The 52,679-nt window shown below is 45.2% G+C and overlaps 1 protein-coding gene across 1 annotated transcript; it reads left to right on the plus strand.

Moving 5' to 3' along the window:
- The first annotated feature begins 10,802 nt into the window (after window positions 1-10,802).
- ccdc71 (coiled-coil domain containing 71) lies at window positions 10,803-29,749 on the plus strand. The gene is made up of 2 exons (XM_068314963.1): window positions 10,803-10,872; window positions 27,937-29,749. The coding sequence occupies exon 2, from the start codon at window positions 27,947-27,949 to the stop codon at window positions 28,961-28,963; it is 1,017 nt and encodes a 338-aa protein (XP_068171064.1). The 5' UTR covers window positions 10,803-10,872; window positions 27,937-27,946; the 3' UTR covers window positions 28,964-29,749.
- The last annotated feature ends 22,930 nt before the right edge of the window (window positions 29,750-52,679 follow it).

Genomic DNA, 52,679 nt, shown 5'->3' on the forward strand with positions numbered 1-52,679 from the left:
TCTGTAAGTCTGGTGAGCCAAAGATGAATTTCCACCCCGGTGGACGATAAAGATTTATTATTATTATTATTATTATTATTATTATTATTATTATTATTATTATTATTATTATTATTATTATTATTAGCCATTTGCTTTTCGCATAATGATAATACAGTACTGTGTGATTATGTAAAATTTCATGTCTACCATTTAGGAGAAGGTAGGAGAAGGTAGGAGAAGGTAGGGCACAAAGTAAATATAATATTTGCAAGATTGCTTTCATTAGTTAATATTCATTGTTACCTGTCATTTATCATTTTTTGTACCATACTGATTGTGAAGGCCAGCACCACCACAGGAACTGAACTGAACACATTTACACTGGTGGCACCTAAACTAAAAACAATAATGGACAATCCCACCCACATCTCTCTCCAAAATGCAGAACTGAGCAAGACAGATACACACATTAAAGGGACAGTAAAGTTAATTTTAAGTGAAATGTATGGTATTCATCATTATGAAAAATAAAATAAAAAATAAATTTTATATGTGTAGCATCATCCCTTTGCTCAGAAAACATTAAAATCTGGGACATTATAACTAGTTAACAATATTAGAAGTGATGGACAGGTCATTTGATTTGAATTGAAATAATGTTGTTGTCATTGGAAACTGAAGACAATTTCCCAGTGAACCCACCTGGGGGGTAATTATCCCCTATAATTACCACCCGATGTACAAGGAGGATGAGAGTTTGGACATCTAGCGACTCATCCCAGGTGTCTTCACCTGAATCACATTCTGAAAGAGATATCAACTCGTTATAATGTCCTGTTTGGGTTTACTGTGTGTACGGAAAAGTTAATTGTGCTACCAATGCTAATGCTTTTGCGTCAATGGGATTTTCTATATTATGTTAGCATAGAGCTAGCCGCCATTCGTTACTGGTGGACTGTGTGGAGTTAATAACAACTCTAGTTTATATTAATATGTCTTGTATTTTCTAATGTATCAGGATCAGGGCCTGACATGATGTTTGTGTGTTTTATTTCAGTGTCACAGATCTTCTCAGTAAAATCACCCGTTTATCACTTTTGATATAGTTTACTTTTCACGCGTGCCGTAATCACGTGATAATCTGGTCATTAAAACATTTATACTGCATGTGTGTGTGTGTGTGTGTGTGTGTGTGTGTATGTGTGTACATATATATATGTATATATAGTCTATAATCAGAGCTCTGAGAACGTCCGTTTTTATTTAAAAAATCCACAAGGAAGTGACCAATGAGTTTTTATGGTCCAAAAGGTTTTTAGATTAAAGAAACAAATGACAAAAGTAAAAAGGATGATTGTGGAGAATGGTTAGTTGGTTTATGAATTTTGTCTCCTTTTTTTAGCCTGTGTTTTTAAGTTTGATAATTGTTAAAAGATTGGATGTTTTCTTTCTTCAGGAAACATACAGTACTGTATGTTTTTGTGCTGTCAACCATGACGGAGGTAGAACCTTAGAACCTGTGCTTCGGAACTAGGGGACTGTCATGATCCTGTTTGTTAAGTGTTTTTTCCCCCCATGTTTCATGTCTTGTCTTCCTGTTTTACTTTTTTGTGATCACTCACCCCTGTCTCTGTTCCAGGTTCCTGTCTGCCCTGCCCCCTCCCCTTCTGCGTGCACCTGATCCCTGATTGTGTTTCCCGCACATGTTTCCAATCACCCCCCATCAGTCCTGCATACATTCCCCCTTTGTGTCTTGTCTTTTCGCCAGTTCGTGGTAGGGAGTCATGTTCTTTACAGTGAATACAGTCTACTGCCCTCAGGAAGGAGATACAAGGTACTACCTTTCAAGAAGGTTAGACTAAAAAAGTCCTTCGTTCATCAATCCACTTTAATGCTCAACCAGGAGCAAAACCGGAGATAGGCCAAGTGGGGGACAAGTGCTCTCAACTGCTGTATGTTTCTATGTTGTCAATATGTGTCATGTAAATGTGTGTGATATGTGTGTGATATATGTTCTCTGTTGCATAAAACGGCTGCTGGGTTGCAAAACAAATTTCAGCACGGCTGAAAAATAAAACTCATGTTATTTTATGTTCATGTTATGTTTTGTAGTTCATAGCTCACATTCCAGCCTTGTTTCATTGCTCTTGTTCTCGTTATCGTGTTTGAACCTTGCTTGTATTTTGACCTTGCCTTTTTGCCTACCGCCTTGGATACCTCTACCTGGATTGACTGCTTTACCTGTGTACCGAACTTTGCCTGGAAAAAGCTTTGTTCTCTCATTTTACCGCTCAGTGTAGTACACTTGAGTCCTGCCTCCCTGCGCTACGTTCATGACAGAACCAACTGGCCAGAATGGACTCAGCCGACTCTGATCCAGTTCGTAACACCCTTCGACTACAGGGAGAAAAGCTGGCTCAACAGCAGGAGCGGCTTACGTCCCTGTGCACCGCTCTGCACATCGTTAGGTGACGTTAGGTTCTGATGACATCGTTAGGCTCACAGGTTGGTCAATTACTCAGTCACCTGCCTCGAGAGGCACCTGCTGTGGCGGCGTCTAACCCGGCCACTCTTCCGGGTTTTGCCTTTGACTCTCAGTCACCGACCAGCGCCGCTTCTTCCTGCCTCCAGCTCTCCCGTCCAGAGCGATTCTCCAGGGAATCAGGTGACGTGAGATCATTTCTGACCCAATGTGAACTACATTTTGAACTGCAGGCTTCGGCTTTGCCTACAGACCGAGCCAAGGTTGCGTTTATCATTTCCCATCTCACTGGACGGGCAGAGACGTGGGCCACCGCCAAGTGGAACCACAGGTTGGCAACCCGCTCTTCTCTCGCCAGCTTCACGAGAGCCCTTGAACAGGTGTTCCAACACACCTCACCAGGCAGGGAAGCCGCCTGCTCGCTGCTTAAACTGAGGCAAGGCAACCGCAAGGTTTCAGACTATGCTATAGACTTTCGCATCCTCGCCTCAGAGAGTGAGTGGAATCCGGCGGCTATGACGGATGCTTTTTTTCAAGGACTTTCTGAAGCTCTGAAGGACCAGTTAATTTTTATCGATCTGCCCGAGAATTTAGATTCTCTCATAGCTTTGGCCATCAAGATTGACAAGAGACTCGCCGAACGGAACAAGGAATGGGGACGACTTCGAGCTCGCTCATCGCCACACCGCAGATGGAGGAGCGACTCCAAGGATCGGCCGAGTCACATTCGTCCACCGGCACCCAGCTTGGTTCCCATCAACCACCCCACGGAGGAACCCATGCAGCTGGGTCGGAACCACCTGCCCATTGAGGAGCGTCTCCACCGACAAAAGGACGGCAGTTGCTACTACTGTGGACAGCTGGGACACTTAGTGAAGGTTTGTCACGTCAAGGGAGCCGGGGCACAGACTAGAGAATAATTTAAGGTGAGCAGAAGTTGTGTTATTGGCAATCCTGCCCAAATCCAGCCTCTGGTTGAAATCATTTCCCACTCTAATTCAGTTCGGTTATCTGTGTTCATTGACTCTGGGGCCGACGCTAATTTTATGAACTCTTCCCTCGTCAGAAGACTGAGGTTAAGAAAGTTTGCTCTCCAATGCCCTCTTGAGGGTAAGGTCATAGATGGTACTCCCCTGGGCAGGATAACTCATTGTGCTCAGTCTGTTGAACTTATTTTCCCGGACACTCACACGGAGAGTGAATGTTTTCACGTTTTTAATGCTATGGCTCATCAGGTAATTTTAGGGCACCCATGGCTGAAGACGCACAACCCGAATTTTGATTGGGATAGTGGGAGGATTACCTCCTGGGGACCGAAATGTGTGGATTCCTGTCTTCCCAAGTCTTACAGTTTTTTTCTCTGTCACTGATTCCTCAAACCCTGACATTGTTAGCATGCCGCCATGTTACCATGACCTCGCTGACATTTTTAGTAAGACTAAGGCTATGTCTCTGCCACCGCACCGCCCGTATGACTGTGCTATTGACTTTTTGTCTGGTAGCACCCCACCCAAAGGTAGATTGTATTCTTTCTCTGCTCCTGAACGCAGAGCCACGGAGGATTATGTTAAGAACTCTCTCAGGGATCATCCGTCCCTGCATAGACTATTGCGGCTTCAATAACATTACGATTAAGAACAGGTACCCTCTTCCCACTTTATTGCTCTTCCCAAACTTCCCTCGGCCAAAGAAAAAGCTGAGGTCATGATGTTGAACGTTTTCCGGATTCATGGTTTTCCCAAGGACATCGTCTCGGATCATGGCCCTCAGTTTATATCACAGTTTTGGAAGGAGTTCTGCAGCCTGCTGGGCGCCACAGTCGGTCTCTCCTCTGGATTCCATCCGCAGACCAATGGGCAGGCTGAGCAGCTCAACCAGGAACTGGAGACCGGCCTACGCATTACGGCATCTCAGAACCCCGACACCTGGTCACAGAAGCTGGTTTGGGTTGAGTTTGACCACAATACTCTTCCGTCTGCTTCCACTGGTTTGTCCCCCTTCCATATTTTTCCTGGTCATCAACCATCTCTGTTTCCCTCTGTGAACTTGGAGTCTTCGGTGCCCTCTGCATTGACCATTGTGAGGTGCTGTAGGAGAACCTGGGAGCGGGCCCGCCAGAATCTCCAACGGCAGTCCGCTATCTACAAAGCAGCCGCAGACCGAAAGAGAACATCTGCTCCGGTTGGGTGGAAAAGAAATCAAAGGAAGATAAGAACAGCATCAGAGAGAGAGACAGAGAGAGAGAGACAGAGAGAGAGAGACAGAGAGAGAGAGACAGAGAGAGAGTGAGACAGGCCAGATAGAGACAGTATCAATATGGTTAAGGTTGGTAAAGTCAAGGCACAATTATAGCTGCGTGGATGACTGTATGGAGGAAGGAGGAAGAAAGGAAGCAGGACCCCAGCCGATGGATAGTTGAGGGGTGGTACTGGTGGGCTTGGAGGAGAAGGTCCACAGCACATGGAGAGATGGGGGTGATACTGGTGGGCTCGGAGGTGCAGGAGTCCACGGCGGCTGGGCGGATGAGGGGTGGAACAGTAAGATGACACCAAGGAAGAGAGGCAGCAGGACCCCAGTCGATGGTTAGGTGAGGGGTGATACTGGTGGATGGGAGGTGCAGGTCCACAGCAGATGGTCCACAGCGGATGGGTGGATGAGGGGTGGAACAGTATGGTAGCGTGGAGGAAAAAGGAAGCCGGACCCCAGCTGATGATTAGTTTAGGGGTGGTACTGGTGAGATGGGAAGAGCAGGTCCATAGGATGGGTGGATGACGGGTGAACCTGAGAAAAACCTGTGAGGACATAGAGCACAGACTCCAGGGAAGAAGAACTTACCACTTCGGGTAGAGTCCAAGAACTCGCTCCCAGGTTCGTCGGTCCGTTCCCCATCGCCAAAGTAGTTAATCCGGTCACAGTCTAGCTGAAGCTCCCAAGGTCAATGCGAGTCCACCCCACATTTCATGTAAGCCATGTCAAGCCTGTCAGGACCAGTCCTCTCGTCCCTCCGGCCAGACCCCCTCCACCCACCCGGTTCATTGATGGTGATCCGGTGTTCACCGTACGTCGACTCCTGTCTGCTCGCTGTAGGGGCGGGGGGGTTCAGTACTTGGTCAACTGGGAGGGCTATGGGCCTGAGGAAGGCTCCTGGATCCCATCCCGGTTTGTCATGGACCCCTCCCTCATCCGGGATTTTCATGCCGCCCACCCTGACGCTCCTGGGCCTTCAGGGGCCGGCCCTTGAGCCGGAGGGTACTGTCATGATCCTGTTTGTTAAATGTTTTATTCCCTATGTTTCATGTCTTTTCTTCCTGTTTTATCTTGTGATCACTCACCCCTGTCTCTGTTCCAGGTTCCTGTCTGCCCTGCCCCCTCCCCTTCTGCGTGCACCTGATCCCTGATTGTGTTTCCCGCACCTGTCTCCTATCACCCCCCATCAGTCCTGCATATATTGCCCCTTTGTGTCTTGTCTCGTCGCCAGTTTGTTGTAGTTCATAGCTCACGTTCCCACCTTATTTCATTGCTCTTGTTCTCTTTATCATGTTTGAACCTTGCTTGTATTTTGACCTCGCCTTTTTGCCTACCGCCTTGGATACCACTGCCTTGATTGGCTGCCTTACCTGTGTACCGAACCTCGCCTGGAATAAACTTTGTTCTCTGATTTTACCACTCAGTGTCGATCACTTTAGTCCTGCCTCCCTGCGCTACGTTCATGACAGGGGACCCCCTGCAGCGAATGTTCAACCTCAGTCTGCGGCTGGGGAGGGTCCCGTCACTGTGGAAGACCTCCTGCATCGTCCCTCTACCGAAGAAAGGACGCCCTACTGAGCTCAACGACCATCGACCGGTCGCTCTTACCTCCCATGTAATGAAGACCCTAGAGCAACTGGTCCTGGAGCTCCTGTGTCCAAAGGTGCAGGGTGCAATGGACCCTCTCCAGTTTGCCTATCAGGCCCAGGTTGGGGTTGACGACGCTGTCTTGTACCTCCTCCACAGTGTGCTCTCCTACCTGGATGGCTGTGCCGTCAGGGTGCTCTGCTTTGACTTTTCGAGCGCCTTCAACACCTGAACTCCTTCTCATGTTCTATCAGTGCGTAGTCTCCAGTGTGCTGTCATACGCCATTGTGTGTTGGGGTAGGGGGGCCAGGAAAAGAGACATGGACCGTCTGAACAGACTCATCCGCAGAGCGGGCTCAGTGGTCGGGCTGAGCCTGGACTCTGGAGACAGTTCTGGAGAGCAGGACCATGTCTAAAGTCAGGGCCATCATGAACAACACCAGCACCCCCCCCCCCCCACACACACATAATTTTATACTGTTTATATTTTACTTTTATACTGTTTATATTTTAATTTAATTTAATACTGTATATTTTAATTTTATACTGTTTATATTTTAGCTATAGTTTAGTATATGTCCTGTTAGTGCTGCATGTGTCTGTCTGTTAGTGTAGTGTCTGTCCTGTGGTATGTCCTGTGATGTCAGTGTTTCTTTTTCTCCTGGTGTTTATCCAGTATTTATTCATTATGTAATGTCTGAGCAGTGGATATATACAATTTCCTCCGGGATTAATAAAGTATCTATCTATCTATCTATCTATCTATCTATCTATCTATCTATCTATCTATCTATCTATCTATCTATCTATCTATCTATCTATCTATCTATCTATCTATCTATCTATCTATCTATCTATCTGTCTATCTATCCGTGGCTGAAGTGTTCTACGTTCCGTGAGTCTCGAACTTCTGTGAGACACAAAAGTGCTTCAACAGTCTATCAGGGTGTTTTAAAGGTAATACAGATAGAAGGTGGTTTGATATCAGTATGGGGGGGTTAAGAAACGTTTAAGTTACCCTAAAAAATAAGATAAATAGTTTGTCACTCTATGACGGAATTCGTTATTCGCGTGTGGTTCCTGGAACGCATTAACCACGAGGAACAAGGGATCACTGTATTTGAATGAGGAACCTGGGGACGGCACATATGAGGTTGCTCTCTGGATCTCCGGGGCCTGTCTGGCTCTGGCGCCAGCTTGGGCAGCTTTTATGTCTGGGCCCTGGGGGTGCTGAGTTCCTGTGGTCTCCAGGGATCTCGGGGGTGGCTGTGCCTGTCTCCTCTGGGGCGCTCTGGCTGGTTTTCAGGGTGCGGGGTGGGGTGGCCCTCCTGTTGATCCCATCTCCCTTCTCGGCTTTCCTCCTATTCCCTCATCTCCTTTCTGCCCACCCCTTCTCATCCCTCTCCCTTCCTGGGCGGAAGGGGGGGGGGGGGGGCTCCGCTTCTTGAAGGTCAGCTGGGGGGCTGGGTGTTCCCTTTTGGAGTGGGGTATGGGGGGTGGGGGATGTGGGTTGCGCTGGCTGACCGATTTGTAGGGGTCGAGGTCAGTTATGCGGCCCTGCCCTGGATTGGGGTAGGGGCTGCGATGGCTGAGGACGTGCAGCCTAGATCTCGCTGCCGCTGATGCCCCGGGTGTGGGCTTGGCAGCTCTCCGCGTGTCGGTCTGGTTTCCCGTGGGTCTGGGGGGCTGGAGGCGGGGCCTGTATTAGCTGTGGTTGGATGTGTGCAGCTCTCGGTGCCCCCGGCGGCTCTTCAGATGCTGGCTTCTGGATGCCCCCGGCTGTCCGGGATTGGGGGTACTCAGCTGGCGTGGCCCTGTTGGGTTCTGGTAGCCTCTCTGGGCATTGGTTTCATCACACATGCATGTTGGTTCAGGTTCTACCAGCTCCTCTCGAGTCCAGTTATTGAGAACCGTTGGGTCCGTCAGAACGTGATGAGTCTCTCCAGACATCACACCTACCTCAGGTCCTCTGTCTCCCTCCTACACTGTTTCCCTCTGGTGGTCTACTCTATACTGTCAGGACCTCCACTCCTCTCGGGTGTTATACCACTGGGTATTAAGGTGTTGGTTGTGAAAGATGATGAAACAGCTCAAATTTCTTCCCCTCCAGCAGCACCGTCTGTCTGTCCACTACCTGGTTTGTGTCATCTCTCCCTGTCTTGTTATGGCACACACGTCAAAGTCACGGCCCGCGGTCCAGATCTGGCCCGTGACGGATTATTTATGGCCTGTGGGATGATTTTAAATTGCTATTAGAACCGGCCCGCAGGCCCCATCGGCCTGCTGGTGTTATGCACTCACCAAAACTACATTCCCCACAATGCACTGCAGCGCAGCAAGCGGGATTCATTGTTTATCAGCAGGGCGGCGTCATGGTGCAGTGAGCAGCGCTGTCGCCGCACAGCAAGGCAGTTCCGGGTTTGCGTCCCGCTCTGTGTGGAGTTTGCATGTTCTCCCCGTGTCTGGGGGGGTTCTCTCCAGGTTCTGCGGCTTCCTCCCACCACCAAAAACATGCTTCAGGTTAATGGCCGTTCCATATTGACCATAGGAATGAGTGTGTGCGTGGCTGTCTGTGTCTCTGTGTCGCTCTGCGGGGCACTGGCGTCACGCCTGGAGTGTCCCCCGCCTGACGCCCTAAGCCAGCTGGGATAGGCTTCAGCTTCCCGTTACAGCAGATGAAGCAATCATGACAATGGATAGATGTTCATCAGCGGTCACAGTGGAGGCTGAATTTAGCCACTCCCCTCCTCAAAACTGGCTCAAAGGCGGGTGGACACTTTCAGTTTATAATGCATACAATTTCATTTATACATTTATCTTGATATTAAGGAACATATTTTCTTTTTGAAGGACATTTACTTATTTGCTGTTTGCCTGTTGAAAAGGTTTCCCCTTGAAGTTACTGACAGAGCCAAAACAGAATAATGCTTTATTTATTTATTCATTAAATAACATACACTGTGTTAGCTCTTGGTTCAACACGCTATGTTCATTTCAAAATGTTTTAATAAACACTGAACCAGTCCAGCCCTCGGCTAGGAGCAAATTTGTTTTTTTGGCCCACAATGTATTTGACTTTGACACCCCTGCCTTATGGTTTACCCCTAAACTCACATAATTGCAGGACTTCCCTCTCTGGCTCATAATATGTCATTCTAATAAAGATTGAAAACGTCCCAGAGAGGTCACATGCAATAAAATATTTAAAAAAAAAAAAAAGATTTTGCTGCAAGATTTAAACATGCATTGATCTCATAAAAAATTGACCCTCCTTTTGTAAATTAAACTGACAATACATGCAGACAAAAAAACAAGAAATCTACCACACCACTGTTTAACAAGATAGGAAAGGGAGTCATGACCACTGCTCAAGGACTACAGCCAAGCTGGTCTCCAATGGTCAGCTGATTTGACATTGAAAAGCCGTATACATTCCTTATACAGGCATACCTTGGCTTACGTTAGTAAATGGTTCGACAGTCAATACGAATGTGGGAAAAGATAATACAGACAGAGGGTGGTTTAATATCAGTATGGGGAGGGTTCAGAAACGTTTAAATTCCCGTAAATAGTAATATAAATGGATTCCGATCTCGATTGTGGATTCCTTAATCGCTTGTGATTCCTCGAACGCATCAACCGCACTGTACATATGTGTGTGTATGTGTGTGTGTGTGTGTATATATGTATAATTATTATTATATATTATATTATATATATTTATACATATACATATATATACATAAACACACATACATATACAGTATACAGTATATTATTACAGTATATTATTATAATATATATATATATATACAGTATACATATATATACTGTATATATATTGTATATATGTATATGTATACTGTATATATATATATATATATATATATATATATATATATATATATATATATATATATATATATTTCAGTTCGAGTTTGCCTCACAAATGGTTTTCTGTGTCGTTCCTGCTGTTCGGACTCACTGCTCAAAAACATGAAAATTGTTGGAACAGTTCTGATTGTAGAACGATGTTAACTGGAGTCCATGTAGAGGTACTTCTTCCCCTAACAGAGCAGATGCATTACGCCACATTGTTCACGTGATTCCTTCTGGCAGATGGCCGTGATTGGTTGGGTGCTTGATTGACAGGTGGTGGGTGGAGTTGGTGACAGCGTGACTGCATGAGACGTTTCAAGTGAGTTTATTCACATATGTAAGTGGGGAGATTATACATATATAGGTATGTGTGTATGTGTGTGTGTGTGTGTGTGTGTGTGTGTGTGTGTGTGTGTGTGTGTGTGTGTGTGTGTACACATACTGTATATACATACAAACACACACAATATATAATTATTTGGGTTTTGGTTGGAAAATGATCGTTTTCAGGTCATTTTCCAGCTGGTTGTGCCCCCCGCCCCCCGCCCCCCCACCCCGCCGGGTAAAGCCCGCCCCCTTCCGTCTCCCCGGTGACTCCGCCCCTCCTGCCCGTCACTCAGCCCCGTTGTTGCGGCCATTTTACGGCTGGTTGTCGGGCCAGCGGACCGGAGATGCCGAACCAGCAGCTCTAGAAGGTAAGTCCAGTGTTTAGCTGATCTTTCTGGGGTCCGGGAGCGTCCCGGCGGTGAGGCTCGGCGGGGCGGGTCTGTGGCTCATACGGGGGCAGACCGGCTGGGGGTGGGGGAGGCTGGCCGGGGACTGGCGGCTCAGACGGGCTCAGCGTTCGGCGTCGAGGCTGAAGGCTGCCCGCTCTCAAGTCTGGAAAGATGGCGACGCTTTTCACCAAACGTCCCAAAGTTGTAGTGAGGCTCACGGCCCGATACACGGTGGTACCCGCAGTGTTAGGGCTGGGGGGTAGCGGTGTCTCTATGTAAAGTATCCGCGTTATGGGGGGGCTGGGTGAGGGAGGGGGCGCTAATGAGCTAATGAACGACGTAGGCTTAACCCCAGCTAGCCTGTCTAATTATATGTTCATGTCTTAATTAACAGTGTTTTTCTTCTCATTAGCCACGTAAACAGACGTGTTTGCATGTCGTGGGAGTCTTTATTGGCTGTGGATATTTCTTTGTTTTGATAAAAAATAGTCTGGTTACGTCCCGCGAAGCGGTGATGTATTGTGATCGTCAGTGTTCGTCCACCAAAAATCTTCACACCGTTGCAGACAGAACGATGAAACAAAAAGCATGTTACTCAGGCAGCAAAGGGGATGAAAATGAGATCTTGACCTTGAGAAAACTAGGTCAAGGTCAAACTTTTGTAAATTTTTTTTGCATATATCTCAAGAACCGACGATAGAAAGACGACACAAAAGGCGTTACATTCAGGGAGACAAGGTGAGGAAAATTAGATCACAACCTTGACCTTGAAAAACTAGGTCAAGGTCAAATGTTCACTTTTATACCTTTTTAGGTACACATCCCTGAAACCTGATGAGATATAATCACAAAACAAAAAGCAACATCTTCAGGAAGTCAGAGGCACAAGCTGTGATGATGACCTTCACCTTTGAAAAACTTTGAAAATGGAGCAATCCCCTGGGATAGACTCCAGCAACCCTGCGACCCACGACTGCAGAGGAAGTGGGGGCTGAAGGTGCATGTATGTTTGAGTTTTTGGATAACTTATTGAACAATGAAATTATTTAAGTTAATGAGTTAGGGGTTAATTTTATTGTCATATTGTGCCACTGAGTTTTAAGGCTGTTTAACTGCTGCAGTCGTAGAGAACTTGTTGTTAAATCCCGCGACGTGTCGTGGGATATTGCAGTCTCTGACTGCCTTGTTTGCTTTGGAGAAGATGTGGACTATCAGAGGTGAATAGATGGTAAAACAGGGCAAAGTAAAATGGTGTCTTGTACAAAGCTCTGCTAGAGAAATCTCTAATGGTGTTGGCATTATAGATTTTTCATCGACAAATAAATTATTTTACGTTGAAGTATGAAGCCATTCAGTGAAGTATATTTATGCCCTTGCTGTTGAGTATAAGAAAGGCATTGAATTTTCAGTTCACCGATTGTGACAAGGGTGACACGGTGGTGTTATGGGTAGGACTTTCGCTTCCCAGCAAGAAGCTTCCGGGTTTGAGTCCTTGCTCCAGCAACCCCTGTGACCCATGAAGTTGAAAAAGTGACTTGGAAAATGAATGAATGAACAAATGGTGACAAGGTGCATCTGGATGTCTGCTTGCCTGGTTGACTGAGGAGGTGGCACTGCAGTATTTCATACCACAACACTGCAGTGCCATATGGGCATTTGAACGTTTGTAGATGGGAACAACCGCGGGTGCCATGTTCGACTACTGTACTTTCACTTTCTGCCGAAACCCACGCTGAGCAATGAAACATTAAACATTACAATTTCACATGTCATGTCAAAATAACTGAGCAAATGAGTGAACATTTCCTCTGATGCCGGTCTACACATGGCTTTCCTGTCGACGTGTGGATGTCCTTCTTTTATCCACATCCCTGATGTACTTCTGAGCAGGGCTATCCAAAGTTTTATGAATCAGTCCACTGGACGTTTCACCTCTTATCCTATAGACTTCTTCAGTTATAGTGGTGGCTGGTCTTGTCTCGGTTTCTTAACCCCATGAGGTGGGGTCAGTGCTATTCATATTCAAATGACTTTAGTCATACCTGTCTGCCTTCTCAAAAAATGGTTGGTGGTTATGTGAAGTGGCATCAAAAACGGGTGGTTGAAATGCGAGTTTCACCTAGCTTTTGTATACTAATGACGGTTATTAGCATGTCTCACTTCAACTGGGTCAATCTGCTGAGTACTTCTTTTGTGGAGTTTTGAAAGTAAGTCGGCGAAAGATAATGTCGCAGACCACCATTCATTCAGACCACAACCTGTTCACTGATTGCAAACCTTTACGCTACCTGCGAAGTTGCTGTCTGTTGCTCAGGTAAGACCATACAATAATCCCTTGTTACTCACGGTTAATGCGTTCCAGGACCACCGGCAGAAAAACGAAATTCCGTGATATAGCGACAAACTATTTCATTATTTAGGGTAATTTAAACGTTTATGAACCCTCCTCACACTGATATTGAACCACCTTCTATCTGTATTACCTTTTCCCACATTCTGATAGACTAGAAAAATTTTTCCTATAATACACAGACTGGTCTTGCACTAGGAGCTAGTGTGACTAAGCCACTGTGGCTCAGTGTAAAAGAATAGAGCAAGCCACAAAAAGCCACATTCGGTGTCCAAGACAGCGGCGCAGTGCGCGGATGACCGACGCTCGTTGCAGGGGGCGTGGGGGGGGACACCCTGGGGAGTTAAGTTCAGCATTCGCTTTAATGATATCTGACGCCATCTAGCGTTTTGAATGGTTATAATGTCTAGACCCCGAATGTAAGATGACCCCCACTTTTTCATTCTTATTTCAGTGCAAAAAACACCGTCTCATATTCGGGCCAATACGGTATTTCACAGGCCTCAGGAAAGTAATCATCCTGAGATGATATAGACACTGGAAATGGACTTTCAGCAGGTCAATGGTCATTGGCCTCTCGTACTGTAGTGAGCCCAGTTGAAGTTCTTTGGGGGGCCTGGTACAATTTAAGTGGTTAGCAGCCTCAGATGGGTAATCTTGTTCTTCAGATAAAAGTCATCAGTCTTCTGTGATTTGTAGTGGATACATTAGCAGAGTTGTTGCAGACCTTTACGCTACGTGCCACGTGGTAGTCTGTTGCTCAGGTAAGACCATACATCTGTGAGTCAGGAACCGTCCCAGACCACTTCGCCTCCACATCAGAAATTTAGTCTGCAGCATCACATATGATCTGGACAGATGTTGGTTGAATCATGATCCAGTCTTTAAAGGCTGAGTCCTGTCCTGATGAATTGACTCTTTTATGTTGAACAATTTGCTTGTGTAGTTGTTGTTTAGTTTCCCCTATGTAAACATCTGAGCAGTCCTCGCTGCATTTAACAGCATACAACTCCGAGCAAAAAGTATGGAATCATCAGTCTTGGGCAAACACTCACTCAGACATTTTATTATGTAGCGCAAACTCGGATAAAAAGCATGAAAAAATAATGAAGTTTTTCAGAAGTGCAACTCCTTGGCATTCAGAAACACTAAAAGAAATGAATAAAAAACATTGTGGTGGTCAGTAAATGTTACTTTTATAGAGCAAGCACAGGGAAAAAAATATGGAATCACCCAAATCTGAGAAAGAAATATGGAATCATGAAAAACAGACAAAGAAATAACAATCAAAACACATCATTAGTATTTAGTTCCCCACCTCTGGCTTTTATGACAGCTTGCAGTTTCTGAGGCATGGACTTGGTGAGTGACAGACAGTATTCTTCATCAATCTGGTGCCAACTCTTTGATTACAGTTGCCAGATCATCCTTACAGGTCGGAGCCTTGCTCTGGACCATTTTTTCAATTTCCACCACAGGTTTTCAGTTGGGTTGAGATCTGGGCTATTTGCAGGCCAAAACATTGACTGGATGCGTCTTTCTCCAAGGAATGCTTTCACAGTTTTTGCTCTGTGCTATGATGCGTTGTCATCTTGGAAAATTATTTCATCATCCCCAAACATTTTTTCAATTGAAGGGATAAGGAAGCTGTCCAAAATGTCAATGTAAACCAGTGCATTTATTGAAGGTTTAACCACAGCCATCTCCCCAGTGCCTTTGCCTGACATGCAACCCCATTCATCAAGGACTGTGGGAATTTTGATGTTTTCTATAGGCAGTCCTCTTTGTAAATCTCACTGGAACGGTACCAAACAAAAGTTCAAGCATCGTCACCTTGTCCAATGCAGACTCATGACTCATCACTGAAGATAACCTTCATTCAGTCATCCACAGTCCATAATTGCCTCTCCTTAGCCCATTGCAGTCTTGTTCTTTTCTGTTTAAGCGTCAGTGATGGTTTCCTCTCAGCTTTCCTTTAAGAAATAGCTTTCCTGTAAGAAAATCTCATTTCTTTTAGGTGATTTTGCACAGTTCTGTCATATACATTGATTCCAGCTTACTCCCATTTCTTCTTCGTTTGTCTTGTTGTACATTTTCTGTTTTCAAGACATATGGCCTTTAGTTGTTTGTCTTGACGGTTAGATGTCTTCGTTGGTCTGCCAGTATTCTTGTCTTTTAACAACCTTCCCATGCTGTTTGTACTTGGTCCAGATATTTCTTACAGCTGACTGTGAACAGCCCACGTCTTTGGCAACCATACGTCTAGAGTTACCTTTTTCAAGAAGTTTGATAGTCCCGTTTTGGTCTCGAGACATCTCTCTTGTTGGAGCCATGATTCTTGCCAGTCCACTTGGTCCAGCAGCCCTCCAAGGTGTGTTAACGGCACTGTTTTTAACTGCTGACTAACAAGCAGAGGCAGGTGCCCAATGAAGGAAAGGAAATTGACTGGGTCTTATTTTCTCCTCAAAATAGAGTGATTCCAAATTTCTTTCCTCAGAATTGAGTGATTCCATATTTATTTCCCTGCACTTGCTCTATAAAAGTAACATTTACTAACCATTGCAATGTGTTTCTTAATTTCTTTTAGTGTTTTTGAATGCCAGAATTTTGCACTTTTAAATGACCTTACGATTGTTTCATGTTTGTGATCTGAGTTTTTTCTACATAATAAAATGTCTGAGTGAGTGTTCGCCCAAGACTGGTGATTCCATACTTTTTGCTAGGGGTTGTACACCGGGTGTCTCTTCTGACTGTGTGGTGTGGGGTCTTTTGGGTGCACCAGTCTTTGTCTAAGGGTATATGTGGATATAGTGCATGAAAGAAGTGGAACACAGGGCCTTGACCTCATTCAAAAGAGCAACTCCCAAGCCACTGGCTCCAGTACGTGGATGCGAGTTGGTTCTGTCGCAGAGTGCATCAGATCTGTAGAGTAGGAGAAATTTGGGTTGTTTAGACAAGATGAAAACAGTCTTTCCACTCGGCGGCTTCCTGCTGCTCACCTAAAATCTTATTGTCAACAACATGAATAATCTGCCCCACAAAAGGCATGTCCTTTTTTTTAATCTTTCTGATTTAGGCTGGTTGGTTCTGGGCCGTCTGATGCAGTTCCGAATTCTACTTTCGACATAACATTTGCAAATGGTTGCTGGTCATAAACAGAAGCACGAAATGTCTCTGTAGAGAATTGTGGCTAGCTCTGGAGGCGACTTGAAGCTCCATTGTGCCCTTTACAACTCTGGCACTTTTTTAATCCAACTTTCCAACTATAAAATAAGATAATCCTTAATTTGTCCCATTGTGGGGAAATTTTTGGGATTGCAGCAGTATTCAGAGAGAGTAGAATAGGATAGACTGGCATAGGATAGAGTAGTAGAGCGATTCAAACATACATACAAGTATAGATATAGTTATAGGAATATAGAATTTACAATGAACAAGCTACACTGGTCATACGGATTGTGAGAGTGATTGTCTCTCTGTGGTCTAGTGGGAGCAGTGCTGGTTATGTAGTCTGACAACCACAGGAAGGAAACAACTGTGATGGTGCTCCTTGTGAACCAGGTGGGAGCTGTTCTCCATCCTGGATGACAGATTGGCCATCATGCTCCTGTCTCCTGCCACCTCCACTGAATCCAGGGGGCATCCTACGTGAGAGCTGGCTCTTAATCAGTTTATCATGGGCGGCAGTGGCTCAGCGGAAGAGCAGGTCGTCCAATGTTCCCAAGATCGGCGTTTCAATTCCCGCCCAGCCACCTGGAGTGAGAGCTGACAATGGGAGGTATCAGCTCACCTCCTCAGAACTGCCAAGGCACCCTTGAGCAAGGCGCCGTCCTCCTTACAAGTTGTTTATTTGGGCACACCAAGCAAGAGCTGCCCACCACTCTACCCCCTATTACATGCTTATGGGCCCCGTGTGTGTGTGTGTGTGTGTGTGTGTGTGTGTGTGTGTGTGTGTGTGTGTGTGTGTGTGTGTGTGTGTGTGTGTGTGTTACAGGGGCCTGTACAGAACATATGCATGTTTGACTTACTAACACTAAAGTGAGTTATTATTTCCCCTAGGGGGATCATTCCAGTGTATTAAATTTAAAAAAAAAATCTAGTCTCCTTTCAGGCGTTGTGATGCTGCTCCCCATAAGACCACTCCTTAAAAGATGGCTAAAGCCCCATGATGTCATTAAAGGTCTTCACAAGTGCCCTCTGCACTCCTAAAGACCTCGGCTTCCTGAGCAGATCGATTCAGCTCTTAACCTTTTTTGTAGAGTGCATTGAAGTTGTGAGTCCAGTCCTCTTACTTTTCTAGTTGGAGACCCACTTGTAAGATGTCACCAGCTCAGCTCGATGTTGTTGAGGTCCTTGGGGTGCGGAGTCTTGGGCACAGGTACCATGCAGGTTGTTTTCCACAGCTGTGGCACCTTCCTCAGCTTCAGACTCATGTTGAAGATGTGTTCAACAATCCCACTCAGCTGGTCTGCGCAGGATTTTTGTAGCCGGGAGCTGATACTATGTGGACCTACAGCCGTCCTCGCCTTGATCCTCTGGAGCTAGTGTCTCACCTGGGATTCAGTGAAGAACAGTTAGGACCAGGAGGACTGTGTGCTGGGGGGTGGGTTGATGAGGTGAGCAATGGGGGGTGGCTGTGTGCATATTGTTGTTGAAAGGGAGGAGAAGGGGTGAAGAGGTGTTAGAGGGGGGCAGAGGGAGGGGGCTGCAGCATGGTTGGGGGAGGGGGCCGATAGCTGATCAAATCTATTGAAGGAGTTGTTCAGGCCATCTGCCCACTTTTGGTGGCCAGCAGCCTGGTGTTCGGTGTCTTTGTGGCCAGAAAAAGTTTTCAAGCCTCTCCACACCCCACTGACGTTGTTCTGCTGCAGCTGGTCCTCCATCTTCCTCCTGTAGATGGTCTTCCCCTCTCTGATTATCCTCCTCAGCTCCAGCCTTCAGCTCGTCCTTGTTCGCTGACTTAAAGACCCTTTTCTTCTCCTTAAGAAGATGTCAGGAGTAATCCATGGTTTACTGTTGGGATAACACCGTACAGTCCTGGTAGGTACAGTGTTATCCACACAGAATTTGATGTAGTCAGTGACAGTGTTTGTGAGATCGTTGTTCTCCCTGTGAGATTCACAAAATTCATCCCACGTAGTTCTCTCGAAACAGTCCTTCAAAGCCTCGTCAACCTCGTCAGACCATCTCACTGTGCAGGACACAGCTAGTGGTCTGTGTTCGAGTGGTCTGTAGACAGGCAGGAGATGAACCAGGTTGTGGTCTGATCCTCCCATGGGAGGGAGGGTTGGTGGAATATAGGCCTCCCTAGTGTTGGCTAAACACAAATCCAGTATTGTCTGTAGTGCATCGTGTCACATACTGAGTGGAGGTGAGCAGAGTGGAGAATGGAGAGGTCTGATTGAAATCCCCGGTGATAAGAATAAGTTCCGGTGGGTCTCTGTCTGCAGCCTGCTTGTTAAAGAGTGGAGGATGTCGCAGGCTACATCGGCGTAAGCAGAGGGGGGAATATACGCAGTTATCGCGATAACATGCGAGAATTCCCACTGCAGGTAGTATGGCCGCATACTGACCGCTAACAGTTCCATGTCCCTACAAAAGTGTTGTTCCCTAGCAGTGATGTGCCCAGGGTTACACCACTTGTTGTTCACAAACACTGCCAGACCTCCTCTATCTGCTCTCCCTCGTCCCTCCCTTTGCCCACATCAGTTGAATTCTGTCTGGTATGGCAGCCTTGTCTGGAGTCATCGTGATTAAGATAGATAGATCGATAGACAGATACTTTATTAATCCCGGAGGAAATTGTATATATCCACTGCTCAGGCATTACATAACGAATAATACTGGATAAACACCAGGAGAAAAAGAAACACTGACATCACAGGACATACCACAAGACATACACTACACTAACAGACACATGCAGCAATAACAGGACTTATATACTAAACTATAACTAAAATATAAACAGTATAAAATTAAAATATAAACAGTATAAAATTTAAAAAATATAACAGTATTAAATTAAAATATAAACAGTATAAAAGTAAAATATAAACGGTATAAAATTGAATTAAAATATAAAACAGTACAAAATTAAATTAAATCCATTCAACCCCGTGCTGACCTCGCCACCTCACCCCCGCTCCTCCTGAGCGAGTCATTGTACCCCCTGGAGGCACAGGGCACGAAGGAGGACCTCAGCCTCTCTGTGGAGGCGCTGTGTGACAGAAGTCTGCCGCTGAAGGTGCTCCTCTGCTGGGAGAAGGTGGTGTGTAGGGGGTGGCTGGTGTTGTTAATGATAGCCTTAACTTTAGACATGGTCCTGCTCTCCAGAAGCATATCCACAGAGTCCAGGCTCAGCCCGACCACTGAGCCCGCTCTGCGGATGAGTCTGTTCAGACGGTCCATATCTCTTTTCATGGCCCCCCCACCCCAACACACAATGGCGTATGACTACGGACTGATAGAACATGAGAAGGAGCTTAGGACAGATGTTGAAGGAGGCCAGCCTCCTCAGGAAGTACATCCTGCTCTGCCCCTTGTAAACACAGTTCGAGTTGTGTAACCAGTCAAGTCTGCTGTCTAGCTGCAGTCCCAGGTACTTATAGTTTTCTACCACCTCCACCTCACTGCCCTCCATGATCACTGACTGTGGAGAGGGAGGTGCCCGCCGTAACTCCAGCACCATCTCCTTTGTCTTGGAGACATTGAGCTGGAGCTGGTTCTGTTGGCACCACTCCACGAAGTCAGCCACCAATGCCCTGTACCCCCCCTCATCACCCTCCCGGATACATGCCACTATCACGGTGTCATCGGAGTACTTCTGTATGTGGCATGTATCCGAGTTGTACTTGAAGTCTGATGTGTAGAGGGTGAAGAGAATGGGGGAGAGAACGGTCCCCTGTGGCGCCCCCGTGCTGCTGGTCACCATAGAAGACAAACAGTCCCCCATACGGACGTACTGGGGTCTGTCCGTTAGGTAGTCCGTAATCCAGCTCACGAGGTAGGGGTCCACAGCCATGGAGGTCAGTTTATCCTGCAGGAGCCGGGACTGGATGGTGTTGAAGGCACTTGAAAAGTCAAAGAAGAGCATTCTGACGGCACAGCCCCCGGCGTCCAGGTAGGAGAGTATGCGGTGGAGGAGGTACAAGACAGCGTCGTCAACCCCAACCTTGGCCTGATAGGCGAACTGGAGAGGGTCCATCGCACCCTGCACCTGTGGACACATGAGCTCCAGGACCAGTCGCTCTAGGGTCTTCATTACATGGGAGGTAAGAGCGACCGGTCGGTGGTCGTTGAGCTCAGTAAGGCGTCCTTTCTTGGGTACAGTGACAATGCAGGAGGTCTTCCACAGTGACGGGACCCACCCCAGCCGCAGACTGAGGTTGAACAATTGTTGCAGGGGGTCCCCTAGTTCCGAAGCACAGGCTCGGAGGAGTCTTGGGGAGACCTTATCTGGTCCAGCTGCCTTATAGGGACGGAGCCTCCTCAGCGTTGTCGTCACCAGGTCTGCAGTGATGACGATCTCCGTAGTGGTGAGAGCAGGAGGTTGTGGCGAGGTTGGAAGTCCAGTAGTTGTGGTGGGGCCGTTGAGCTTCGCAGTTCTTGGAGTGGGCTCGGGAGAAGTGGCAGGGGTGGAAGGAGAGTAAGCACAGGAGGGAGCATCCACTGATGCTCCCTCCCCAGGGAGCATCAGTGGAGCGGTTTGCAGGACCGGAAGAGGCCTGGGATGAGGAGCCGGGAGTGGTGGGGGAGCTGAACCGATTGAAGAAGCTGTTTAGTTCATTCGCTCGTTCAATATTCCCCTCCACAGTGCTGCGCCCTTTCCCATGTCCGGTGATGATTCTCATCCCATGCCAGATCTCCCGCACCTGGTTGCGCCTCAGCTGCCTCCCCAGCTTCCTCCTGTACGCCTCCTTGGCTTCCCTCAAGCAGAGTCTCACTTCCTGCTGGGCCTTCCTCATCTCCTCCTCGTTCTTGCTCCTGAACGCCCGCTTCTTCCTGTTCAGGACAGCCTTGACTTCCTTGGTTACCCATGGTTTGTTGTTGGGGTAACACCTGATTGTCCTGACAGGGGCCACGGTGTCCACACAGAAGTTCATGTAGTCTGTAAAACACTGAGCTGCCCCCTCAATGTCCTCCCCATGTGAGCCCACAATAACATCCCAGTCGGTGGTCTGGAAGCAGTCCCTCAGCATCTCCTCTGCTTCCGGGGACCACTTCCTGACCTGTCGTGTTGTTGCTGGCAGCCGTTTCACCAGCGGGATGTAGGTGGGCTGTAGGTGCACTAGGTTATGATCTGATTTACCTAGTGGAGGGAGGGGGGTGCCGGTGTATGCCTCCTTAGCATTAGTGTAGAACAGATCGATGGTTCTGTTCTTCCGTGTGGGACAGTCTACACACTGGACCATTGTGGGGAGAGATGAGTCCAAGGTGACGTGATTAAAGTCACCAGTGATAATGACGAGCGCCTCCGGGTGCCGGGTCCGAAGAGCAGAGGTGGTCCCACAGATGGTTTCTCGTGCCGTCTCAGGGTCCGCCCGTGGAGGGATGTAGACGGCGAGGACGATGACGTGTGAGAATTCACGCGCCAGGTAGTAGGGTCTGATGCTAACAGCTGTTAGCTCCTGATCGCGGTTACACAGTGTTGATTTCACCGTCACATGTTCCGGATGGCACCATCTATCGTTGGTATAGATGATTAATCCACCTCCTTTCCTCTTACCGGCGGTGTTCGTGTCCCGGTCCCCTCGTACGGAGGAGAAGCCGGTTAGTCTGACGTTAGCGTCTGGCACGTCGCCAGTTAGCCACGTCGCCAGTTAGCCACGTCTCTGAGAACACCAACAAGCTGGTCTCCCGCTAGCACTGTTCAGTCCTGCACAGCACCGTCAGTTCGTCCAACTTGTTGGGTAGCGAGTTCACGTTCCCCATGATGACGGAGGGGACGGAGGGCTTGACTCTCCTCCGGTTAGTGGCTCTAGCCGTTAGTCTAGTCCTTTCAACGCGACCCGCTCAGCATCCGCGATATCTCCGTCTGAGCTCAGCGGGGATGAGATCGCGTGTTGCTGGGTCTCCTTTGACCCTCATGGACATCAAGTCCTCCCTGGAGTACACTAGCATATTAATATACATTATCTAAATTTACGTTAAAAAAATACACATGCAGAAACAGAAAAAAACGCAAAATTATGCATAACAAACTCGCTCTGAGCAAAGGAAACTGCAGCTTGCTCGCGCATGCGCAGATGAATTAACCCTATATATAATAAGCCCTATACAAATAAAGATTGATATTTGTCAGCCGTGTTTCTGTAAAGAACATGATGCTGCACTCCTGAGATTCCCTCTGGTGCCAGATCAGCGCCATTAACTCGCCCATCTTATTGGAGACAGATCGTACATTCCCCATGATGATGGACAGGAGGACGGGTTTGTATCTCCGCCTCTGGGTATGGCAAACAGCTCCAGCACAATTCCCCGCCTCCTTCCCCTCAGCTCGTGGGGGATGTCGGGTTTCTCATGGGGCAGCACCGCAGTGTTACGTAGTGACAACAGCTGATCCCTAAGCTCTGTGAGATCCAGCAATCATACTGGTTGGTACTTATCATTTCTTAAAATGCAAATTAATTACTTAAAAATCCTATGATATGATTATGTGGATTTATGTTTCAGATTCAGATTCTCACAGTTGAAGGGTGCCTGTAATTAAAAAAATTACAGACCTCTACGTGCTTTGTATGTGTGAAAACCAGCACATTCAGCAGTGTATCAAACAATTGTTCTCCCCCAATGTTATGACTGCAGAAGTCCCATTTATCAAACAAAACCCACACTTGGCTACGAAGTTCCACACGGATCAGAATTGGGCCCAATTGGTTCCATTCTTTACGCTTCTTCCTCTAATTTTCACCAGATATGCAGATGACACCCAGCTATATTATCAATCAAGCCCAATGACACCAATCAACCAACTAAAATTTAGGTCATTCTTAAAGATGTTAAAGTGGATGGCCTGCAAGTTTTTGCTGGCCAGTCCCGAATAACCTCAAATTATTGTCTTTGGCCTTACACACCTCAGAATAAATTATTGAATGACATTGTAATCTGGACAGTATCTTTTAAACCTCTACTAATACTATGAGATCTGGGGCTGGTCTTTGAAAGAATATTGGTCCATGGATTTTCAACTTACAAGCTTGACTGTTGTACTGTGACTCATCAAGTTGCACTAATAAGTCTATAAAACCGCTGATCCAAAATGCTTTTTTGTGTACTGAGTGGAACAAGAAAGCGCACGTTTCTCCTGTTATAGTGTCACTTCTTCAACTTACAGTGAAATCCTGAATGGAGTTTGAAGCTCATCCACTTACTTACCAAGCCCTTCAGTCAGGTAACTCCATAAGGGATTTTTAGTGCCTTATCACTCAACTAGAAGGCTATACTCCAGAAATAAAGACCTGCTGGGAGTTTGCAAGATCTAATAAGTAATCTTAGACGAAGAGAACTAGCTCTGAATGTCTACATTCAAGAGCATACGTTCAGCTTCAGATATGGGTTTTGTCTTGGCTGACTGCATTTATAGTTAAAGATGTCACCAAAATGAAAACCAGAGAGCTGTCTGTGGGTGGAAAACAAGCAGTTGTGAACCTGAGAGTAGAGGAAAAATCAATCAGTGCGATTGCAAAAACATTGGCCATAGCCTATACAGCCAATCTGGAATGACCTTAAGAAAGAAACTGTTCGCAGAAAAAAATAAATCAGGGAGACCATGGAAAAGAGCAGTGCTATTTTCCATAGCAGTGCTATTTTCCATGGACCCTAAAACAACAACCCATGACATCAGCACCAACCTCCAGTGGTCAGGAGTGAATGTATCACAATTGACTATTCACGGATAGATTCGGGAACAAAAGTACAGAGGCCATGCCAGTAGATTGCAAACTTACTTTTTGAAAGAAAATTAAGAAAGCCAGGCTGGCATTTGTCAAAAAGTAATAAGATAAGCCTCAAATATTCTGGGACAAAGTTTTGTGGACCAATGATACAAAGATCAACCTTCATCAGTGATGGAAAGGCTGAAGTGTGGAGAAGGAAGGGATCTGCTCACGATCCCAGATTTCTCATCTTAAGCTCATCTGTGAGATGCTGAAGTTATTGTAGTGCTGTAGGCTTCCATGTAATCTACTGGGACAGGCTCATTTATCTTCATTGATGATGTAACCAGAGTTAGCAGAAGGAAAACTAAAAAGTCTACAAAAATTTTTTAGCTACCAAAAAACTGCAACCAAACTGGGAGATCCTTCATCACCTGGCAAGTTAATGACCCAATATAACAAAGAAGTTCATTGGGTGCAGAAAGATCTAGGTTGTCCAGTCAGCATATTGATATGCCAGAACTGTTAGGTAGGATGGACTATCTTGACAAAGAAGTGCTCACTAACACAGCTTAAGACAGATTTTAGAGAAATTGCCATTTGTTTATATCGAAGATGTTTTAGACCCTTAGGAGAGAGGTCAATATAGTTCACGAATACAAGAAAAAACCTCCACGTTTGGTCTTACCTCTCCGGTAACATCCCATGTTTTTCTATAGACTGTGTTAGCTCTCTCATTGTCCGTGACATTGTCCGTCACCTCCTGTCTGTAATTATCCACTGTCTCGTCTGATTTCTGTCTCATTTACAAACACTGAGTCTTTTCTCCACAAATCCTCCGCGATGCTGACTGGCTGGTCTCAGTTTGATCATCGATCATGTATACACAATGAGCTACAAGCTACGTGGTTGAGAAAGCAGCTCCACGCTTAGCGCAGAAAAATTAAGTTATATCATAGAAAAGAGAGAAAAACAGGAGACAAATATGAGGGAAATATGTAGTAACCAAGTCACTGAAAGTTAAAAAATTTCCAGACTGGTAGATAGGATGGTAGCTCGCCTGTTCACATTGAGCATGTAAACAAAACGCACATGAATCTGAGGGGAGAGGGGATGCTGATAGAGGGGCAGAAGTGATTTTATCAATATTTAATCAAAAATGTTGAGGACTACGGATCAGTTTGGGGCAGGACGTTTCAAATACAGTGTAACTGGAAATCTGGCAGCTGAATTTAAAAAAAGCCTAGTATGGAACCTGTTAAAGTCGTGAATCAGGCTTATAATGTGAATTGGCAGAATGAGTTTTGTAATAATGGAAGTAATAGTTGAAAATGTTTCTTCCATTAGCAGCCTTTTTGTGCCCACATGATATAAACTGATTTCTGATTGAGTACATAGTCTCACCCTGCTACAGCAAACAATGATACATTGTGGAAAGTTTGGGGAAGGCTTTGCTGATTTTAGGGAAATTCTTCCTGGTACAACAGGAGTTGCTAATTCTCTGAATACAAATTCAGTGTGATGAATAATATCTCTTTAAAAGAGACAGCAATTTGAGAGTGACTCTGAGGCCGTGTCCACACAATGACGGATTTTTTTGAAAAAGCAAAACACATCAAACGATTCGCTTCCACACAACAGTGTTTTCAAAAAAAATCTCCGTACACACGTAAACGCACCAGTGCATTTACGAAGATGGCTATAAGCATGCCAAACCATGTGGCAGTAGTGAGTCAAATTTTATCCAATAGGAATCCTCCGTGTTTTGTTGTCACAACACACAGGCCCATAAATATGACATCACAGAGGTTTTTGTCGCAGGCAAGACGTCAGTGTTTTTAAAAAGTTGCGGATACACCGTCCACACGACAACGCAGACCCAGCATTTTTAAAAAAAATTCACCTAGGCCAGCGTTTTCAAAAAGTTGCGTTTTCGTTCCGGTTATCTGCCTTGTTGTGTGGACGCAAGGCGTAAACGCAACAAAAAAGTTGCGTTTTAAAAAAGTTCCGGCATTGTGTGGACGGGGCCTGACAATTAAAAAAACTTATACGCCTTTAAGCCCACCCCAACAACATATGGGCAGCACTCAGATGTTCCACCACCTAGCTTCCTGGAAGGGCTATCAATTTTGACCATCTGCTGAAAAGGGCCCTTTTTAGGGTCAGTAACTTGCCCCTTACTGAGCTCAGGCTGTAATAAGTGCCTTGGATTACATATAAAAGTTGTTTTAGGGTGCTGCAGTTGAAACTATCTGTCCATAAATAATAAAAGCAGGACTTCTTGCTCCCACGCTTTACCATGGTAGCAGAAACAAAAGATGATGGCCTCTGATTTAGTTGTTTTGGAGAATGTGTATTGAGTCATGATCGCTTTGTTTGACATACAGTAGAAATAAATAGCCAAATTGGGTTTACCAGTTCTAATTGCTGGGCCTACAGTGTTTCTTAGAGAATCCACCGCCTAATGTTAAAAGGAATTGGGAGAATTCGGCTGTGACAGCAGTGCATTTCACATACTACTACTGATATGCTCAAAACAAAAACATTTTTTGAAGATTGTAAAACTTGAGAAAAACTTAAAAAATTGAAACTAAATAGGACCTAGATAGCAATAATATTTGGTAAATTACAAACAAAGATGTCATGTTTGTTTGAAAAAGAACAAGATTAACTTGCTGTCAACTGAGAATAATTAGTTATAATTCGTTATTAGATAAATAATTAGTTAAATTTCAAATTTCCACCAAACTTTGAATGAGTGCCAGTAAAAAGTCTGCTGTGACTGTTATTGCCAAGAATTCTATGTTACACTCTTCAGAGCTAAAAGGCAACTGCATGGACATCCATTGCAATGTCTTGTGTTACTACATTAGACCACTTGTAAATGGAAGTTGGTATCAGGGTCCCACAAGCTCAAATGTCAGTTGTTGCAGAATGTAGTAGAAGAGTGTCAGATCACACACAGATTTTGTTTTAGGCATCAATCTGCATAAGATGCTGCTGTAGGCACAGTTTAAAATGGGAGTCAAATCCAATGTTAAGGTACCTTGAGGCTGGTACCTCTATTGGAGGTCTGCTCCTTGGTGTGATCTTTACCAAACGTAATGTCTCGGTTAAGGGTTCTACCCTGAAGACTCTCACAGGTTAATATGCATTTAGCAATGGCACTTTTTTGACACACATCTTTACATAGTATGGTTCATATCATTGACTTGGGTTACAATGATTGAATGTTAGGTAATCACACTGCTATTGACAATAAACTGTCTCATTTGTGTCTTCATCTACCCATTGGAAACTTTAAACTCGTCTTTTCAATGCCACAGTTCACCTTAACATTTTTATTTTCAGGTGACCATTACTCCTTGCAGTGCTTTGAGCATTCCTAAGATTCTCTATAATATTAAATACATAGCACAGAGGTCAGGGCTCAAGGTCACAGTAACCAGTAAAGATCAGGATAGGAATTCTACTGACATTTTATTTTTTAAATAGAATCAGTCATTCATAAGTCTTGCTTATGAATGACTGGAACATGTCCAATAGCAAATCAAGCACCAATCAACAGTAAACATTTTTTCTTGTGAAATGGGTCCGGGTAAGTCTACTTCGTCCAAGCTGGTGGTGGACTATTTACCATTGCAGTTTGCATGCCACCAACTGAACCGGTCTTCATCAGGTCTGACTTCTGGTGAAGATATGCAAGCAGTATATCTTGATTTCTTGAGTCTTGGAAGACATTGCACTTGTATAATGGGTATTGTTGAATTGGGTTGTCAATTTTCAGTTCTGTGACCTATTGCCTTTTCATTGCAGGACTAAAAATATGGCTAATGCTGTGCGTGGTCCTGTGATCAATCGGCCATTGGTATTTGCCAATGAAGAGCAGAGGGCACTTCACTCCTGGTCCCGAATCTCGTCAGCGGGGCACAACATTCTCTTGGATGCACTGAAGATCCTCAACCCAATGTCCCGAGACGTTTCGAGCAGTGAGGAGCTGTTTGCCTTCCTTCAGGATCTGAGTGACGAGGGCCATAAAGCCACTGTGCTGTGTAGTAAGGATGTATATGGCTACCGCTCCTGCACATCACAACCGCTGACTGAAGACATGCTGAAGCCACCTAATAGAAATGTCAGACCCACTGCCAAGAGGAGAAGAAAGAAACCACTGACTAGGAAAAGAGAGGTCCATCCATCCTGGAACACTTCTGAGAGGAGCAGTCCAAGAATTCAAGGGATTCGTCCTCCCGAGCTACAAGTTGACCAATGTACCATTATTTGCAGCAGAGCACCCAGTAAAACTGTAGAGGTATCGGAGGTGTTGCAATTGCGACCATGCCTCCGACTGACAAATATTAAAGGTCTGTCAGGCTTTCCCACAGCCAGGCTCCAGATTTCCCAGGAACAGCTTCCTCCAATACTTTCGGGGTTACCTGTACAGCCTTCCCAGAATGGTTGTGGGGCGCCCACTAAAGCTGTGGCCTTGTTAAGTCAGAAGAACCTGTCTTGTCCTCTCCGATTGGATGGTGCCCTCATTGGAGATTCTGCCCCAGTTTTTTATGCTAATGGACGGGCATTCTCAGAGACACGCACAGAGCAGACCAGCAATGGATGGAGGAGTTATGGATTCAAACAGGATGATAAGGATTCCAAGGAACTTAATGCAACTCGGCCGAGAAATGGCTTGAAGGACAAGAACAGTTTAAGATGGAGAGTGATAAAGGTTGATGACTCTCGATCGGTGGCTGAGGCTCGTAGAAAAGCACAGAAGGTCTTGCAGGTCAACCTTTCTCCAGTGATACAGATTCAGCCTCTTAACCACGTGTTAAGAGACTTTAGATAAAAGAATAAGTAACCATTACCCTTAAATTCATGCACATGTTTTAGCAGATTTTGGAGCTTTTGCTTCCGTTACCCTCTAACTGACCGAGCCCGTGTTCACAGCAGACACCTCACAGGGGTTTTCATGACCTTGGCTGAAAGTTAAGTAGACCAGTCACTCTCTGTGGAAGTTGTTTCTTCCACAGAAAAATGGCCAAGGCGATTAAATTATATTTTTCCCAAGCAGGCTGGGAGATAATTATCATGTGAATGCTGTTACATATTTACATTCTAAAGGTAGTTGACACTTCCCAGTACTTCAACTAACCATCAGTCTGTGCTGGAATGACTGGTTGTTAGCCAATGTTGAAAATTAATTTTGGTTCGTAGCAGTCATTTTTAGTTCAAATGTGAATTTTCTTCCCTTTTAACCATTTGACAGTGAATGCTGTCCCCTGTGGCAGGACATGTAAACTCTTCAACAGAAACACGTAAATCTTCAACTGTTCACGCGATATTTCCATCGGATTCTGAAAAAAAAACATGATGTTGTACTAATATACAGAAGTGCCACTACCGTAACGATGTACGACACTTTAAGAATTTAAGAATGTAGTAATTTTCCTGTCTTTGGTGACAGCATTCATTGTTAAGGATTACAAGTTGTTGGTGTGGCTCAGTTATTTGAACTCATTTGAAGTACAGTGCCGGTTTGATTTTTTTAAAATGAAATGGTGAATAAACGAACAGGACCAGTTCCAAAGTCTGTTTAATCTAAAGTTAAAATAAACTGTGAAAAGGTGAAAAATGCTAAGTTAGTTTTTATTTTATTTTGGGTTTTCCACTAGAAATCAGGAAGGCTTCAGGAATGACTGCTGCAGGGAATCTAGGCTCCAGCTCAAAGTGATGGATGACTTGGTAACTGGATGATATGTTGGGACTGCAGTCCTTTGCAAAGTATTCCATTGTTTGAGCTTATCTACAGAAAACAAAATGTAGGAAAAATGTAGTGTCTGACTGTGAGGAAACAAATTGTTGCACAGAAGAACTTGTCCCTTGTAAAACCAATATGTCTTACATTAATCTCTAAATTAATTTTGAATCATTTAGAATTATCAGATGTAAGGGCTTTCTCACATTTTATCAGTGTTACATGACCAGCAATTTTTTTTCTTCAGTTAAGTGTACCATGTCCACCTGCTCAAGGTTTTTTATTGTTTGTAATTGATTGTAATAAGGTAGTCACTCATGCTGAGAACTCAGTCTCAGCTTCTGTTCTAATGCTTTTCATAACCAGAACATTTCTTTACTGCAGCAGGAGGTGTCTCAAATGTACTTTGTCAACACTTTAACTTAATTAGCAGATTTGTTTGATGGCAGGGTTAAATTTGAGATCGCAGCATCGGAAAGATTATACCTCACTTTCAAACCCTTCTTTATTCAGCTGATGATAGGAATTGGCCAATCTTTTTTTTTTTTTACTTGCTGGTAGCCAAATTATTGACTACCAGCCATTTTTCTAGCAGAGATGCCAGTGGTTTTAGAGCATTTTGACCGCTCTTTCAAGACCCATGGAATATTGTGTTCTCTGACGTTGTAAACACCAAAACACCAAAAGAGATCAATCAATTCTTTCATGAGGAAAAAAGTTTATTCCTTTTTCCAGGTTTTTCCTTTGACAGGTTTCCTTCAACATTAAAAAAGCAACACTTAAAAAGGCTTGGGATCGTGAAAATCTATGTACTGAAACGTTTATAGCTACAGTGGTACCTCTACTTATGAAATTTCCTCCGTAACCAATTAATTTCGTAAGTAGAAAATTAAGTAAGTAGAGATGCGTTTTCCATGCAAATGCCCTAATCCGCTCCAAGCCCACAAATGTTCCGACAAATGTTCTATAAAGCATAAAAATGCATCAAAACATGTAACAAATACATGTTACAATTAGATTATTACACAATTGAGAGTTGTGCATAACGTAAAAAACAAAGAATAGAGTAAAGATTAATAATGATGGTCATTTACCTTTTAACAGCTGCCCTCATTGTTTTTTGCCCTCTTTGGTTCATGCCCTCTTGCCCCCCCATGAACAACAGAGTGAATTCCAGTCCTCCTTCTGAACTTCTCCAACCATCCCCGCGATGCCTTAAACTCCTTAAACTTCCTTTTGTTTTAATAACGTGGTGATTGTAGATGCATTATGGACATATTCTTTGGAGAGATCAACCAAACGCATCCCTTTTTCAGGCTTTTCTATGATCTCTTGCTTTGTACGGACAAAAAACTCTTTTCGTCCTCTTTTCTTTTCCTCTTTTCTCCGTCACTTTCTTGGGCTCCATAGTGAATACATAATCAAAAGTTAATATATTTACGCAAAACTATCAGACTACCTCACGGGTCGAGGGCCGAATGCCGAAGACACTCCATAAGCACTGATCTACAGTAGTTCCACACAGAGGTGGAGTGGCATCCCTCTTAGCCAATGGGATGCCAGGAAAATACGTAATAGTTAATAGCAAATGGCAGAGCAGACATGAGAATGTTGCGTTGATGAACCTGTGGGAGATTCGAGTGTCAGCCGAAACTGTGTTTTTACATTACGTAAGTCAAAATTTCTTTCATAAGTAGGGTCAATATTTTCCTGCTGAGAAATTTCGTAAGTAGAAATTTTCCTAAGTAGAGACATTTGTAAGTAGAGGTATCACTGTATAGTGAATCTAGGAAGCTCTGTGGCAGCCGCTCTGTGGTACTGGGGTTACAGCAAAGGGAATTCCATTCCAAAAACCAATCATTCATATTCTCCATGATCTCCACTGTCTTTTCCCAAGATTGAGACACTTTCTCACTAAACTATCATAACTTATTCTCTAGACAAGTGTGAGCTGCATGAATTTGTCTGACTCCTAATGTTTCTTTATTGTCTTCCTTGTCTTCTCCTTCTCACATAACATAAAACAGCACTGCTGGCACCTACTTGAGTTACTTTTCACTAGACTCGTGTAGAAGTGTGACTTGGCAGGAGCCCCGCCCGACACCCCCCCTCGCTGAAAAACAACTGCCTTCTATAAACATTAGTGGAAGTCAACAGTTGGTGTTGAACTGACACCTATCCATATCAATGGCAGCCAATGAGTTAACTGTACTTAACCAATGTTGGTCACCTTAGAACAAATGCACTTTCGGAGTGTGTCAGTGCTGCATTGGCACTTGTTCCACAACATGACAGTCTTCTAATTCTTATTTACTGTGATGCGTAGAAAATAGTTGAAATTATGGCTAACAATTTGACTCAAAGTTCTGTGAGATGACACCTATCCTTACAGGAGCAAACTTTTAGATGCTGGGCCTTAATTAGATGACACAAGAATGTTCTACAAGTTCAAGCATTTTAAGTTCAAGCATTTTAGAGTGACTTCCTGTGAGTTAGTCTGAGGAATTTATAGCACTATAACCTATGGATGTTGGGATGTGCATGTAAAACTGTGCTTTCCAAAAAGTTTTTAGTGTGAGAGATCCATACTCGTACTGCTCTCCTAAAAAGTTCAAGATGTCTGAACAAAATCACAGGGTTTGATTCATAACCATGGAAAAAGACAAAGGAAAAAATTTAAATGGAAGTACAATCTGTTCAAATAACCTTTTTTGCATTTAATTTTTATTAACTAATTGAAAACTAACACCTAAACTGAGATGACTTTGTTACCTAGTAAACCTACATATTTTTACGTCAGTTTCAGTGAATTCTGTGTTCTGGAACTGTGTCAGTTCTCATCTGTCTTTATAGGGGCATGTTTACCACCACCACCCTTTCTCTTAACTTTGTTCAAAACTTGTATAATATTGTGTTTTCTAAATGATTTTTGAGATTTTTTTAAATAAAGTCAACAGCTGGCAGCAAATTAATTAAAGGTCCCATAATATGCTTTTTTTAATTCATGTCATTCAGCTGCCAGATGTCCAGCTGCACTGTATTTGAAATGTCTTGCCCCAAAGTGATCCGTGGTTGTCAATATCTTTGATTGAATATTGATAAAATCACTTCTGCCCTGAAACGCTCTGTGTTGTTGGGCATGCCTCCGAGCTCCCTCTATCACCATCCCCTCCCCCCTCCGAGCTCCCTCTATCACCATCCCCTCCCCCCTCTGAGCTCCCTCTATCAACATCCCCTCCCCCCTCTGAGCTCCCTTTATCACCATCACCTCCCCCCTCTGAGCTCATTCTATCAACGTGATCCTCTCCCCCTCGCGTTTACGTGCGTTTTGTTTACATACGCCACGTGAATGCGCTACTGATCGATCACCATAGTCTAGAACTACCGGTACGTATTTCGCTCTTATTCTTCCCGTGTTTTGCACTCTTGTTTTTCATGATATAACTCGATTTTTTGGCGCGAAGCTGCTTTCTCAGCTGGTTGAACAAAGACACGTGGCCCATTGTGTAAACATGAGACCGGCCGGTGAGATATTTAAGGCTGTTTTTTCCAACAATCGTCATGGACAGTGAGAGATCTAACAACACTGGGGAACTGAGCTAACGCAGTGAAAATGGGATTTTATCAAGACCAAGATTTTCTCTTGTATTTGTGGAGTATTTTGAACTGTTAGCTGTTACACAAAGTCTTGATTCTGTCCAGCCATGAATGACAAACGATTCCAGCTATCTATTGATGCAGGAAGCATTTGTTTTCAGGATTATACGATTTGGTAGGGTTAGGGAGGACCACAATGTATATATAGAGAGCTACATATACAAAGTGGTCCTTTGCATTCCTTTGGATCCCACAGGCTAATAGAAATCAAGACAAGGTCGCAAGGAAGCCAACCACAGCCAAATACCTCCAGAGAGTAAGGCAAATCTTAAGAAGTCAGCTAAATGACAAGAACAAAATCTGAGGGATCAACATGCATGCACTATCACTTATCAGATACCCCTCTGGGATCAAACTCTGTTCAAAGGAGGCGCTAGAAGTCATAGATATCAAGACAAGAAACATGGCTCCTCGCCATGTAAGGGCACCCTAACGCTGTAAGTTAAGTGGAAATGGGGAGGCTGGCCTCTTCCTCCTTAGTTTATCTTTTCAGTCAGATGACCAGAACTGTTAGTCTCTCTTTGGCAGTTTCGAGTGCTTCAGGTGTGGAGAGCTTGTTGTATTTCCTGGTTACCCCTTTATTTACCATGTTCTCTTTCTCCAGCTCGGCTAGCTGCCTGACTTCTCTCCGTGTCGCCTTTATCTTGGCCTCTAATCTTCTCTTCCACGGAGGATATTGCTTGTTATGCCCTGTACCAGTCTTCTATCCCACCATCTCGAGGATTACTGTTGCTGTATTGTGGATCAGCTTGTTGGTCTCAGTTATGTTCCCTGTGGGGATGGTTCTTAATGCAGCATTCACATCTTCTAGCAGACCCTCTGATAGTACTTGACAACTTAGCTTTGGTATTTGTCGGAGGCTCCAGGTTTCCATTTGGGTCATGATCATCCTTCTTGTTTCTTTGTTAGCCTTGATTGTGGGTCCCACATCCACCCCATATATCCCCTCTCTCCGGGATTGCTTGCCTAGTAAGATCCCAGCTATTCCATATTCTCCGCCCTTATCCATATGTCTTGTTCCAGTAACCCATTTCTCAATAATTTGCCTTGGTTCCCTAGAAACTGAAGTGGACCTTGTTGACCTGGGCAGTGTCTGAGCTGGTATGACTGTATTATAATTGTGTTTGCTCATGCCTGAGGTATAGCATTAAGAGTCTTATGTACCACCGTCTGATAGAGGAAGTGGCTGATATCAAGAAGACCTACCAATGGCTGAATAAAGCTGGACTGACAGACAGCACAGAGGCACTGATCATGGCAGCACAAGAACAGGCCCTCAGTACAAGAGCAATAGAGGCCAATATCTACCACAGTAGATCTGACCCAAGGTGCAGGCTATGTAAAGAAGCCCTAGAGACATCCAGCACGTGTTGAAAGGGTTGAAAGAACAACTGGAACCTATGTGGAAGATTTTTTCTAGTCACTAGTTTAAAAAAACCTCATCTGCTGTCAGCAGGACATCCTCCCTGTGATTGCAACAAAACTCCCAAAACGCTAGACCAGGGCCTTCCTACTGTTGGTATCAACCAATTGTCCTAGCAAAGGAACATTACACAAGCTCGCCCATAATTTTGGTGATAAAAATGAATGAAAAACATTTCAAAACCACATGACACATAATTCCCATATTCATGGTTGGCAGTCTGCTTAAACTCAGCAACCTCATTATATCAAAAACATACTTGTTAACAGGAACCAAGCACCCCTGTCACAGTGATATGCTCCGATCCCTTTCACCTCCCTATTTAATGATTACTGGAGCCGGGTGAAGAAGATTTGAGTTTTAAAATTATGTTTATTCATAAAATTCGAGATACAAGATTGTGACCTTGACACAAAATCCGATAGAGATTGACGCAAACAGGAACTCTTATTTCAACAAGTAATATGATATATAGGAACATAAGCAAAATATATGTGAATTAAACCAACCACTGACTGAACACAAGTTCTGCACTCAACATGAAACGTAAGACACCTTTGACACACTATAGGTTCGTAAAAGTGTCTAAATCATTCATAGCTCTATAATAGTAATATAATATAATAACAGTTCAAATCCATTCTGATTCTTGTTTGACACATTCTTCTTAAAATGTCTTCTGCACTGCAGTCAGACCAACCTTCAAACTTTTCCTTCCTGCTTTGATAAATTGCCATCTTTGCTTGGCCCAGAAGAAAGTTTAGAATCTGCCAATCCTTTTTTGATTCTTTCTGCGTTTCAAACCAATAATGCTCACCTGCTTGTCGAAAACATGACCGAATGAGAGAAAGATTCTATATATATTATACATATTGTCAAGACTGACAGTCTAGGAAGCAGTTAAAAACAGTTTCACTGTGAGAACAGAATAGACAATTTGGATTCAAAATAGCAATAAAACTGTTGACGTCCATGGCACTGTGTAAAATCCTCCATTGGGGATTTCCAACCTTCTTTGTTAACGACTGCTTGTAGAAAGACTCCCATGAAAGGCTAACACTCGGCGTCAGACCAAGTTGAACCCTCCATGGTGTGTCAACCCGATCTTTAAGTTGATAATTTTTACAAAGCTTTACCATCAATTTATAAATGTTTTTTCTGTTACTGTCACTTACGCTTATCGGGTCTGACATGTAGTCTTTAGAGCAAAGAGACAAACTCTACAGGGAAAGGGTCAGTATGAGTCGGTTTTAAAAGGCCTCTACAATAATATCTATCGGAGTCAATTGCTTGTTGGGGTGAGTCGGCTCATCCAGCTCCTCAACAGGTTTCTGATGAGTCTCACTGAGGTCACACCCACAGTAGAGGACACGCCCCCACAGCAGAGGTCACATCCACAGTAGAGGACACGCCCCCACAGCAGAGGTCACACCCGCAGTAAAAGACAGAGCAGCAGTGTCGTCCAGGGTGGATCCACAAATCTCCACCACACGTCTAAACGTGGCGATTTTAGTCGTGATGAATTTGGACTCCACTGATGTTCCTGCAAAAGTTCTCACATTAAAAAGTCCTCCTTTGATAACAGGTTCTTTTAAAAACCAATAGAGTGATTTAAAATTCTGTGGCCTCTTCTTGGACAAAAATCCCCCCGGTAAAACAATGGAAGATCTCCCAGTCTTTTTTGTTTTCAGGTCCATTAAGAACAGCGAGCGATCGAGTCCCAGACCCCAGCACTGGGCCGATACTGCCTGTGTCGTGGGCCGCCACACCAGGTCATCAGGGCCAGTCAGGAACCGCTGAATGAACTGCAGCTGGAACGTAGCAGAAGAAGATTTTGATTTTTACAGAAACACTTAAATTACACTTGAATTATTTTACAATTTTACATAAGAAAAAGTGCTACAGTGCTTCGAGCACAAATATCATAAATACTACTTCAATAGATCAGTGCATTACATCAGAAAATTAGCAAATGTAAGTTGATTATCAACTAAAGTGCAGAGAATATTTTTGTGGCACCACGTGTTTCTAAAATTGTCAAGGTCTTCTGTTATTTTGTAAAAACCAAACAACTTTCACACAGCATCTGAGGTTGCGACAAAAACTGCTTCTTGTTCTTCTTTTCCTTTCTGCTTTTCCCTTCAGGGGTCGCCACAGCGAATCAATTTCCTCCATCTAGCCCTGTCCTTTGAATCCTCTTCTCTCACACCAACTACCTTCATGTCCTCTTTCACTACATCCATAAACCTCCTCTTTGGTCTTCCTCTAGGCCTCCTGCCTGGCAGTTCAAAACTCAGCATCCTTCTACCAATATATTCACTATCTCTCCTCTGGACATGTCCAAACCATCTCAGTCTGGCCTCTCTGACTTTATCTCCAGAACCTCTAACATGTGCTGTCCCTCTGATGGACTCATTCCTGATCCTATCCATCCTGGTCACTCCCAGAGAGAACCTCAGCATCTTCATCTCTGCTACCTCCAGCTCTGTCTCCTGTCTTTTCCTCAGGGACACTGTCTCTAGACCAAACAACATCGCTGGTCTCACCACAGTTTTGTACACCTTTCCTTTCATTTTAGCTGAAACTCTTCTATCACACATCACACCTGACACCTTCCTCCATCCATTCCATCCTGCCTGGACACGCTTCTTCACCTCTTTTCCACACTCTCCATTGCTCTTGACTGTTGAGCCTAAGTACTTAAAATCCTCCACCTTCTTGATCTCTTCTCCCTGTAACCTCACTCTTCCACTTGGGTCCCTCTCATTCACACACATGTACTCTGTCTTACTGCGGCTAACCTTCATTCCTCTCCTTTCCAGGACAAACCTCCACCTCTCTAGCTTCTCCTCCACCTGTTCCCTGCTCTCACTGCAGATCACAATGTCATCTGCAAACATCATAGTCCATGGAGATTCCTGTCTAACCTCGTCTGTCAGCCTGTCCATCACCATAGCAACAAGAAGGGGCTCAGAGCTGATCCCTGATGCAGTCCCACCTCCACCTTGAACTCCTCTGTCACACCTACACACACCTCACCACTGTCTTACAGTCCTCATACATGTCCTGCACCGCTCTAACATACTTCTCTGCCACTCCAGACTTCCTCATACAATACCACAGTTCCTCTCTGGACACCCTGTCATCAGCTTTCTCCAGATCTACAAAAACACAATGCAGCTCCCTCTGGTCTTCTCTGTACTTCTCTATCAACATCCTCAATGCAAATACTGCATCTGTAGTACTCTGTTTTGGCATGAAACCATACTGCTGCTCACAAATGTTCACTTCTGCCCTTAGTCTAGCTTCCACTACTCTCTCCCATAACTTCATTGTATGGCTCATCAGCTTTATTCCTCTGTAGTTGCCACAACTCTGCACATCTCCCTTGTTCTTAAAAATGGGCACCAGCACACTTCTCCTCCATTCCTCAGGCATCTTCTCACTATCTAAGATCCTGTTGAACAACCCAGTCAGAAACTCTACTGCCACCTCTCCTAGACACTTCCAAACCTCTACAGGTATATCATCAGGACCGACTGCCTTTCCACTCTTCATCCTCTTCAATACCCTCCTCACTTCATCCTGACTAATCTTTGCTACATCCTGGTCCACAACAGTCACCTCTTCTAGTCTTTGTTCTCTCTCATTTTCCACCTGCTGCACGTCCTTCCCATCTCTGTCTCTCTGTCTTGCCAACCGGTATAGATCAGTCTCTCCCTCCTTACTGTCCAACCTAGCATACAAGTCCTCATAAGCTTCTTGTTTGGCCTTTGCTACCTCTACCTTCACCTTACGCTGCATCTCCCTGTACTCCTGTCTACTCTCCTCAGTCCTCTCAGTGTCCCACTTCTTCTTAGCTAACCTCTTTCTCTGTATACACTCCTGTACCTCCTCATTCCACCACCAAGTCTCCTTATCTACTTTCCTTCCAGATGACACACCAAGTACTCTCCTACCGGTCTCCCTGATCACATTAGCTGTAGTTGTCCAGTCATCTGGAAGCACCTCCTGACCACCCAGAGCCTGTCTTAACTCCTTCCTAAAAGTCATGCAACACTCTTCCTTTTTTAGCTTCCACCATTTCGTCTTCTGCTCTGTCTTTGTCCTCTTGATCTTCCTCACCACCAGAGTCATCCTACACACCACCATCCTATGCTGTTTGGCTACACTCTAGCCTACCACTACTTTACAGTCACTGATCTCTTTCAGGTTACACCGTCTACACCAGATGTAGTCTACCTGTGTGCTCCTACCTCCACTCTTATAGGTCACCCTATGTTCCTGCCTCTTCTGGAAGAAAGTATTCACTACAGCCATTTCCATCCTTTTTGCAAAGTCAACTACCATCTGTCCTTCTGCGTTCCTCTCCTGGATACCAAACCTGCCCATCACCTCCTCATCACCTCTGTTTCCTGCACCAACATGTCCATTGAAGTCTGCTCCAATGACAACTCTCTCACTTCTAGGCATGCTCTGCATCACTTCATCAAAGTCCGACCAGAATTTCTCCTTCTCCTCCAGCTCACATCCTACCTGTGGAGCATACCCGCTAACAACATTGAACATCACACCTTCTATTTCTAGCTTCAGACTCATCACTCTATCTGACACTCTTTTGACCTCCAGGACATTCCTAACAAACTCCTCCTTCAAGATAACTCCTACTCCATTTCTCTTCCCATCTACACCATGATAGAACAACTTGAACCCTGCTCCTAAACTTCTAGCCTTGCTACCTTTCCACCTGGTCTCCTGGACACACAGTATGTCTACCTTCCTCCTCTGCATCATGTCAACCAACTCTCTACCTTTTCCTGTCATAGTTCCAACATTCAACGTCCCTACTCTCAGTCCTATACTCTTGGTGTTCCTCTTCTCTTTCTTCGAGCGAACGCACTTTCCTCCTCTCCTTCTTCGACCAACAGTAATCCAATTTCCACCGGCGCCCTGTAGGTCAACAGCGCCGATGGCGGTCGTTGTTAACCCGGGCCTCAACCGATCCGGTATGGAAGTCATAGGTTTGATTCGCATCTTTGATTTGGCAAAAGTTTTACGCCGGATGCCCTTCCTGACGCAACCCTCTGTATTTATCCGGGCTTGGGACCGGCACAATAAGACACTGGCTTGTGTCCTCTTGTGGCTACATTTAACTGCTTCTTGTTCTATATTACTTTAAATGTTCCTCTTTCTAGTCACATGAATTCTCCACTGGAAGTCGGTTGTTTTTTCTGAAGGGGAGGTTTGTATAAAAGTCTCCCCTGTGGGTCCAGTCCATTCGGTCCATTTCCCATTATCCTGTTGGTCCTGTAGTGGGAGTTTTGTCACACAGTCCTGTTAATAACTTTCACACAGTTTTTATAAAGTATTTTTTTGTTGGCTGTGTGCAGGCTGCCATCCTGAAGGTCTCTGAGGAGAGGACCGTCCAGCTGTCCAAACGGGGGACTGATGTGGACCTCTGGGCAGGATCCCTGTTCTCCAGCACAGTTCTGCTACTATAATCCAGGAGGAGGCCTCTCTCCCTCCCAGACTCTGCCTCCACAGTTGTAACGTGGTGCATTGCTCAAGGGCACTTCGGCAGTGCTCAGGAGTTGAGCTGACACCTCCCACTGTCAGCTCAGACTCCATGTGGCTGGACAGGAGTGGGAATCAAACCGCCAATCCTGCAATCATTGGACGACCCGCTCTACGAACTGACCCACTGTCACCCCTACTGTGACTTTTTTAGACGGTTTAGGCCAGAACAGGACGTGTTATATACATTTGTTTGAGGTGAGTTTAAATACAGTGGTACCTCTACTTACGAAATTAATTGGTTCCGGAAGAAGTTACATAAATAGAAATTACGTAAGTGGAGACGCGTTTCCCATGCAAATGCCCTAATCATTTCAAAGCCCACAAAAATTCAGACATAAATGTTTTATAAAGCATAAAAATGCATTAAAACATGTAACAAGTACATGTTAGAGTTAGATTATTACAAAATAAATGAGAGTTGTGTATAATGTAAAAAACAAAGAGTAAAGATCCAAAAGCTGTTGAGTCGATCCACTGGACGTTAAGAAAGGTCTTGAAGACGTTTCGTCTCTCATCCAGGAGACTTCTTCAGTTCATAGGGTGGCTGATAATGTCCCAGTTTATTAACCCTGTGGGGTGTGGTCAGATTAATAACCCTGTGGGGTGTGGTCAGATTAATAACCCTGTGGGGTGTGGTCAGATTAATAACCCTGTGGGGTGTGATCAGATTAATAACCCTGTGGGGTGTGGTCAGATTAATAACACTGTGGGGTGTGGTCAGATTAATAACCCTGTGGGGTGTGGTCAGATTATTAACCCTGTGGGGTGTGGTCAGATTAATAACCCTGTGGGGTGGGGTCAGATTAATAACACTGTGGGGTGTGGTCAGATTAATAACCCTGTGGGGTGTGGTCAGATTATTAACCCTGTGGGCTGTGGTCAGATTAATAACCCTGTGGGGTGTGATCAGATTAATAACCCTGTGGGGTGTGGTCAGATTAATAACACTGTGGGGTGTGGTCAGATTAATAACCCCGTGGGGTGTGGTCAGATTATTAACCCTGTGGGGTGTGGTCAGATTAATAACCCTGTGGGGTGGGGTCAGATTAATAACACTGTGGGGTGTGGTCAGATTAATAACCCTGTGGGGTGTGGTCAGATTATTAACCCTGTGGGGTGTGGTCAGATTATTAACCCTGTGGGGTGTGGTCAGATTAATAACCCTGTGGGGTGTGGTCAGATTATTAACCCTGTGGGGTGTGGTCAGATTATTAACCCTGTGGGGTGTGGTCAGATTATTAACCCTGTGGGGTGTGGTCAGATTATTAACCCTGTGGGGTGTGGTCAGATTAATAACCCTGTGGGGTGTGGTCAGATTAATAACCCTGTGGGGTGTGGTCAGATTAATAACCCTGTGGGGTGTGGTCAGATTACTAACCCTGTGGGGTGTGGTCAGTGCGTCTCACATTCCAGTGACCGTCGTTAAACCCATCTGGCTCCTCAACGATTGTTGGTGGGGGTGCCAAAGGGGGTCGTTGAGATGTGAGTTACACCTTTGTATGCTAATGAGGGTCATTAGCATGAGACACATCACCTGGGTCAATCCGCTGAGACAATCTTTTTGGAAGTTTGGAAAGGACCTGATTATATATGGGAGAAAGATGATGTCACAGACCACCCCCCCTGTTCAGAGATGGCTTCTCCACTTTGACGTGGATGGCCTCTTTCACTCCTCTCTCAAACCATTTATCTTCCCTGTCCAGGATCTGAACATCTGTGTCCTGAAATGAGTGGTCCTCTTCCTTGAGGGGGGGGCAGACTGCTGAGTCCTATCCTGATGTGAAATGTGAAAAGCACTGACCACACCCCACAGGGTTCATAAACTGGGACATTATCAGCCCCCCTCTGAACTGAAGAAGTCTCTTGGATGAGAGACGAAACGTCTTCAAGAACTTTCTTAACGTCCAGTGGATCGACTCAACAGCTTTTGGATAACCAGGACCTGATGACTGAGAACCTACACAGACAATAGAGTAAAGATTAATAATGATGGTCATTTACCTTTTAACTGCTGTCCTCATTGTTTTTTGCCCTCTTTGGTTCATGCCCTCTTGCCCCACCATGAACAACAGAGTGAATTCCAGTCCTCCTTCTGAACTTCTCCAACCACCCACGCGACGCCTTAAACTCCTTAAACTTCCTTTAGTTTTAATAACGTGGTGATTGTAGATGCATTACGGCCATTTTCTTTGGAGAGATCAACCAAACGCATCCCTTTTTCAGGCTTTTCTATCATCTCTGGCTTTGTTTGTACGGACAAAAAAACTCTTTTCTTCGTCTTTTCTTTTCCTCTTTTCTCCGTCACTTTCTTGGGGTCCACACTGACTACGTACTCAAAAAGTTATTATATTTGCGCAAAACTATCAGACTACCTTACAGGTCGAATGCCGAAGACACTCCATAAACACCTCTAGCTCCACACAGAGGTGGAGTGGCATCCCTCTTAGTCAATGGGATGCCAGAAAAATATGTAATACGTAATAGCCAATGGCAGAGCAGCTATAAGAATGTTGTGTTCAGGAACCTGTGGGAGATTCGATTATCAGCCAATACTGTTTTTACATTACGTAAGTCGAATTTCTTTCGTAAGTAGAGGTAAAATTTTCCTGCTGAGAAATCTCGTAAGTAGAAAATTTCGTAAGTAGAGGTATCACTGTAAATGATTAAATCAGGTACTGTGTGTCTTTTGTAAACTGAATGAAATGTACATGTGACGTAATAAAAATTGGAACAAACTGTCAAAACAATTTTAATGCATAGCTGGCCCAACAGCATCCACATGTTCAGGGTGGACCACGTGGAGCAACTCCTGAAATAGTTATGACTTTAATTATAACAAAAGATCATGTTAGTGAGAAAAATGTCAAATAAATTAGAATATACTGAAAAATAATAGTGAACATGGGAGTCTGGAAAAATATTAGTGGTAAGGGCAGCCTGGCTTTACCACATGCTTCCCAAAAATTCTAACTAAAACAGACAAAAATAAGACATGTCACATTTAGTGGGTAGCATCACCGCCTCACAGCAAGACGGGCTCAAGGTGGAGTCCATCCTGTGAGGAGTTTGTATGTTCTCCTAGTTTCTGTCCCGGTTGCCCGGCTGCTCCCACCTCCAGAAACACGCTTCAGGTATATCGAGCAGTTCCAAATTGATGTGACTGTAAAAATTTCCAAACTAAACTTACAAATAATCAAATGATACGGAACTGAATTTTAATAAACAGAACTCAGGTGGGATGGACTCCAGCAAGCCGTGACCGGCGACGGAAGAAGAAGCAGGTACAAAAGATGGATGGATGGAGAACACAGCACATGAACCAAAGAAATGGTCCATACCTGTAGTAGCAAAATTCAACCACTTAATGGAGACAAAGCAGCGTAGAACATAACCACCCCATCAGGAAGCAAAATGACAAACCTCATTAAAGCTAATGACAAATGGTTTACATACAATTGAATGAATGAATGAAGAGTAATTTAATAATCTCAAAGGGAATTTAATGAAGTATAGTTAAATTATTAACTTGAAGTAACGCAAAACATTACATAAGATACGACAAATTTTTTTTTTGTATTTCCTCAGTGGCAAATATCTGATTCAAGAGCTGTTGTGTTATGGACGTGTTGTGTCTCGGTTTCAGAGTGTCCTGTCGTGAAAAAAAAAAGTCTCTGTTGAAACACATCGTGTCTCAGTGCCAACAGGTGTTCCTGATCCTAAACAAAGCGGAAGAGTTTATCAGGTACATCTGTTACAACCAGGCCTCAGTCTTTAGTACTGACTAGTGTCGGCTAACATCTGTTCATACATCTGGTAATATGTATATATATATATATATATATATATATATATATATATATATATATATATATATATATATATATATATATATATATATATATATATATATGACTTGAATGCAGGAGGTTGTGGGTTCGAATCCCGGTCGGGACAAACACTATCCAGTCAACTTGCACAAATGCAGGAAGGCGTGGTTTCGAACCCCAGACATGGCGGACACTATCCAGTGAGGGTCCTTAGCCTACCTCAATCATGAGTGAACACAATAAAGACAGAGTCATACCGGCTCGGACGTTAACAAGGTCTGCGTCAGTTGCTAGGGAACCAGGGCAATCTGATGAGTCTCTGTGCTCTATTACCTCACAGGTTCTCTCACGTTCACCCCTCATCGGCCCATCTGCTATGGACCTGCTCTTCCCATCCCCCAGTACCACCCCTAAACTAATCATCGGCTGGGGTCCGGCTTCCTTTTTCCTCCGCGCTACCATACTGTTCCACCCCTCATCCACCCATCCACTGTGGACCATCTGCTGTGGACCTGCACCTCCCATCCACCAGTATCACCCCTCACCTAACCATCGACTGGGGTCCTGCTGCCTCTCTTCCTTCGTGTCATCATACTGCTCCACCCCTCATCCCCCCAGCCACCGTGGACCTTCCTCTGTGGACCTGCACCTCCGAGCCCACCAGTATCACCCCCATCTCTCCATGTGCTGTGGACCTTCTCCTCCAAGCCCACCAGTACCACCCCTCAACTATCCATCGGCTGGGGTCCTGCTTCCTTTCTTCTTCCATACAGTCATCCATGTATCTGTAATTGTGCCTTGACTTTAGCAGTGGGAAACATATGGCCGCCCAAAAGAGTCTGGGTCCTGTCCGGAGTTTCTTCCTCAATGAGGGAGTTTTTCCCTCCACTGTCGCTTATGCTCTGGGGGGTTCAGTTGGGTTTCTGTCTGTTAAACCGTTTTGAAATGTCTGTTGCCATGATTAAGTGCTATATTTTATTTAACCTTTATTTAACCAGGCAAGCAATTAAGAACAGGTTCTTATTTACAAATGCTGCCTGAGCTAAGAGCAGTGGCTCTTAGAGGTGTGGGGGTGGGGAGGAAGGCTAAAATAAACACAGACATACACTATACAGAAAATATAAGAAAAATAAATACAAGACAAGAGAATGAGACCGAGAAAGAGAGAGAGAGAAAGAGAGAGAGAGAGAGAGAGAGAGAGAGAGAGAGAGAGAGAGAGAGAGAAAGAGAGAGAGACACTCAACAAGTGCAGCTGTCAGCTACAATTTCATGTAGGTTTTGTTTAAAGCAGTGAGTGATGTGGGGACAGTGAGTTTGAGGCAGTTTTGAAAATTGTTCCAATCATTAGCTGCAGCGAATCGAAAGGCACTGCGACCAAAGACAGTAGGGGCTGTAGGGATGGAGAGTTTGATGAGCTTGCTGGACCTAAGATTGGGGGCAGGATGGGAGAGGTGTAGAAGGGAGGAGAGGTAGGGAGGTGTTTTTCCTAGTATGGATTTGTAAATGAGGTGAAGCCGGTGGTGGAGCCGTCTGGTGTGGAGGGATGTCCAGTCTACCAGGTTGTACAGGTCACAGTGGTGAGTTCTGAATGGAGCTCCTGTGGCAAAACGGATGGCAGAGTGGTGGAGAGTGTCCAGTTTGCTAAGGGTAGATTGGGAAGCCGTCCTATAGATGGTGTCACCATAATCGAATATGGGCAGGATGGTCATTTTCACAAGCGTGCGTTTGGCTGAATGGGTGAAGGAGGCCTTATTCCGGTAGAGGAAGCTCAGGCGAGCTTTGAGTTTTGATTGCAGGTGCTTGATGTGGGTGGAGAAGGAGAGGGATGAGTCCAACCAGAGACCAAGGTATTTATAGCTGGTCACAAACTCCAGTTCAGAGCCATCGGCACAGAGGATTTTATTTTATATAAATAAAACTTGATTGATTGAAATGGGTTACTGGAGCAAGACACACATGGACAAGGGCGGAGAATATGGAGTTGTTGGAATGCTACTACACAAGTAATCCCAGAGAGAGGGGATATATGGGGTGGATGTGGGACCAATGGATGCTTTGAAACCCACAATCAAGGCTAACAAAGAAACAGCTGTTAGCCCAGTGTTCCAAAATCCATAACGGAAAGCTGCTGTCACAACTAGAAATCGATGGAATACAACAACAATGCTACGGCAAGGGGGAGCCAGGACGCCAGGTCAGCGGGGGGATATCACCCCCCCCACAATCCGAGATTGGGTACCAAGCCCCAAGAGACATAGACAGCCTCAATACAAGAGCTGCTGACCTGAGAAGGAAGATCGTGACCCAAATGGAAACCTGGAGCCTCCGACAAATACCGAAGCTAAGTTGTCAAGTACCTTCAGAAGATCTGCTAGAAGATGTGAATGCTGCAATAAGAACCATCCCCACAGGGAACATAACTGAGACCAACAAGCTGATCCACAGTACAGCAACAGTAATCCTCGAGATGCTGGGATATAAGATCAACACAGGGCATAACAAACAATACCCTCCATGGAAGAGATGGTTAGAGGCCAAGATAAAGGCGACACGGAGAGAAGTCAGAAGGGGAACATGGTGAATAAAGGGGTACCCAGGAAATACAGCAAGCTCTCCATACCTGAAGCACTTGAAACTGCCAAACAGAGACTAACGGCTCTGGCTACCAGACTGAAGAGATACACCAAGGAGATTAGAGGCCAGGAGAATAAACAATGTCTTCTCCACTCAACCAGCAAAGGTGTACTCTCAGTGGCAGGGAAATAGCATCCGGCCAGACCCACCAAGTGGAGAAGTACTGGAAGGGCATATGGGAAAGAGAAGCATCACACAACACTGATGCCCAGTGGCTAGTGGACCTGAGGACTGACCACAGCTGCCTCCCAGAACAAGAACCAGTAACCATCTCAATGGCAGACATCCAAGAAAGAGTGTCAAAGATGAAGCACTGTGTCAGCACTGTGCCCGGATATGATCCATATATACTGGCTAAAGAAGCTGACAGCAATCCATGAGCGTCTAGCAGCACAGATGAACCAGCTGCTAAGGGATGGGACGCACCCAGAATGGCTGACTGAAGGCAGGACAGTCTTGATCATGAAAGACCCACAGAAGGGATCTACCCCATCCAACTACCGGCCAATAACCTGTCTCAATACAACATGGAAGCTCCTGTCAGGCATCATGGCGGCTAAGATGAGTAGGCACATGGATCAATATATGAGCGGGCACAGAAAGGAGTTGGTAGTAACACCAGGGGAGCCAAGCACCAGCTACTGGTGGACAGAGCAGTACACAGAGACTGTAAGAATAGGCAGACCAACTTGTGCACCGCCTGGATTGACTACCAGAAAGCCTACGACTCAATGCCACACACGTGGATACTGGAATGTCTGGAACTGTATAAGATCAACAGGACACTAAGAGCCTTCATCAAGAACTCAATGGGGAAGTGGAAGACAACCCTGGAGACTAACTCCAAGCCAATTGCCCAAGTTAACATCAAGTGCGGCAAATACCAAGGGGATGCACTATCACCACTGCTGTTCTGCATAGGCCTGAACCCCCTCAGTCACATCATCACAAAGAGTGGCTACGGATACCAATTCCAAAGTGGGACAACAATCAGCCATCTCCTCTACATGGATGACATCAAGCTGTATGCCAGGAATGAGCGAGAAATTGACTCACTGATCCACACCACCAGAATCTACAGCGACGACATAGGGATGTCATTCGGATTAGACAAATGTGGCCGGATGGTATCAAGAAGAGGCAAGATGATCCGAACTGAAGGGGTTGACCTACCAGGGGGCAGGATAGAAGACATCAAGGACAGCTACAAATACCTTGGAATCCCACAGGCTAATGGCAACCATGAGGAGGCCGCAAGGAAGTCATCCACAGCCAAATACCTCCAGAGAGTAAGGCAAGTCCTGAGAAGTCAGCTGAATGGTAAGAACAAGATCCGAGCCATCAACATGTATGCACTGCCTGTCATCAGATACCCCGCTGGGATCATAAGCTGGCCAAAGGAGGAGATAGAAGCCACAGATATCAAGACGAGAAAACTCACCATGCATGGAGGGTTTCACCCCAAGTCCAGCACCCTGAGGCTGTACACTAAGCGGAAAGAGGGAGGCCGAGGACTAGTGAGCATCAGGGCCACTATCCAGGATGAGACATCAAAAATCCAAGCGTACATCAGGAAGATGGCCCCAACAGATGAACTGCTCAGTGAATGTCTTAAACAGCAGAAGCCTGAGGAGGAAGAGGAGGAGGAGGAGACAACGTGGAGGGACAAGCCCCTACACGGCATGTACCACCGTCAGATAGAGGAAGTGGCTGATATCAAGAAGACCTACCAATGGCTGAATAAAGCTGGACTGACAGACAGCACAGAGGCACTGATCATGGCAGCACAAGAACAGGCCCTAAGTACAAGGGCAATAGAGGCCAATATCTACCACAGTAGATCTGACCCAAGGTGCAGGCTATGTAAAGAAGCCCCAGAGTCAGTCCAGCCAGTGGTAGCAGGGTGTAAGATGCTCGCCAGCTCAGCATACATGGAAAGGCACAACAAAGTAGCTGTGATAGTGTACAGGAACATCTGTACCCAGTATGGACTAGAAGTACCCAAATCCCAATGGGACATACCACCGAAGGTAGTTGGGAACGACAAGGCTAAGATCCTGTGGGACTTCAGCTTCCAGACCGACAAACAGCTACTGGCTAACAAACTGGACATAGTGGTGATGGACAAAGAGCAGAAGAGAGCAGTGGTGATAGATGTGGTGATTCCAGCTGACGCCAACATCAGGAAGAAGGAACACGAAAAGATTGAGAAGTATCAAGGGTTGAAAGAACAGCTGGAACAGATGTGGAAGGTCAAGGTTATTGTGGTCCCCGTGGTAGTAGGAGCACTTGGGGCAGTGACCCCCAAACTGGAAGAGTGGCTCCAGCAGATTCCTGGAACAACATCTGAAGCCTCAGTCCATAAGAGCGCAGTCCTAGGAACAGCTAAGATACTGACAGAACCCTCAGACTCCCAGGGGTCTGGTAGAGGACCCCAGCTGGAGGATGACACACAGATACCACCCCACAAGGGTGGGAGGGACATTTAAAAAAACAAACATATATATGTGTATATATGTATATACAGGGCTGGAAATTAACTTTTTTTCTTGGTAGCACTGGTGCTCCCAAATGTAGAAGTTAGTAGCACCAGCAAAGACTTTAGGAGCACCTCCCCAAAAGCAAGGCAGTGACGGAGCGATAGAGACGCTCCGTCCATCTCCGTTCCATGTTCCTCTCTCCCTCGCCCAGGAGAGCAGCCGCAGTTGCGCTCTCATTGTTTCCTGGCAGGATCGCAGGAGCGCGGTCCTGCTCAGACTGTTTCGCACACATTCTCTGGCAGGTCCACACACACGTGTCCGCATCAAACAAACTGCGTTCGAGGGCGCGTCAGTAGCTCCTACCCGTTTTCCCCACATCCACACAAAACTGTATGAGAGACGCTCACTTGAGGATACTGGTTGGTCTGCCTCCGGGTCAGGGGCCAAACCGAGGCCCTGCCTGGGTGTGGCTTAAATAGCGCATTGTAGCGCAGTGTCAGTGGCGCGGTGTCATTGTAGCCTGGTACCTGGACTGAACCATTTTCGTTATTATTGGATTGTTTTGTATTTTAAAACATCACTAAAAGATGTTTTCTGTTGCCCCAAACTCCACCACGCCTTTAGTGAACATTAGTTTGCATTTTTCTGGGTCATTTTGCCCTCAGCTCGGACTTCAGGGGATAATTCTGCGCAAAAGATCTGTGCTTTGTTTCATAGTGGAGCTTCATGTCACCACTTTTAATTCATGCTACGTGTTCAGACCATGTGAGGTAAAATGGTTTTGAACTGTCTGACAGAGGAATAAACAAAAATTTCATCCACTCATTGCTAACCGGCGGTCTTCCTCGTTAACCTCCCTTCGTTTGGAGCACTGCTGTCTCCCTTCTTTTGTGCTCCTATAGCGGTACAGTCACAGCGGCAGCGAGCTGTCTCACTTCCTGGTTCGCTGTCTCACTTCCTGGTTCGCTGTCTCACTTCCTGGTTCGCTGTCTCACTTCCTGGTTCGCTGTCAGTGCTGAGTGGCACTGGAGCAGCAGCGCCCGCCGCCTGTAGCCGCGAACTGCAAGTAAAAATGCACCAGGAAAATCTACTCTCGTGAATTTATCATGGAGTAGTCAGGGGTCCGGAGAGAACCATCACGTGGTCTGGACCCGGACCGCGGTCCGCCAATTGGTGACCCCTGCTCTATGGAGAGAGAGAAAGAGCGACAGAGTAGAGGAAAAAAAAGATGCACCAGATTTTTTCCCCTAGTCGCACCGGTGCTCCCAAATATATTTAATAGTCACACTGATAAAAATTTGGGCGCATATGCGACCAAAATGGTCGTAATTTCGAGCCCTGATAAACTGACCTCCATGGCTGTGGACCCCTACCTCGTGAGCTGGATTACGGACTACCTAACGGACAGACCCCAGTACGTCCGTATGGGGGACTGCTTGTCTTCTATGGTGACCAGCAGCACGGGGGCGCCACAGGGGACCGTTCTATCCCCCATTCTCTTCACCCTCTACACATCAGACTTCAAGCACAACTCGGATACATGCCACATACAGAAGTACTCCGATGACACCGCGATAGTGGCATGTATCCGGGAGGGTGATGAGGGGGGGTTCAGGGCATTGGTGGCTGACTTCGTGGAGTGGTGCCAACAGAACCAGCTCCATCTCAACGTCTCCAAGACAAAGGAGATGGTTCTGGATTTCCGGCGGGCACCTCCCTCTCCACAGCCGGTGATCATCAAAGGCAGTGAGGTGGAGGTGGTAGAAAACTATAAGTACCTGGGACTGCAGCTAGACAGCAGACTGGACTGGTCACTCAACTGGGACTGTGTGTACAAGAAGGGGCAGAGCAGGATGTACTTCCTAAGGAGGCTGGCCTCCTTCAACATCTGTCCTAAGCTCCTTCTCATGTTCTATCAGTCCGTAGTCTCCAGTGTGCTGTCATACGCCATTGTGTGTTGGGGTGGGGGGGCCAGGAAAAGAGATATGGACCGTCTGAACAGACTCATCCGCAGAGCGGGCTCAGTGGTCGGGCTGAGCCTGGACTCTGTGGAGACGCTTCTGGAGAGCAGGACCATGTCTAAAATTAAGGCCATCATGAACAACACCAGGCACCCCCTACACACCACCTTCTCCCAGCAGGGAAGCACCTTCAGCGGCAGACTGCTGTCACACAGCGCCTCCACAGAGAGGCTGAGGTCCTCCTTCGTGCCCCGTGCCATCAGGGGGTACAATGACTCTCTCAGGAGGAGCGGGGGGGAGGTGGCGAGGTCAGCACGGGGTTGAAAATGGATTTAATTTAATTTAAATTTAATTTTATACTGTTGTATATATATATATATATATATATATATATAATTTATTTATTTATTTTTATACTGTTTTTATATTTTAATTCAATTTTATACTGTTTAGATTTTATTTTATACTGTTTATATTTTAATACTGTAATATTTTTAAATTTTATACTGTTTATAGTTTTAGTTATAGTTTAGTATATAAGTCCTGTTAGTGCTGCATGTGTCTGTTAGTGTAATGTATGTCTTGTGGTATGTCCTGTGATGTCAGTGTTTCCTTTTCTCCTGGTGTTTATCCAGTATTATTTGTTAAGTAATGCCTGAGCAGTGGATATATGCAATTTCCTCCGGGATTAATAAAGTATCTATCTATCTATCTGATATACACACACACACACACACACACACACACACACACACACACACACACACACACACACACACACACACACACACACACACACACACACACACACACACACACACACACACACACACACACACACACACACAAACACAAACACACACACAGGGTGTCCCAAAAAATGTGCACACCCCTTAGGAGCTGATGACTGCTCCTACGGACCCAAACTGTCTCAGCATCCCTACATTGGCTCCCGATGAAATCTAGAATAAAATTCAGAATCCTAATGATCACATATAAAGTGCTCAACTGTAAGATTCCATCTGTATTGCAGATCTTATTGAAGTGTATCACCCTCCTAGGGCTCTTTGCACTGAGGATGCAGGATTTCTGGTAACCCGTCAGGCCTTTAGAGTACAACAGGAGGCAGAAGCTTCAGCTATCTGCCCCTCTACTGTGGAACCATCTCCCAGCCTCGGTGCTGCTATAGGCCTAGGCTGCTTAGGGTATTTCTATGTCCGGTTAAAGGGACTTACTTTAATTATTTTA

Source organism: Antennarius striatus, chromosome 5, assembly GCF_040054535.1.
Source record: "Antennarius striatus isolate MH-2024 chromosome 5, ASM4005453v1, whole genome shotgun sequence".
In the NCBI taxonomy this organism is placed as follows: Eukaryota; Metazoa; Chordata; class Actinopteri; order Lophiiformes; family Antennariidae; genus Antennarius; species Antennarius striatus.

Coding starts and splice junctions, on each gene's coding strand:
- ccdc71 (XM_068314963.1), top strand. CDS start 27,947: ATGGCTAATGCTGTGCGTGGTCCTGTGATCAATCGGCCATTGGTATTT.